At 37.7% G+C, this 72,089-nt stretch overlaps 1 protein-coding gene across 2 annotated transcripts; it reads right to left on the bottom strand.

Moving 5' to 3' along the window:
• Window positions 1-19,171: 19,171 nt before the first annotated feature.
• Window positions 19,172-48,705, bottom strand: Naglu (N-acetyl-alpha-glucosaminidase). 2 transcript variants are annotated; one of them, XM_067769574.1, is made up of 4 exons: window positions 48,638-48,705; window positions 28,327-28,487; window positions 25,262-25,662; window positions 19,172-22,005 (listed from the first exon to the last, which is right to left on the bottom strand). In XM_067769574.1, exons 1-4 carry the CDS (start codon window positions 48,690-48,692, stop codon window positions 20,340-20,342), a joined length of 2,283 nt encoding a protein of 760 aa, XP_067625675.1. In that variant the 5' UTR covers window positions 48,693-48,705; the 3' UTR covers window positions 19,172-20,339. The 2 variants fall into 2 exon arrangements, with proteins under 2 accessions (XP_067625675.1, XP_067625676.1); XM_067769575.1 differs by having other exon boundaries at window positions 48,624-48,697.
• Window positions 48,706-72,089: the final 23,384 nt, after the last annotated feature.

Genomic DNA, 72,089 nt, shown 5'->3' with positions numbered 1-72,089 from the left:
TTACTACTCATTATCCTGGTTCGTTCTCTCGCTCTGTTGTTTGGCGAATGAACTACTTCGTAGAGCTTGCTTTTGACGGTTTGGCTTTGCATAAACAGTATCGTTCTGACGTTTCACAACAGTAGTGCGTCCTGGCTTGAAAGCGCCCTTGCATTCTTTCTGGTTCAGTGCGTCCATTAGGGTTTGTCAATGCCAGTGTTTTCCTCGCAGGTACCTTTGTTCCATCAATATTTGCCCTATCTACTGCCTTTGACTTTTGTGGTATTTGTCAAATCTCCTCCACCAGCACTCGCTTACTGCTGAAGCCTTTCTCCAAACTGAAGTTGAGTGGCACATCCTGGTTCTTATGGCGCATATTCCTTCTTTGCATGTCGATCCTGATTCCATGGTCAACTAAGAAGTCCACTCCCAATATGAATTCATCAACAATCTCTGCCACAACGAATTTGTGTAGAACCGTGACCTTCCCACTTAAGACTTCATATACCACTTCTCCCTGGACTTGGTTATACTCGCCAGTGACCGTACGCAATATTGCTCTATGTAATGGCTTTACCCTCCTGCTGACCAAATCAGACCGGATTATGGAATGAGAATACGCCCGTCTCTACAATCAGTACACGCTCCTTGCCATCCACATTTTCTCTGACGGTAAGACTGCTCGATTATCTTCCCATTTGTGATACAGATATCACGGGACATTCAATAGCTGGAGCAAGTTCTCGATCTTTACATCTGGCTCGTTCTTGCTCATCTCCTCCAGCTTTGTACTTAGACCATTCATGCTGTTGGAACCACTAGGGTCGAGACCGCAATGACGTGCATCCTTCAGTACCTCCAATATTGTGTTCACCCAGTCTGGCCTTTCTACCTCCACACGGCGTGCTTTGAAAGCTGGCTTACACAGAAGCGAAGCTGTTTCTGGATCAGAGCATATGATACCGTTTCTGCGAATGTAGGTTTTGGATTCGCATATGTAGCTCGTTTCGTTTCGACATCCCGTATTTCATTTATAAAGCTCTGAAGCTTAACCCTCTCGGTGTATTCCACGGGTGCGTCCGCATTTGCGAGATGAGGCAATCTTTCAACATCCGAAGCAAACTCCTGCAAAGTCTCATTAACTTTTTGGTAGCGGTTTCGCAACTCTTTTTGGTATATCTGTTTCCTGTGTTCGCTTCCGTATCGCCTCTATAGAACGCTTATCAATGTTTCATAGCTGTTCCGTTCGTACCCTGGAATTGTCTATAAGATTTCAGCTGCATGCCCTTTCAATGCCACGAACAATGCAGCAACTTTACGTCTTCTCAAATTGAAGCTTAAATTCCTGGAAACGAACAGAACAGGCAAAGGATGGTGGTTTTACCTTTGGATTACGCGCTGAAACTGCTGGGCGATGTAGTTGCAACTCCTGTATACGACCTCTTAACGTTTCAATCTCGGCATCGATTTTGTCCTCGAGTTGTACAATTTTTGTATCCTGCGCCTCCAACTTCGAGGAAATATATCCATCTTGTTCTTCCAGTTGCGCAGAGATCTGCGATTATATCTGTTCTGAAATTTACGCCGATATTTCGGATATTCGTGCCTCTTGTGCTTCAATCTTGGATGTAATCTATGTCAACATTTCTGAAATACGCGTTTCTTGTGCTTCAATCTTCGACGTTATGCGTGTCTACAGCGATTCTAGATGGTTTCCGGGATCCGTCCGGTATCCTGTCTAGGTAATTTCGGGACTTTTTCTGAACTATTTCGTGTGGACCCTTCAGACTTAAATTCTGGATGGTTTTTGGGATCCACCCGGTATACAGTCTCGGTGATTTCGGGCCTTTTTCGGGACTATTTCGTGAGCATTTTTGGATCCCTCCGGGTCATTTCTGGATAGTTTTCGGCATACACCCGGGATCCGGTGAGGGTAATTTCGGGACTTTTTCTGGACTATGTCAGGGTCATTTCGGGACTCTTACGGAATCATTTTTAGATCGGTTACGGCATCCCGTCTGGGTAATTTCGGGATTATTTCGGAATCATTTGGGGATCCTTCCGGCATTACTTTAGATGGTTTTCTGGATACCGTCAGAGTATTTTCGTACTTTTTGGGGATCATTTGGGGACCCTTTCGGAATAATTTCTTGATGGTTTTCGGGATTCGTACGGGATCCTGTTTGGGTAATTTCGAGATCATTTGGGGACCCTTCCGGAAACATTTCTGGATTGTTTCCGGGATCCCGTCGGTTATTTATGGACTTTTTTTTTCGGGATCATTTGAGGATCCTTCCGTGATCATTTCTGGATGGTTTTCGGGATCTATCCGGAATCCCGTCAGGGTAATTTCGGGACTTTTTCGGGATCATTTATGGACCCTTTCGGCATCACTACTATGGTTTTCCGGATCCGGAGGACTTTTTCGGGATCAGTTGGCGACGCTCCCGGAATCATTTCTGGATGGTTTCCGGAATCCGTCCGGGATCCCGTCAGGGTAATTATCATTCTGAATCATTTCTGTGTCCGTCTGGGATCCAGTCGGGGTAATCTCGTGTCTTTTTCTGGATTATTTCGGGATCATTTCTGGATGTTTTCGGGATCGGTCCGGGATCACGTCGGGATCATTACGGTACTTTTGGTATCTTTTTGGGACCCTTCCGGGATAATTTAAGGACCCTTCGAAACCGGTACTTCAGCACACATGCCTTTTTAAATAAAAAGTTTTTATGGAGCATGGATTTGCTGCAAATTATTCGTAATTAAGTATGTTTTATCTTTAATATCTAACAAAGCTTTTTCGTTCTATTTTTGAGTTGTTTTAAATGAATGTAGTTTCACTCCTTTGTTCTATGAATAGTAATTCCTTCACCCCTGCCATGTCAATTAATTTAACTTAAAAACAAAATGTATTTTTTTTTTTAACTCGAAAAAGTTCCCTCACTAGGGTAGGCACCTTGTCGTTAGCCGAACTCCATAGCGCCCGACTATGAGGCGGAGCTGTTTAGGACTGACATGTACGCCGTTTCGCCTCATACGAGGGCGGCGGGATGTCGGTGACCAAGAACTGCCAACCCCCTAATCCAGGGTGTTATGCGGACCGTGCCTATTGGACGATTTGCAGCCAGGGGATAAATTCGGCTGTATTCGAACGGAGCCTTCCCGATACTGGGCCACCTCGGGAAGTATTAATAGCCTTACCACAGTAAGGGGCGCTGCTGTGGCGTACGGTTCTTTCCCCGTATATAATACTGGACCGCTGAGCCCGCCTTGTCGGGCAGGTGGTCGTACGACCAAGATGAACGACTCATTACCTGACTGTAATAAGGACGATGTAAAGAGGAGGACTGAGTCGCAATCCAAGGACGACAAATACGAATTCAGCGATGCGTCGGACTCGGGGAGCGAGAGTAGTGCTGATTCAATGAACTCCGTGTTGGAGAAGCACGCAAATGAAAACGGAGTAGAAGAGTGGAGAAAGGTATGGAGCAGAGGAAGTAAAAGAGCTCTCTCGCAGTACCGTGCAGCACTAAGAATTGTACAACGCTTGGGAGCAGTGGTCGACCCAACAGAAGTGGAGATCGAGCGCTTGGAATGGGCCCATGAAGCGGTAGAAGTAGGTCGAAGGCAGTTCAAAAGGTTTGCTGCGAGAAACCCTCGGTTCTGCAACCGGTACGAGGAGGAAGAAACGTCGAATGGCAGAATGAAGAGGCAGCGTTCGGCGGAAGGCGACAAGCCTGCTTTCAAGAGGCAGAAAGGACCCAGTCCTAGAGCCGCGAGGCAGGGCAGTCGCATAGACAAGACAAGTAGGCCCAAAGCTGTAAGACAGATGGGCTCCAATAGCGAGGTAGCAACTACCTCGAAAGCTGCGAGTCAGAGGGAAGTTCCAATTAAGGAATTAGGAGATAAGCCAAAGGGAGATAACGCTAAGACTCCGGCTTTCTCGGAGGCGCTAAAGGGAGTTAACGCTAAGACTCCGGCTTTCTCGGAGGTGCCAAAGGGAGATAACACTAAGACTCCTGCTTTTCCCGAGAAGATGAGTGATGTGGCAAAGCAGTCACTGACTGTGGCGCTGGTTGATCGTAGCAGTCCTTTCGGACAAATGACTACTGAAAGGTGGAGATCTGTGGAAAGGGAGCTTATTAGCTTAATGCTTAAGATGATGCGGGAACAACCAAGTAAGCCCCTTCCAACCTTTGATTCGGGGGGATGGTATAATGGTGTGAAGATGATAGCGTGCGACAACATCGCGAGCTTGCGGTGGCTGGAGGAAGTGGTTCCAAACCTCCAAAGGCAAGGCACGAACGCGCGGTTTGAGGTGGTGGATAAAGCGCAAATCCCCACGGTACCAAAAGTTAAGGTATGGATACCATGCGTGATGAAGTCGGAGGATACACTGCGACTTCTGCAGAATCAGAATCCGAACATACCGACACAGGATTGGAAGGTACTTACTGTATCTCGGCCTACCGAGGATGGTCAGTTCTACATCTTCCAAATAAACAAGCAGGCGGAGGATATTTTGTACACGCAGCTTGGTAAAATGTCCTTTGGCACTGGCAAAATTTACATGCGACTCAGGAAAAGAAGTCCCGAGGATAAAAACCCTAACACGCTAGAGGTGGGCGAAGTCGAAAAGTACCTCAAAAGCCTAAGGGAAAAAAGACAGGTGGAGGTCCCCGACGTCACCACGAACGTGCTAGAAGAGGACCAACCGCTAAATGGTGCTGTGACTCGCACAGAGGAACACCCTGCACAACAGTCACGAGAGGCTGAAGGGGGCCTCGAATACTCTAAACCAAAAGGGCAAGGGGAGGACGACGACGTCAAGACGAAGGTGCTGGAGGGGGACAAACAACCCAATGGTGCTGCGAGTCCTACAGATAAACCTCCAACACAGTAAAATGGCGTCGAGCGAACTCCTCCTAACCCTTGAGGAGGGTTCGTTTGACGTGGCGCTGATCCAGGAGCCGTGGCTCTCATCGGGAGGAAAGGTCTCTGGACTTAGCGCGCGCGGGTTTGGCGTTTACTACGCGCAAACGTAAGGACGGGTGCGAGCTGTAGTAATGGTAAGGAAACAGCTGCATTCATATATGCTGCCTAATACACCACTGAGGATCTCGTAGCGGTGGCCGTTGAGCAAAAGAATAAGCAGGCATTTATCCTGGCGTCCTGCAACATGGCCCATGCTGCGGAGGTCCCACCGATGGAGTGCAAAAGGCTAGTACAGGAGGAAGGGCGCAAAGGGCGGTTGGTCATAGGCGCAGATGCAAATGTGCACCACAATGCGTGGGGAAGAGCAGATACGAACGAGAGAGGCGAATCTCTGTTTTGTTACATCCTGCAAACCAATTTGCAGATAGCCAACAGGGGAAATGTCCCTACATACATTGGTCCAACATCCAGCAATGTTCTGGACATTACATTGAGCTCCGAGCGTGATATATCAAGGTATGATTGGATGGTTCTTGATAGACCATCCTTCTCCGACCATGCGTATATCAGCTTCAACATCCCCCTAAAGAGGGTAGAAAAGGGAGGAACCTTTAGAAACCCTAGGTCAACGAACTGGACTAAATTCCAGAAACATGTAGAAACAAAACTGGGACAACCCAAAGAGGTTGCTAATGTAGAGGAACTGGAGGAGTCTAATGAATTCCTAATAAGGACGCTTATGACTGCGTATAACAAAGCTTGCCCTCTAAGAAGATTCAGAGGAAAAGCAAAGCCGCCATGGTGGAGCAATGAGCTGAGTTTTCTAAGAAGACAGGTAAAAGAAATGTTTAAGCTCGCAAAGACCGCGGAAAGCGAAGCGTGTCGGGACGAGTACAGGGATCTACAAGCGCGAAATTACCAGGGCGAAGAGAAACTCATGGAAAAGTTTCTATACGGACATAGAGTGCTCCAGCGAAACAGCATGGTTGAAAAAAGTCCTAGCAAAGGGAAACATAGTCCAGGGACTAATAAAGAAAGAGAACGGGGAATGGTCACGTAATAGTGAGGAATCCCTTGAGGTGCTTCTCGATACACATTTTCCATCGGGAGACGGTTTAGAGGAGCCAGCAGACATCACTCACACTTCGATGACGGAGCTAGTAGTGCCGGGCTTGGTGACCGATACCAAGATCGAGTGGGCAGTGAAGACGTTTTCTAAGTTTAAATCGCCGGGCCCAGATGGTATATTCCCGGCCATGCTACAAGTCTCAAGTAGGGCGGTCGTGGAATGGCTTAAAATAATATTCGATGGGTGCATACGACTGAATCATGTACCGCACTCTTGGAGAACTGCTCGTGTAGCTTTTCTACCAAAGGCGGGGAAGATCGGTCACATGTATTCCAAAGACTATAGACCCATTAGCTTAACATCATATCTGCTCAAAACCTTTGAGAGGCTGATAGATGTGTACATAAAGTCCAACGTGGATGAAAAGCTGCTCTCCACAACACAGCATGCGTACACCAAAAGCAAGTCGGTAGACACCGCATTGCATAGGGTAGTAATAAGCATAGAGAAATCCCTGGAATATAAGGAGTATGCTCTAGGAGTCTTTTTGGACATTGCCGGGGCTTTCAATAATGTTGCAAAATGGGCGATTATGGATGGTCTTAATTACATTAAAGTACATCCTGCCTTAATCAGATGGATCGGCTGCATGTTAAATTGCAGAAAGATTACATCAAAATGGGGATTGTACGAGGCCACGAAATCAGTGGACAGGGGCACGCCGCAGGGAGGGGTGCTATCACCTCTGCTGTGGACGCTGGTCATCAACCAACTGCTCAGGCAATTCGACGAGGGACCCGTAAAACTTACGGCTTACGCAGATGACGTTGCAATTGTCATAAGTGGAAAGTGCCTTCCAACGATTAGTTCTTTGGTGGATCGGGCGCTTCGCGATATTCATACCTGGGCATCTAATGTCGGGTTGGAAGTCAATGCGGAGAAGACAGATATGGTCTTGTTTAGAAAGAGGTACAAGGTCCCAAATTGGACCAGGCCTAAGTTAGGAGGGGTGACCTTACAGGAAAAACCTTGCACAAAATATTTAGGAATCATCCTAGACAGTAAGCTGTCATGGAAGCTCAACGTGGAGGAGAGGGTCAAGAAGGCCTCAACGGCACTCTATGCATGTAAAAGAATGCTGGGGTGTACGTGGGGCCTATCGCCCTCTCTTTCTCATTGGGTTTTTACAGCGATTGTAAGCCCTATTCTATACTATGGAGTTCTTGTTTGGTGGAAAGCCACACAAAAAACAACATACCTCAAAAAATTAGAGGGGGTATGCAGACTATCGATGCTTAGCATTACGGGAGCCCTGAAAACAACCCCGACGGCTGCACTGTATGCCATTTTGCACATCCCACCTGTAGACCTGGTAGCAAAGTACAAAGCGTTAACGACCGCAACCAGGCTCGGTGCTTCGGGGCAGCTTGAGCGCCGACCATATGGCCATAGTAGTATAGCGTCATCAATCACAAGACGAACAGACTACATGATTCCCTATCTGCGCTTCGAGGGAGATCTTAAGGCCACAATAGAGGTGGACGGTTGGCGCAAGGGTGCGCAAATGGCGGACGAGGCGATACATGTGTACACCGATGATTCCAAAGTAGTGGAAGGAGTAGGGTCTGCGGTATGATCCGGAAATAAGCAGATCCTACAGGCTGCCGGATTACTGTAGCGTTTTCCAAGCGGAAATATTAGCCGTAACCAAAGCAGTAGAAACCCTGGAAGAGAATAGCTTAAGCTGCAACCGTGTTAACTTTTATATTGACAGTCAAGCAGCAATTAAGGCAATAATCTCGCATAGCACAGCATCTAAATGCGTGTTAGAGTGTAAGCAGTCTCTGGAGAGAATCGGGACAGAGAGAAGCATACATCTATATTGGGTCCCAGGGTATATGGGAATAGATGGGAATGAAAAAGCGGACGAACTAGCTAAAAAGGGCGCATCCCTTGAAGCTTGCTCCGTAGATGTCCCAATTAGATTGGGCGAGATTAAGCGAAGGCGAGAGGTGCACATGATCGACCAAGCGGGAAAGGCGTGGGTTCAAGCGCGGGGCTGTAAAGTGTTGAAGATTATGTGGAGATCTTACAACCTTAGACTAACACAGTTGGTCCTCTCATTAAAAAGAGAGGACTGTAGACTCATGACGGGTATTCTGACGGGACACTGCCTTCTGGCGTCACATGTCTTTAAACTAGGCTTGGTCAGTGATAGCAGATGTAGGAAGTGCGGGTTGGAGGAGGAAACGATCGAGCACGTTCTGTGCTCGTGCCCTGCACTTGCCAGGCTAAGACTCCAGCTATTAGGAGTGATACAGCTGTCAGATCTAGAAGCAGAAAGTGGCTTAAGTCCTAGGAAGCTTCTAGTATTTGCCAAGAGGACGGAGTTATTTTATAACATAGGTCCTGGTTTTTGATAGGGTTTTTCAGTTTGGTCGTTAAAACAAACTTCTGGTAACACTACGGACTCAATCAGTCTATGTGAGGTCCTCATGGGCCGGCCAATTCAACCTACCTACCTACCTAACTCGAAAAAACTGTATACTATTCACGTAAGCGTGCCTTTTATGATATCAGCTCATTTAGTTCTTTTTGTTTTACTCCATTACAAAAATAAAATACAAAATAATTTTTAAACAGATAACTTGATAAGCAGGCTAACGTGAATAGCTCATATATTTGATTTTCTTCTTGCGGACGGGTAAAGGTTAGTGATGTATAAAACGTTGTTATCGTGTCCCTAGTTTTATTATTTTTATTGTTTTTTTTTATTATTATTCAGTATTATCTTATGAATGAAATTTAACAGATTTTAACATTAGTACATTAGTGAACATACAATAAGTAGATACAATAAGATAATAGCTAATGGCGTTGAGTGATCAAAATGAGAACAGTGATAACGCCATTTCTTCTAATGATTACAAAGGAAATTAGAATGCGGGGTGCAATCAAATAAAATTTAAACGGAGTTAGAAAGGTTTAATATTGATGATGAATAAAATATTAAAATAAAGTAATTAAAATAAATAGAAATAAGCAAATCGGTTCATTACGTAGCAAGCAACTTACAAGTGAGCATATTGTGTAAAATATGAAAGTAGCAAGAAAACATGTTGCAATGTTATAAAGGTTACAAATTGATGATAAAAAATGTATCAAAATAAAAGTTTTTAAAATAAAATGAAATAACGTATTTAAATTCAATAGAAATAAAGTACATCGGTTCATTATATAGCAAGGAACTTACAAGTGAACTCATTAAATAAAAATAAAAAAGTAGTAATAAAATATGTTGCAATGTTTTAAATTGGAAGCCAATTATGTGATAGGCCGTAACAGAACTTCAATATCTTCATGGCCCAACCCAAGAAGCCATAGTTTTACCTGCTTTAAGAAAACGCTTATTCTTCGAATGGTTTTTATATCTTCGGGAAGCTTATTGAAAATCATACACGATACTATGGTTGTTGTGCGTGAGGCAGGAACAGTAACAGTTGCATTAGAATTGCTCCTTAACATACGTGACGTGTATATTGGACTATGTAGATAACCACTTCTCATAAAAAAAATTTTTAATACTTTAAAGTAGAACAAGTGTCTTACAGGGAGAATATTTAATCTTCTAAAGAGAATCATCGGGTGCGTTAAACGGTTAGCATTACAAATTCTACGTATAAGACACTTTTGCAACATTAAGAGTGGTCGAATTCTACAAGAATATGCACTGCCCCAGCAACTTATGCCATATTGAAGCTTTGACTGTACAAGTCCATAATACATCATTTTCAATACACTATTTGCACATAGTTTTTGCAGGCGATAAAAAGAGCGAACAGTTGCTAGCAAGTAAACTTTCATAGCTGAGATATGCGAAGACCTGCTTAGGTTATGATCGACTATAACACCCAGATATCTAAAATTATTGACAACTTCGACGTTGAAACACATTGCGTCACAGTTTAAGTAAGGAAAATAATTAACTCGAGACTCGTTTTCAATACAAGCACTAGTACAAAGTTTGTGCCGCAAACAACTTGCAGAGTGAAAAATAATATCACCACTAGTTGCTTCCTTTCCACCAAGACCAAAATACATTAGTTTAGTTTTATTGCTTACAATAAGCTTATGAGAAGCGAACCATTCTCTTAGGAGGCTCACATCGTGATTTATATTCCCATAAAGATTAAAAGTATTGTTTGATCTATATGCGATTGCCAAGTCATCGGAAAATGCTGTCACTTTTCCTACAAAAGACATTGAAAAAAGCGAGTTTATATAAATCAGAATTAAATTGGTCCTAGGACTGAGCCCTGCGGGACACCCAAATCAATTTGTCTAGGTGAGCTTAGATTATTGTTTACTTTCACTTTTTGACTTCTGAAATTTAGATATGATTTAAACCACCGATTAAGAATATTGTTGACGACATTCCATTCTTTCTTCACGTCACCCTTCGCAGCTAAAAATCTATTTTTATAAAAACTGTCATGCCTATAACGACATTCTTTATTTATACTGCATGTGAGGTGTTTTACACGCTTCCGCAGGCGAGTGTTTGTAGGATGCTTGCGACATTTGACGCGTAATTTATTTTTAAGTTTAATTTTCTTAAGTTTTATTGCTTACAATAAGCTTATGAGAAGCGAACCATTCTCTTAGGAGGCTCACATCGTGATTTATATCCCCATAAAGATTAAAAGTATTGTTTTATCTATATGCGATTGCCAAGTTATCGGCAAATGCTGTGACTTTTCCTACAAAAGACATTGAAAAAAGCGAGTTTATATAAATCAGAATTAAATTGGTCCTAGGACTGAGCCCTGCGGGACACCCAAATCAATTAGTCTAGGTGAGCTTAGATTATTGTTTACTTTCACTTTTTGACTTCTGAAATTTAGATATGATTTAAACCAATCTAGAACGTTTCCACGGAAACCTGCTGAGTGCAACTTACTTAAAAGAATATTATGGTCAACCATGTCAAAAGCTTTTGTAATATCAACAAAAATACTAGCAAAAGTCCCTTTTACATCCATTGTTTTATAAATAAACGAGCATAAGTTAAGAAGAGCGTCTTCAGTAGATACTCCTGACCGAAATCCATATTGCAATGGACTAAAAAACTTGAGTTTATCCAAATATTGCAAGACTCTGCATTTAGCACTCTTCTCAAAACCTTAGAGATTGATGGCAAGAAAGAAATAGGTCTGTAGTTATTTTTATCTTTCTTATTACCTTTCTTATGTAATGGTATGACAATAGCACATTTTAGATCGGCTGGAAACACACCTGTGACTATACTTAAGTTGAATAAATGCTTTAAAATGTCAACAACATAGAAAGCAATGTTCTTTAAAGTACGATTTGAGATACCATCATTCCCAGAAGAATCAGTATTTTTTAAAGAATTTATTAAACTTAAAATCTCTGACCCAGAAATTGGTTCACAGAAGAAACTACAACCTGGAGAAGTATCTACAGAGTAAATTAAGCGGCTATTGCATGCTTGCGACATTTGACGAGTAATTTATTTTTAAGTTTAATTTTCTTAAGTAGATCGCTATTGATCCAGGGTTTTAGAATAGTCTCAGAACGTTTAGGTGAAGTAACAAAGCTAGAATTTGTTATGTGCGATTGAAGCGTAGTCAAAAATAAATTGTAAGCTTTACTCACATCCATTTCAGCATAAACAATTTCCCATTTTTCGTAACGAAGTGAATTATAAAGAGCGCTAAAATTTATTTTTTGAACGACTGCCGGACTCTTATTCTTAACATTACGCACATTATTTAGACAACTGATTTTCAGTCCAGTCATACAATGGTCAGAAACTCCAAGATCAAAGTTCAAAACAGCAGATGGGCTAAGTGTACTATTATCAAAGCGTCCATAAAATTGGTCTATATTTGTTCCAGAAACTGGAGGGTAATACTATTAATAAAAGATGTTAAGCGATGACTGGCCAACAATTCAAGATGGTTATCTACTGTAGCATTAGCGCTTAATAAATCAATATTGATATCTCCTAATATGACTAAATTCGCTGTGGTTTCCTTATCTAAAACAGAAGAAAATTCTTCATGAAATACCTATACCGATTTTGAGTGAAGTCTATAAACACATACGAAACTAATTAGTTCCTTATTAATATTCAATTTAAGTTTTAAAATATCCGCACTTGGTAGACAAAAACGTGAAATATCGTGCTCATATATATTGCGTACGAATACTCCGACACCACCAACCGAGTATGAATCATTAGTATTCGCGAAGAAATCGTAACCGGGAATATGGTAATCATTAACTTCATAAGAATAGATCCATATTTCCGTCATAAAAACAATATCTGGAGGATGTACAAAGGCTTCCAGGTTCAAACATAATGAATTAAAATTCTGTCTTAGGCTCCTCACATTTTGATGAACAACGGTTAACGTATTACTTTCTACTGTTAAAAAGTTTAAATATTCTATGACATTTGTGTTGACATTTCTATTAGAGCTGTCGTCTATAAAAAACGTTCTAGTATTCATTTATGGAAATGAAAAATGAAATGAAAAATGAAACAATAAAGAACTAAACAGAGAAAACCGCTAGGTCTTCAAACGTTCTTATGACAACAGCTCTATCATGTTCAGATTTTTTCATAAGTAACCTTGAGTTACTTAGCCACAAATATTTAAATTTTTTTCCTTTTTAATTTTTGTAGCTTCTAAAAACAAAGCACGGTTATAGCCGGTAAAACAATTATTAATGAAGATATTTTTACAATTTGCGTTCGTGCCCGATAAAACCGATGTATTTAATTTCTTCTTTGCAGTTCTCTTAGTGACCATAATTTTCTTTTTACTTTCATACGACTTGAATTTGATACAGATATTTTTAACATTACTTCCTGGTGAAGGTCCCCTTACGTTTATATGTTTTATCTTTAATTCAATTTCATCATCAGGAACCACCACATTCAATACATCACTGAAAAGTTTTTTGACACATTCTTTAGCATTCCCTTCATTAGTTATCGGCACTCCCACTATCTCAATTGACTTTTCTAATTTTTTTTGTTCGTTCCAATTCAACTTATTTTCCAACTTCTTCACTTTACTTTTTAGTTCATTGTTTTCTTCCTTTAGTTGTTGTATTGTTGCGAGGAAGTCAATATTTATTTGCTTCAAGCTAATTATCTCATTGTATAAGAGTTGCAGAGTTACTCCGTCATCATTTACATTGTTTGCATCAGCACCTATTGTTGTTTTCTTCACTTGCTCAACTTCACCCACTGCTTTGCTTTGCCTTCCACAGCTAGCGCTTTCTTGCTGTCTCAAAACAGCAGGTAATTGCTGAGGTTGGCTCCCTGCTATTTGTGTAGGTATTGTTGCTTGTTGAAGAGATTTCCTTCGCATTGCACTACACTTGTCACAACGGTATTTATTATTTGTTGTTTTGAAAAATTCTATATCGACAGACTTTAATTTTACACAATTGCAATGAAGAAAGTGTTTGAAGTCGAAGCAAACAATTTTATTTGGATTATTGCGCTCAACCCTTTCGTTGCAGACAAGACAATTCATTTTTTTGATAATAAAACACCAAAACTTCTTAAATATATTTATGAAAGTGAGCACCCCACGAACACTTCCTCTCTTGCTGATGATACAAAAGTGAGTGAGGTTATTAATAGTTTTGGGATTCGAACTTAGAACTATTGACCCCTTATATCTCTCTTATTCTTCGTTTCCGCGAGCAATGTTTAGTGTTGTTGTAACCAGGCAAAAAACGTCTACCGAACGCAATTTTTTTTTTTTACGTAAACGATGCGTATTCTCTACTTGTTCCTCTTTTTATACTCAGTTGAGCAGAGCTCACAGAGTATATTAACTTTGATTGGATAACGGTTGGTTGTACAGGTATAAAGGAATCGAGATAGATATATACTTCCATATATCAAAATCATCAGGATCGAAAAAAATTTGATTGAGCCATGTCCGTCCGTCTGTCCGTTAACACGATAACTTGAGTAAATTTTGAGGTATCTTGATGAACTTTGGTGTGTAGATTCCTGAGCACTCATCTCAGATCGCTATTTAAAATGAACAATATCGGACTATAACCACGCCCACTTTTTCGATATCGAAAATTTCGAAAAACCGAAAAAATGCGATAATTCATTACCAAAGACGGATAAAGCGATCAAACTTGGTAGGTGAGTTGAATTGATGACGCACTTTTTCGATATCGAAAATTACGAAAAACGAAAAAAATGCCATAATTCTATACCAAATACGAAAAAAGGGATGAAACATGGTATTTGGATTGGTTTATTGACGCAAAATATAACTTTAGAAAAAAACTTTGTAAAATGGGGTGACACCTACCACATTAAGTAGAATGAAATGAAAAAGTTCTGCAGGGCGAAATAAAAAACCCTTGAAATCTTGGCAGGAATACTGTTCGTGGTATTATATATATAAATAAATTAGCGGTATCCAACAGATGTTCTGAGTCACCCTGGTCCACAGTTTGGTCGATATCTGGAAAACGCCTTCACATATACAACTACCACTACTCTCTTTTAAACGCCTCATTAATACCTTTAATTTGATACCCATATCGTACAAACCCATTCTAGAGTCACCCCTGGTCCACCTTTATGGCGATATATCGAAAAGGCGTCCACCTATAGAACTAAGCCTCACACCCTTTTAAAATACTCATTAAAACCTTTCATTTGATACCCATATCGTACAAATATATTCTAGAGTCACCCCTGGTCCACCTTTATGGCGATATCTCGAAAAGTCGACCACCTGTAGAACTAAGGCCAACTCCCTTTTAAAAATACTCATTAACACCTTTCTTTTGATATCCATATCGTACAACCAAAGTCTAGAGTCACCCATGGTCCACCTTTATGGCGATATCTCGAAAAGGCGACCACCTATACAACTACCACCACTCCCTTTTAAAACCCTCATTAATACCTTTAATTTGATACCGATATCGTACAAACATATTCTAGAGTCACCCCGGGTCCACCTTTATGGCGATATCTCGAAAAGACGTCCACCTATAAAACTAAGGCCCACTCCCTTTTAAAATGCTCATTAACCCCTTTCATTTGATACCCATATCGTACAAACAAATTCTAGGGTCACCCCTGGTCCACCTTTATGGCGATATCTCGAAACGGCGTCCACCTATGGAACTAAGGATCACTCCCTTTTAAAATACTCATTAACACCTTTTATTTTATACCCATATCGTACAAACAAATTCTAGGGTCACCCCTGTTCCACCTTTATGGCGATATCTCGAAACGGCGTCCACCTATAGAACTAAGGCCGACTCCCTTTTAAAATACTCATTAACACCTTTCGTTTGATACCCGTATTGTACAAACGCATTCTAGAGTCACCCCTGGTCCACCTTTATGACGATATCTCGAAAAGGCGACCACCTATACAACTACCACCACTCCCTTTTAAAACCCTCATTATTACCTTTAATTTGATACCCATATCGTACAAACACATTCTAGATTCATCCCTGGTCCACCTTTATGGCGATATCTCGAAAAGGCGTTAACCTATAGAACTAAGCCACACGCCCTTTTAAAATACTCATTAACACCTTTCGTTTGATAGCCATATTGTACAAACGCATTCTAGAGTCACCCCTGGTCCACCTTTATGCCGATATCCCGAAAAGGCGACCACCTATACAACTACCACCACTCCATTTTAAAACCCTCTTTAATACCTTTAATTTGATACCCATATCGTACAAACACATTCTAGAGTCACCCCTGGTCCACCTTTATGGCGATATCTCGAAAAGGCGTCCACCTATAGAACTAAGCCGCACGCCCTTTTAAAATACTCATTAACACCTTTGGTTTGATACCCATATTGTACAAACGCATTCTAGAGTCACCCCTGGTCCACCTTTATGCCGATATCCCGAAAAGGCGACCACCTATACAACTACCACCACTCCCTTTTAAAACCCTCATTAATACCTTTAATTTGATACCCATATCGTACAAACACATTCTAGAGTCACCCCTAGTCCTCCTTTATGGCGATATCTCGAAAAGGCGTCCACCTATAGAACTAAGACCCACGTCCTTTTAAAATACTAATTAACACCTTTCGTTTGATACCCATATTGTACAAACGCATTCTAGAGTCACCCCTGGTCCACCTTTATGCCGATATCCCGAAAAGGCGACCACCTATACAACTACCACCACTCCCTTTTAAAACCCTCATTAATACCTTTAATTTGGTACCCATATCGTACAAACACATTCTAGAGTCACCCCTAGTCCACCTTTATAGCGATATCTCGAAAAGGCGTCCACCTATAGAACTAAGACCCACGTCCTTTTAAAATACTAATTAACACCTTTCGTTTGATACCCATATTGTACAAACGCATTCTAGAGTCACCCCTGGTCCACCTTTATGCCGATATCTCGAAAAGGCGAGCACCTATACAACTACCACCACTCCCTTTTAAAACCCTCATTAATACCTTTAATTTGGTACCCATATCGTACAAACACATTCTAGAGTCACCCCTGGTCCACCTTAATGGCGATATCTCGAAAAGGCGTCCACATATGGAACTAGGGATCACTACCTTTTAAAATACTCATTAACACCTTTCATTTGATACCCATATTGTACAAACGCATTCTAGAGTCACCCCTGGTCCACCTTTATGCCGATATCTCGAAAAGGCGACCACCTATACAACTACCACCACTCCCTTTTAAAACCCTCATTAATACATTTAATTTGGTACCCATATCGTACAAACAAATTCTGGAGTCACCCCTGGTCCACCTTTATGGCGATATCTCGAAACGGTGTCCACATATGGAACTAGGGATCACTACCTTTTAAAATACTCATTAACACCTTTCATTTGATACCCATATTGTACCAACGCATTCTAGAGTCACCCCTGTCCACCTTTATGCCGATATCTCGAAAAGGCGACCACCTATACAACTACCACCACTCCCTTTTAAAACCCTCATTAATACCTTTAATTTGGTACCCATATCGTACAAACACATTCTAAAGTCACCCCTAGTCCACCTTTATGGCGATATCTCGAAAAGGCGTCCACCTATAGAACTAAGACCCACGTCCTTTTAAAATACTAATTAACACCTTTCGTTTGATACCCATATTGTACAAACGCATTCTAGAGTCACCCCTGGTCCACCTTTATGCAGATATCTCGAAAAGGCGACCACCTATACAACTACCACCACTCCCTTTTAAAACCCTCATTAATACCTTTAATTTGGTACCCATATCGTACAAACACATTCTAGAGTCACCCCTGGTCCACCTTAATGGCGATATCTCGAAAAGGCGTCCACCTATAGAACTAAACCCCACGCCCTTTTGAAATACTCATTAACACCTTTCGTTTGATACCCATATTGTACACACGCATTCTAGAGTCACCCCTGGTCCACCTTTATGGCGGTATCTCGAAAAGGCGTCCACCTATAGAACTAAGGCCAACTCACTTTTAAAATGTTCATTAACCCCTTTCATTTGATACCCATATCGTACAAACAAATTCTAGGGTCACCCCTGGTCCACCTTTATGGCGATATCTAGAAACGGCGTCCACATATGGAACTAGGGATCACTACCTTTTAAAATACTCATTAACACCTTTCATTTGATACCCATATCGTACAAACAAATTCTAGAGTCAACCCTGATCCACCTTTAAGGCGATATCCCTAAATGGCGTCCACCTATAGAACTATGGCCCACTCCCTCATAAAATACTCTTTAATACCTTTCATTTGATACACATGTCATACAAACACATTCCAGGATTACCCTCGGTTCATTTTCCTACATGGTTATTTTCCCTTATGTTGTCACCATAGCTCTCAACTGAGTATGTAATGTTCGGTTACACCCGAACTTAACCTTCCTTACTTGTTATAAAAAAAGCATTTGTTCGCTCCACATTCCCGTTTAGCATATCTTCATTTAGGTCAAGAGGCCGTATGGAAAATTTGAAAAACTTTGTCTTAAAGCAATTTTTTGTCTTGTTAGGCTGCATTTCAGTAATAGAAAGGGTGTTTAGCAAATCTCGGCACTACGATAGGTCGCTTTGAGAAGATCGCGAAGTTGTCAAATTTATCGGTTTAGTGAAAGTCGCGGGCGTAATGTATTTTATTATGTAATTTACAAATCCCGAGAAAAGCAAAAGATATTCGCGATACTTAGTTGCTGCAGAGAACAACAGAGAGTATAAATGCAGAGCAAGCTGAGGAATGATTCATCAGTTTTGATTTAAGCACGCTATTGGTTGTGAAGTACTACCCCAAAGTATTCTAAATAAAGACCAGTTTGCAGTACTGAATATTGGAGTGATTTATTCAACAGTTTAGCGATTCGAAAGTTAGCAGAAGGTTTCAAATAAGCGGAATTTCTCTAAATTCGTTACAATATAATAAGAGCCACCAGTCTGCTACGAGTGGCGATTAACTCGCTGGAAATAAAAAAATTGATGCCGAATGTTTTCTAATAGGAACATTTTTGAATTGTCTCGCATTTATCCATGCGGGATAGGCACCTTGTGCAACTGTGATTTTTGGAAAGATAATTAATTAATTAATTAAATACAGTCGGAAAAATGTATACGAAAATGTATAGAAGACATTTTATACACATCTAGCCAAAAAAAAAAAAAAAAACAGCGACTACCTCTTAGAAAACATCGAGCAAATGGCTGCGAGTAACGTGTGACGTCTCTTATCATAATTTATCCCCTTTGGCCAAAGACAATTCAAAAATGTCTCTCTTAGAAAACATTAGACACAATTTTTTTGATTTCCAGCGAGTTACTCGCCACTCGTAGCAGACTAGTTGATCTTATTATATTTATCTTCTTTGGTGTAGCTTCAAATATGAGATTAAATGACGACCTTATTCCTGACGTTACCGGTAAATTCGTTGCCGGAGTATTATGTAACCGAAAATCGTTACCAGTTCACGTAGCCGCGATTCTGGCCTACGCGGCTATAATGTCAAAAAACAAAGATGCGCAATTGAGAATAAAATGAAAAAGTGAAATTAATTTTATGTTAAAAATTATCAATTTTATTTGAAAATTCGTGTAGACTACTAATATGGATACAGTTACCATATATTTTACTGGTAACGTTATTATCCGCAATCAAAATACAAAAAGATCGTTGCCATTTTCGTAACTGGTTAGAATAATGTCGTTTCCAGCTCAAGGTAAGAGTATAAATCTCAACAGTTAAATCACAAGATGGAAATTTGATACAATATAAAGGTTTTGAGTAATAATTTACAAAAGGGGTCGACTGCTGCGCCCTAAAATATCGGGAGAGGTGCCAAAGGACGCGTCTGGACCTCAGTAAGCCTCCGAAGGCGGACCAAAATTTTGCGTCTGTCAAAAGATATTACCGAAAAACCGAAAAGTCACCTCGGACCTCTGCAACGCTTTCTTGACTAACTTATGCGCTGAACTCATGTCTGCATTGGTAGTCTTCGTCCGCGCTTATAAAAATTACCCTGACCGGTCAACGAATGGGATGGGAAACCCGAAAAACCGAAAAAAGACTCCGGAGCTCTCCGAAACCGGGGGTGGGAAGATCTCACTGGGATCCATACAATTTTTTCGCTGAACACCTTTCTGCGTTGAATGCCTTCGGTCGTGCTTATAAAAAATTAACCTGAACGGTGCACCAATCGTGTGGGATCAACATTAAATCCATACAAAATCCCTTTGTACAACAAATTTACAATAACTGCATTAAAGCTACCAACTTCAACTGTAAATATCTCGGATTATTATACTAAGGTCAAGACGCGTAGTTTGACACCTCTCCATATATTGTTGACCGCGTATAAGCAGTGGACCCCTAGTGTAAATTATTGCCTTTGAAAACGTGGACTTTTCGAAAACGGGTATTTTGTAATGTTTTTATAATTATTAAACAAATTTAAATGTAGCCTTTGAAGACTAAAACATTACGCGATTCTGCAAAATTTTCGACAGGTGCATTTTCATATATTTTGTTGTTGTATGAATTGAAAATTTGCTATGCAAGCATGCGAAACCATTTGCACCTGAGCGTGAACCGTCATTGCATTTGCAAACTGGTGTAGTATTTTCACACAAAATGCCAAAAATTATATACCATGGCAAATACGCAACCTCAAAATCCGTAGTTTATTTTTGTTGATGCGTTGCAAACATGTTTCTTATTTTAATATATTTATTTTCTTGTTTCTATATGCATTTCCGCTTCATAATTTTACAATAATACTTTTTAAACAACTCTTAAAGTGACAGTGCAATAATTGATAAAATTTACATTCTCCATATTACCCGTCCACTTTTGATAAATTTGCTGAGCAATAAGGATACTGTCGCCAATCGGTTTAGTAGGATAGATTTTTAAACTAATACTGAATGGATTCTCAATTTCCTGACTAACGGTGCGCTTAAAAGCATCCTCATTGAATTTTTCGTCCTGCTGCAAACTTTCGTTTAGCATGTGTAGGAATAGAGACCAACGTGGATAGTAATAATCACCAACAACACCCGACCATTGCTTGGTAGCATAATCAAGAATTTGTCCATTAGGACCCCATGCCGTTATTTGATTGCGAGCATTCATCTCATAAAGTTGCTTTTCAATTGGCCTACGTCCCATATTTTTGGCAGCTGCTAGCCATTTTCCAAGTAAAAACTCCGTATTAGTGGCCAATATAGCTTCATTGTCATTTAAAGCATCCAATAATTTATTAGCTATATAAATAAAACGATCCATTTGTTTGTTTTTATATGCATCCATTAAATTTACGTACATTCGATCAAAAGTTATTTGCAAAAATTGTCGTGTTAAATCGACGAGATCATAAGTGAAGAACGGTGTGTTGTTCCGTGGCATAGACACATTTGTGCTAACAATCAATAATTGTTTCCAAGCATCATAAACACTTGAGGTGTTATACCATATCCATGGATTAAGATTTGTGGCTGGTCTTCGCGCTATGCTATATTTACCACGAATTTTCAATAACCCATTATACGAATAGACAGAGTGATAAAGTAATTGCCATACTTTATGTAATCGACGATCCCGTGTACCATAACGTACATCGGCATATATTTCAAACCAATTTTCTAAATCTATGTCATCGTACAACCAGCCACGTTCCAAAGCTAATGCGTACATAACGTAATTTTGATTAATACCTTCCGGTGTTATTCCAACACCAATCATGGTGCTATTCAACATTTTCCATGCTGAACCAATTCTTTTATTAACAATATCAGCAGATCCATGCATGCCAAGGGTAGCACCAAAATTATGAAGCATACACCAAATAAATGGTTGACCGTGAAATGAATATGTTCGATCGTATTGGGGAAATTGTTCACTTTGTAGGTCTAAAATTAACATTTTGCCAAGCGGTACGGCCAATAGAAATGATTTGATCAATTCATCTGTCCAAAAGATATTTTTAACGAACATCCATCCCTGCAGCATCCAAGTGGCCTCTCCATCTATTAGGCGCATCGACTCGTATATGTGAAAAGCGGTGGCGTTCATATAGTCAGCATCTGCAATCCGCGGTTGCATTTCATTGAAGGGATCACAAAAATAAATATTATCACTTCCGTAAGTATTTATGGTTAAGTTGAGAAATTCGGTTGCTATTTGACGGAAGAGTGGTTCGCTCGGATCTAGAAAAAAGTCACAACAATATTTGTCTGGGAAACGATTCCAGCGTTCTACGGGCGTGAAAGTAACATTGGGAAACAAACGTTTCAAACTAACTGGTACATGGCCAGCAAAGGCCGGCAACGCAATATGCATACCAAGATCACGTTCTGCTTTTAGGATACGGCGTTGTAATACTTTTTGCATACGTCTATAAGATTGTGGTATTGGTCCACCCCAGCCACGAATATTGCCCATCCGCTGCCTGAAATTATAAAAAAAATACGAGTGGTGATCCAAAAGCCGTCATAACACTGGCACACAAACAAGACATGTATCCATATTTATTTAGGGGCACTCATTCCGAATTTTTAGTCAGATTTACCAATACACCCGAGAAATCTTAAGATAATTTAAAAAAAGCAACACCATCAGCTCAGGCACCTCTCCGATTCGTTCGAAACTAAACGAGGTTTCATACAGGGTGACCCAATATCGTGCGATTTCTTTAATTTGATGCTGGAGAAAATAATACAAGCTGCTCTGTAACAATTTTTAACAGGCGTATGCTAACGACATTGATATCATCGGCCTGAACACCCGAAAAGGATGGATTTGATGGTGAATGAGGAAAAAACGAAGTACATGCTGTCAAGCAAAGAGTTAGCGAATTGGCGCCTTGGCAACCCGCCAATGTTGGAAGCCATAATTTCGAAATAGTAAAAGACCTCGTTTATGTGGAAATCAGCACTAACACAAACAAAACAACAGAACTATGAGTTAAGTCGGCCTGAAAGACGCTGCAGTAATCTGATATCCTGTAGGACCTATGTACTTATTTCTGGATCGACACAGTAAACAGCAGACCCGACCCCTGCCGTTAACTTGGAGCCATCGGTATAGACGTGAATTGTATGTTCTGTCATTTCTGTACCCTGGCGCCAACCCTCAGGCTCAATTGTGGCGTCCAAAACTCTTTCGAAGCTGACTCCATTTAGGAGAGCCGAGAAGTGTTCCTAATAATCTAAGTACTCTCTGGATCATATAAGGTCTACTTTTTCGCTCTTACAGGAGTTTGCTCCAGACATATACTTTCCGTCTGTAGTTTAAATGGAGCCAAAGTTTGACTAGAGCTTAAGCAACCTTAGCTTATGTTTTACTGGAAACCCAAAGTGTTGTGAAGAAGAAGAACCGACTGGCGCGCTTTTTGCATGAACAAACCCGTTTAAGGCCCGGTTTTTCAGTAGTTGGTTAAGCCAAGCTTAAACTAAGTTTGCTTAAACTCTAGTCAAATTAAAACTCCAGTTAAACTATTCAGCAGTTTTTCAGTCACAGTTTAAGGCCACCTTTGGGGTATGCTTCTTTGTGCGGCAACATTGGTTTTTTTATTATCTAGATAATTTGTAGATACGGCAAAAGCTGGATTTTGTTTACCCAACAAACATGGAAAACAAGTTCTCCAGCGAAATATATATCTAGTTCCGGAAGTGATATCCAACATCATTATTTAATTATTCTTAAACTAGATAGTTCTCGAGTTGGTATTCAACTTCATTCCCCAATCACTATCCAACCTTTGAGAAATTTTGTAAATTAAAAGTTTACGAGTTGATCTCCAACGTCATTAATATTTTCCAATTATTATCCTAATTTCGAGAGATTTTGAGAAATGTATATTCAACACATTTCTACAGTTGATATCCTACATTGCATACCGAGTTGAGGTTGAGTTGAAAAAAATTTCCAAGGTGGTACCACCAAAACCAACAGCTGTTTGTTGTGAGAAATAAATACCTGGTTGATAGCAATAATGAAGCGTAATTAATCAAAAATAAATTATATAGGCGGCCGCCGTGGTGTGATGGTAGCGTGCTCCGTCTACCACACCGAAGATCCTGGGTTCACGACCCGGGCAAATCAACATAAAAATTCTAGAAACAAGGTTTTCCAATTAGTAGAAAATTTTTCTAAGCGGGTTCGCCCCTCGGCAGTGTTTGGCAAGCACTCCGAGTGTATTTCTGCCATCAAAAGCTCTCAGTGAAAACTCATCTGCCTTGCAGATGTTGTTCGGAGTCGGAATAAAACAAGTAGGTCCCGTCCCGCCATTTTGTAGGAAAAATTAAAAGGAGCACAACGGAAATTGGAAGAGAAGCTCGGCTTACAATCTCTTCGGAGGTAATCGCGCCTCACATTTATTTATTTTTTAAATTAGATATATTTAATCTTAGTTTCGTGAAAACACTGTAATATAGAATTTTACATTTGAGTCCAGTTAGAGAACCACAAGTTGTGAATTAAATTTTTTCAACTTAAGTAATAGCATTTTTTGCTTTATAAAAAAATTCCCTCTTTTGCTGAGTACGCTATGATTCTCGAGTTAAGCCACAGTTTCGAAACAACTCTTGAGATTTTAAGGGCTCCGGCGACTAACAACGAGATTGACTGAATTTTTGTATGTTTGCGTGTCGGGTGGTTGACGGTTGCTCCGCCACTATCAAATAAAAAGCCATCAATCAACATTTGCATTGAGAAACCATAGCGTTCGGCCGCGAATATGTCGTCATCGGATAATGACTTTTTTTACTTGCAACTACAGCAGTTTTATTAAATAAAAATAAAAGGAAAAAGTGTGATAAAAAGAAATTGTGGATGAAAAGCTTGTACGCAAAACGTAATACATTGATAATTTTCAATAATTTTAATATGAATTGCTGATCTACCGCGCATTTGTTCCTTTTGAGCTTCAACACAAACTAAATACAACACAGCTGTTTTGTCAATCACACTCCACGACGATCAAATAAGTAACCGTCAAATGAAAAAATCAAAAATTTTTGATTTTCATGAACGTGTATCCGACAACAAATACGTGTGTCACGAAGCCACCTAACTGCACTAACACACACACAAAATTCAGTCAATCTCGTTGTTAGTCGCCGGAGCCCTTTAGAAGTATGCCTAGTTATCAACATGAGCTCTAGTGGGACTCAAGCCCAAATGCTTTTGGGTATATTTGACGCCATTTCGAACGAACGCAAATCACCTATAGGTTAACTAGAGTTTAACTCTGCCAGATCGGCCGCTTAAGCTCAGCTTAAACTTCAGTTAAAGTGGACTGAAAAACTGCAGAATAAGTTTAAGCGTAGTTTAACTGAAAAACTGAGTTGAAATTGTACTGAAAATGCGGGCCTAAATCTAAATAAGTATGTAAGTTATACGCTTATGTCAAGTTTCTTGCGCATTCCTTATATCGTCGATGTTTTTGCGAAACCACCTAAAGGCCACAAAATGGCAAGCGTATGATTTTTAGCCCCGAGCAAAAAAAATCTAAATCAAATCAAATTTTGACAAAAAAAGTTTTTTTTTCATTTGGTATGGCAATTGGTCGATAGGCGGTTTTGCAAGGGCATATAAAATATGAAGTTTTGTGGTTTTTTTTAGAATTTTAAAATGGATTGCGATTTCCGGTTGGACGGTTATCATGTCCGTTTTGGACAAACACGACAACATATTCAACTCACCACGCTTGAAATGCTGGACCGGCAAAATGATCTTCTATTTCCTCTTTTTTAAGACCTATCTTTGTATAAATGTCATACCAAATGTACTCCTGTATTGGGGCTATAGTCAAAGTAATACCCATCATTGCCATCCAGTCTATATGGCGACGCCAATAAGAAAAGGTCCACCATGCAAAACTATAACTCCATGTACATACATTTTGATAATAAATAAAATCACTTGCTGACTTTGAGAAAATTGTGATATTTGGAAACCGAATCGGCAATGGCAACTCAACTTGAGTATGTGTCCAATCGACATATTTGTGCAAATAATATTTAAGATAATGGTGAAATCCTTTTGCCACTGACACACCATCCGCACCGACTATGCTAAGATTATACGGCGACGATGTCGTAATCTAGAAGCAAAAATTTAAAAAATTAAATTAAACAAGTAAGGAAGGCTAAATTCGGGTGTAACCGAACATTACATACTCAGTTGAGAGCTATGGAGACAAAATAAGGGAAAATCACCATGTAGGAAAATGAACCTAGGGTAACCCTGGAATGTGTTTGTATGACATGCGTATCAAATGGCAGGTATTAAAGAGTATTTTAAGAGGGAAAGGGCCATAGTTCTATAGGTGGACGCCTTTTCGGGATATCGTTATAAAGGTGGACCAGGGGTGACTCTAGAATGCGTTTGTACAATAAGGGTATCAAACGAAAGGTGTTAATGACTGTTTAAAAAGGGAGTGGGCCTTAGTTCTATGGGTTGACGCCTTTTCGAGATATTGCCATAAAGGTGGACCAGGGGTGACTCTAGAATTTGTTTGTACGATATGGGTATCAAATGAAAGGTATTAATGAGTATTTTAAAAGGGATTGGGCCTTAGTTCTATACGTGGACGCCTTTTCGGGATATCGTTATAAAGGTGGACAAGGGGTGACTCTAGAATTAATTTGTACGATATGGGTATCAAATGAAAGGTGTTAATGAGTATTTTAAAAGGGAGTGTGCCTTAGTTCTATGGGTGGACGCCTTTTCGAGATATCGCCATAAAGGTGGACCAGGGATGACTCTAGAATTAATTTGTACGATATGGGTATCAAATGAAAGGTGTTAATGAGTATTTTAAAAGTGGGTGGGCCTTAGTTCTATGGGTTGACGCCTTTTCGAGATATCGCCATAAAGGTGGACCAGGAATGACTCTATAATTTGTTTGTACGATATGGGTATCAAATGAAAGGTGTTAATGAGTATTTTAAAATGGAGGGGGCCTTAGTTCTATAGGTGGACGCCTTTTCGAGATATCGCCATAAAGGTGGACCAGGGGTGACTTTAGAATTTTTTTACGATATGGGTATCAAATGAAAGGTGTTAACGAGTATTTTAAAAGGGAGTGGGCCTTAATTCTATAGTTGGACGCCTTTTCCGGATATCGTTATAAAGGTGGACCAGGGTTGACTCTAGAATGCGTTTGTACATTATGGATATCAAACGAAAGGTGATAATGAGTATTTTCAAAGGGAGTGGGCCTTAGTTCTATAGGTGGACGCCTTTTCGATATATTGCCATAAAGGTGAACCAGGGGTGACTCTATAATGTGTTTGTACAATATGGGTGTCAAATTAAATGTATTAATAAGAATTTTAAAAGCGAGTGGTGGTAGTTGTATATGTGAAGGCGTTTTCGAGATATCGACCAAAATGTGGACCAGGGTGACCCAGAACATCATCTGTCGGGTACCGCTAATTTATTTATATATGTAATACCACGAACAGTAATCCTGCCATGATTCCAAGGGCTTTTGATTTCGCCCTGCAGAACTTTTTCATTTTCTTCTACTTAATATGGTAGGTGTCACACCCATTTAACAAAGTTTTTTCTAAAGTTATATTTTGCGTCAATAAACCAATCCAGTTACCATGTTTCATCCCTTTTTTCGTATTTGGTATAGAATTATGGCACTTTTTCATTTTTCGTAATTTTCGATATCGTAAAAGTGGGCGTGGTCATAGTCAGATTTCGGCCATTTTTTAAACCAATAGAAAGTGAGTTCAGATAATTATGTGAACTGAGTTTAGTAAAGATATATCGATTTTTGCTCAAGTTATCGTGTTAATGTCCGAGCGGAAGGACAGACGGTCGACTGTGTATAAAAACTGGGCGTGGCTTCTACCGATTTCGCCCTTTTTCACAGAAAACAGTTATCGTCCTAGAGTCTAAGCCGCTACCAAATTTCACAAGGATTGGTAAATTTTTGTTCGACTTATGGCATTAAATGTATCCTAGACAAATCAAATGAAAAAGGGCGGAGCCACGCCCATTTTGAAATTTTCTTTTATGTTTGTATTTTGTTGCACCATAGCATTACTGGAGTTGAATGTTGACATAATTTACTTATATACTGTAAAGATATATTTTTTGTAAAAATTTCACATAAAAAAAAATTTTTTTTTAAAGTAGGCGTGGTCGTTCTCCGATTTTGCTAATTTTTATTAAGCATACATATAGTAATAGGAGTAACGTTCCTGCCAAATTTCATCATGATATCTTCAACGACTGCCAAATGACAGCTTGCAAAACTTCTAAATTACCTTCTTTTAAAAGTGGGCGGTGCCACGCCCATTGTCCAAAATTTTAGTTATTTTCTATTCTGCGTCATAAGCTGAACCCACCTACCAAGTTTCATCGCTTTATCCCTCTTTGGTAATGAATTATCGCAATTTTTCGATTTTTCGAAATTTTCGATATCAAAAAAGTGGGCGTGGTTATAGTCCGATATCGTTCATTTTAAATAGCGATCTGAGATGAGCGCTCAGGAATCTACATACCAAATTTCGTCAAGATATCTCAAAATTTACTCAAGTTATCGTGTTAACGGACAGACGGACGGACGGACATGGCTTAATCAAATTTTTTTTCGATACTGATGATTTTGATATATGGAAGTCTATATCTATCTCGATTCCTTTATACCTGTACAACCAACCGTTATCCAATCAAAGTTAATATACTCTGTGAGCTCTGCTCAACTGAGTATAAAAATTAAAAGATATGAAATTCATCAAAATCTTACGCGAAAGCTTCTGGCGGGCATAGTCTCATCGACACTAACTGCAAAACTGTTTGAAGCTTCTTCTCCAATTGTTCGTATAATTAGATCCCGAGCGGATTTTTCTTGTATATTTGAAGGTGTTTTAACATCACGAAAACCAATCACAGTGATGAGAAGATATTCTGTAATTGAAAATAAAAAAATATATATATGATGTACCTAAATACATACATATGTACATATATACATATTAAATATAAGTGGTACTTCCAGCAGACATGAATGCATACTTACTTAAATTGGCGCTTAACCGTTTAAACGGTTATAACCGCCCAACAAGTCTGCCAAATGGCGCTGATTGGCCACACCAAGGTAGTTTAAATGGTCTTTTCAGCGGAATGGGGCCGCCCTCTTCTTCTGCTTCCATAGGCGGGTTCCGATAAAAAACACTTTCTTAGCCGGAGCGTTTTAATTCGCACGCCCGACGATTTGAATCTAAGTGTTCTTTGCCCAGTCCACAAGAAAGGGGATACTGCAAACTTCGCCAACTATCGCATATAAAGTCCTGTCAAGTGTATTGTGCGAAAGATTGAAGCCCACCGTGAATCGGCTGATTGGACCTTATCAGTGCAGATTCAGAACTGGTAAATCTACCATCGACCAGGTTTTCGCTGTGCGCTAAATCTTGGAAAAAACCCGCGAAGAAAGAATGAACACCTCTTCGTCGATTTTAAAGTCGCCTTCGACAGCACGAAAAGGAGTTGCCTATATGCCTCTAAGTCTGAATTTGTTTTCCCCGCAAAACTTATACGGCTGTGCAAAATGACGTTGAGCAACACCATCAGCTCCATCCGAATAGGGAAGAAGATCTCCGAGCCGTTCGAAACTAACAGTGTGACCCCCCATCGTGCGATTTCTTTAATTTGATGCTGGAGAAAATTATACTAGCTACAGAACTTAACCGCTCTGGAACAATATTCTATAAAAGCGTGCAAGCATGTGCTGTGACATTGCTATCATCGGCCTAAACACCAACAAAAAAAAAAAAAAGAATTTAAAAAAATTATGGGTTTAATGGTGAATGGGGACGAAGAGTCAGCGCATATACGCCTTGGCAACCACGCTACTGTTGGCAGCCATAATTTAGTAAAAGACTTCGTTTATTTGGGAACCAACATTAACACTAAGAACAACATTGGACTAGGTAGGCAATTGAAAACTAGAGGCCTCTCTCGGCAAACGAAAATCATGCTCTACAAGTTACTTATCGTACCGGTCCTGCTATATAGTGCAGAAGCATGGACCATGACAACACCAGATGAAGCGGCTCTGGGAGTGTTCGAGAGAAAAGTTCTTCGAAAGATTTATGGACACCTAATATTTCTGTTGCTCATTATCGGCAATCTCTCTTTAGGTGTTGTGCATTCCATTTTAAATTTTACAAGTCATCTTACGAGTCAGTAGGCCGATATGACAACAAAAATTGTTATTATATCCCACATCACAGGGAGAAAGTGTCAATGAATATGACACTATGGCATCATTGCCATAAACAAGTCCAATTTTCACATCGTTTCTGCCCCAGATTTCGCAGCGTTGCACAGTGGCCAATTTGGCTTCGCTAGCGGCATTTTATTCATAGCTTCCAAAGTAAAGAAGTTATCTTCAAAATTTTTTTTTTCTCAATTCAGAAAAAAATCAAACAATTTTTGGAAAAAAAATAAAATTTTTTTTTTAAATTTTTAAATTTTTATTTTTAATTTTTTTAAAATTTTTTATTTATATTTTTTTTTTAATTTTTTAATTTGTTTTTAATTCAATAAACATTTTCCACCATATATTCATATATAAAATAAGAAAAAAATTGTCAACTCAAAGAGAAACCATATTATAAAAGAAATATTAATCAGATTCTTCAGTATCAGATTCAGAGAAATCATCTTCAAAATGATGCATTATAAGCAAGCTTTTAACTTCCTTATCGAAACTAATATTTCTGGAATAGGAAATTGATGAGCCGTTGGACAATGAAGATATTAACGGATCGGAAGAAACAAAAAGAGCTTTAATTATATCTTCCATTGTATTTTTTCTGCAATTTTTTCTGGTATTATTTTCACGGATGTTCCGATAATCTTTATTTCTGGCTTCAAGCGCTTCCTCGGACATCATACCAATTGGAAGCGAGAAATGATTGATTATGTCTGCTCCATGAATTAAAATTCTGTGAACAGACGAGGGCATGTAAAACCAAGGGTATAAAGTAACAAAAATTTCGGCAGTTTCCATTGCGTAAAGTCTGAATGCCTCCGTGTTTATATCGTATCCACATGCAAGTGCTCGTAAGACGACGCTGAATCGATATATTAAATTTTCGTTCACCCCAGTTATACGAGCGGCTAAATCTGGTTGTTGAAAGAACCTTCTTGCCGTATTTCCGTTGTTGGTATTTCCAGTAACAGCCATTGGTATGTCGACCAACAAATGCATTTCTTCTCGTAGCTTCTGCTGTATATTTGTTTTATTTTGTTCAACAATATCCTTGCCAGCACCATGAGTTTGCCACTTTTTTATTGGTATTCTATAGGATATGTGCAAAATACATTCAAAAAACCTTATCCAGGCGTGGAGACTGGATATCCCATATTGAAAGAGGTTCACTTTAATTGGAAAGCTCTTCACCAAATTTAAGTCATTCATATTTTTCGGTGTTGCCTTGCAGATTCCGCATATTTGCGAAGAAGATTCTGAAATGACGCTGAAAGTTTTACCATCAAGCATGGTCATGTGAAATTGGTGATCAATAATCAATGAGTTTACATATGTTGGTACAATATTTAATATTTGGCTCTTAATATTTTCAATTTCCCTGCGACTCAGGTCCGCCGTTTCCTTGTCGCAAAGTATTTTGATTGGTCGACAGTATCGTGTAGAAGAAGGTCGATTGTTTTTCCATAAAACTGTCGGTCCGTTCTGCACTTGCAGTGGTACAATACAAATTGAAAATAAATATTGGTCTCTCATGTTTCCTTCGCAGTCGTTAAATTTTTGCCTATATGTGGAATGGCCGCTGCTGCCATCACAACCCCATTTGTAGACAGCAGTTAAATGGGTGTTATTATTACTTCTAGATGGGATTTCAAAACTTTCAGAGTGTGCTTCCATGGTCCTGTTTATTGTATGGTCCACAAGACTTTGTAGTGGCACTTCAGCATAATAATCAGTGACTGTAATGTCACTAGGATAGCACTTTTTTTGGCGAAGCGTAATTTTTCGTAGCATGGATATATATCGGCGTTTTGGTTTTTTGCTGCTTTCTTATTCAAGTTCCAAGTGTATCTGGTATGTCCAAGATCTACAAATAGCGCAAGCGCTTTATCGTCCGAAAATTTGGATGGAAGGGGCTTTGGTTTGTTTATATTTTGTATTACCTTTCCGCTAAACTCCTCATCGCCATTTACCATTTCTACAACTTTGGAAGCACTGCGCTTTCCAGCTTTATATAAACTGCAGCTTGCAGCTACCAACAATCCTTCACATGACACTTCCTCTGTAAGCCCTGACATCTTATTGACTTGTGTTTTTCTGCAGCACTTGGAAAGCTATTTTTCCGGCCGTCCAATATTTTCATTTGCTTTTTTTCCCAACAATACCAATGGTGTATCTAGCCATTCTTGGTTAATTTTTTCGAAAAACGCCTTACTTCTGCCACAGGCCTTCCACTTTTGGATAAGCCTACTAACAAAATTGCGCAGTTTCTTTCCATTTTTGCACTGCTCCTTCTGAGTATAGGTAATTTTACTCAAAACGGTACCAAAAACATAATTTTCTACGGCGAGAAACTTCTTGGTGGGGATCGCTTCTTCATGCCATATTAAAAAAAGGGTGCGTTTTGACACAGACATTTTGCCTAAAAAGTACAATAAATTGAAGGCTCGCAGGTACTCGCAGTTCATTTTGGACATTTTGGACACACAATGGTTTACACATATAGGAAAATTTAAAATTACACTGAATCTAGGTGAATTTTGAAAGTTCTACTCCACGAAAAACAGGTGGCGTTACAATGGGCGAGTTGCTAATACACTTAAACACGATTACGTTTTATAAATAACATAAGTATACACAGATCACAACCACAGCTTTTTTTATATAATACATACCTTGGCGTTAGTATATAACAAAATTTTTAATGAAAATAATAAAATTGGCAAGTTTAACACGAATACGAAAACGATGATCAAAAAGGCGGAAATATTTTGCACAACATTTGCAGAAACATGTGCTGACTTTGACAGCTCACAGCTGTTCATCAGCTGTAAGCTGAGCTTTTAAAAATCGATACAAATCTAGTGAATGTATTTGTTATCGATTGTTAAAAAAAATTAACGGTTTTTCAAATTTGAAAATTTTAATTAAATGCCGCTAGCGAAGCCAAATTGGCCACTGTGCGTTGTGAAAATCAATTGGCAAGAATAGAAGTAGAAATAATGAAGGATAGACGTAGAAATAATGAAGACAAACAATCGCTGTGATAGCTGAATGGTTATAGCAACGGCGCCTAAACGTTGCCGATGAAGGAATTTAGCAATTTCCGAAATGGATCTATACAACGCGCCTTGGTAGTTGTCTAAATTTTTTCTTTCTTCTATTCTAATTTGAACAATTTTTTCATTAAAAAAAAATGTATCATAACAATAATAAGATAAACAAGTAAGGAAGGCTAAGTTCGGGTGGTAACCCTGGAATGTGGTTGTATGACATGTGTATCAAATGGAAGGTATTAAAGAGTATTTTAAGAGAGAGTAGGCCATAGTTCTATGGATGGACGCCATTTAGGGATATCGCCATAAAGGTGGACCAGGGCTGACTCTAGAATTTGTTTGTACGATATGGGTATCAAATGAAAGGTGTTGCTGAGCATTTTAAGAGGGAGTGGGTCTTAGGTCTATCGGTGGACGCCTTTTCGAGATATCGCCATTAAGGTGGACCAGGGGTGACTCTAGAATATGTTTGTACGATATGGGTATCAAATGAAAGGTGGTAATGAGTATTTTAAAAGGGAATGGTCTTTAGTTCTATAGGTGAACGCCTTTTCGAGAAATCGCCATAAAGGTGGACCAGGGGTGACTCTGGAATATGTTTGTACGATATGGGTATTAAATGAAAGCTGTTAATGAGTATTTTGAAAAGGAGTGATCCTTAGTTCCATAGGTGGACGCCGTTTCGAGATATCGCCATAAAGGTGGACCAGGGGTGTCTTTAGAATGTGTTTGTACGATATGGGAATCAAATGAAAGGTGTTACTGAGCATTTTAAGAGGGAGTGGGCATTAGGTCTATAGGTGGACGCCTTTTCGAGATATCGCCATTAGGGTGGGCCAGGGGTGACTCTAGAATGTTTGTACGATATGGGTATCAAACGAAAAGTGTTACTGAGCATTTTAAGAGGGAGTGGGCATTAGGTCTATAGGTGGACGCCTTTTCGAAATGTCGCCATTAGGGTGGGCCAGGGGTGACTCTAAAATGTTTGTACGATATGGGTATCAAACGAAAAGTGTTACTGAGCATTTTAAGAGGGAGTGGGCATTAGGTCTATAGGTGGACGCCTTTTCGAGATATCGCCATTAGGGTGGGCCAGGGGTGACTCTAGAATGTTTGTACGATATGGGTATCAAACGAAAGGTGTTACTGAGCATTTTAAGAGGGAGTGGGCATTAGGTCTATAGGTGGACGCCTTTTCGAGATATCGCCATTAGGGTGGGCCAGGGGTGACTCTAGAATGTTTGTACGATATGGGTATCAAACGAAAGGTGTTACTGAGCATTTTAAGAGGAAGTGGGCATTAGGTCTATAGGTGGACGCCTTTTCGAGATATCGCCATTAGGGTGGGCCAGGGGTGACTCTAGAATGTGTTTGTACGATATGGGTATCAAATGAAAGGTGGTAATGAGTATTTAAAAGGGAGTAATCCTTAGTTCTATAGGTGGACGCCTTTTCGAGATATCGCCATAAAGGTGGACCAAGGGTGACTCTAGAATGTTTGTACGATATGGGTATCAAACGAAAGGTGTTACTGAGCATTTTAAGAGGGAGTGGGCATTAGGTCTATAGGTGGACGCCTTTTCGAGATATCGCTATTAGGGTGGGCCAGGGTGACTCTAGAATGTGTTTGTACGATATGGGTATCAAATGAAAGGTGGTAATGAGTATTTTCGAGATATCGCCATAAAGGTGGACCAAGGGTGACTCTAGAATGTTCGTACGATATGGGTATCAAACGAAAGGTGTTACTGAGCATTTTAAGAGGGAGTGGGAAATAGGTCTATAGGTGGACGCCTTTTCGAGATATCGCCATTAGGGTGGGCCAGGGGGGACTCTAGAATGTTTGTACGATATGTGTATCAAATGAAAGGTGTTACTGAGCATTTTATGAGAGAGTGGGCATTAGGTCTATAGGTGGACGCCTTTTCGAGATATCGCCATTAGGGTGGGCCAGGGGTGACTCTAGAATGTTTGTACGATATGGGTATCAAACGAAAGGTGTTACTGAGCATTTTAAGAGGGAGTGGACATTAGGTCTATAGGTGGACGCCTTTTCGAGATATCGCCATTAGGGTGGGCCAGGGGTGACTCTAGAATGTTTGTACGATATGGGTATCAAACGAAAGGTGTTACTGAGCATTTTAAGAGGGAGTGGGCATTAAGTCTATAGGTGGACGCCTTTTCGAGATATCGCCATTAGGGTGGGCCAGGGGTGAATCTAGAATGTGTTTGTACGATATGGATATCAAATTAAAGGTATTAATGAGGGTTTTAAAAGCGAGTGGCCCTTAGATGTATATGTGAAGGCGTTCTCGCGATATCGACCAAAATGTGGACCAGGTGATCCAGAAAATCATCTGTCGGGTACTGCTAATTTATTTATATATGCAATACCACTAACAGTATTCCTGCCAAGATTCCAAGGGTTGTTGATTTCGCCTTGTAGAACTTTTTCATTTTCTTCTACTTAATATGGTAGGTGTCACACTCATTTTACAAAGTTTTTTCCAAAGTTATATTTTGCGTCAATAAACCAATCCAGTTACCATGTTTCATCCCTTTTTTCGTATTTGGTATAGAATTATGGCATTTTTTTCATTTTTCGTAATTTTCGATATCGATAAAGTGGGCGTGGTTATGGTCGGATTTCGGCCATTTTTATACCAAGATAAAGTGAGTTCAGATAAGTATGTGGGCTAAGTTTAGTAAAGATATATCGGTTTTTGCTCAAGTTATTGTGTTAACGGCCGAGCGGAAGGACAGACGGTGGACTGTGTATAAAAACTGGGCGTGGCTTCCACCGATTTCGCCCATTTTCACAGAGAACAGTTGCCGTCATAGAATCTATGCCCCTACCAAATTTGAGAAGGATTGGTAAATTTTTGTTCGACTTATGGCATTAAAAGTATTCTAGACAAACTAAATGAAAATAGGCGGAGCCACGCCCATTTTGAAATTTTCTTTTATTTTTGTATTTTGTTGCATCATATCATTACTGGAGTTGAATTTTGACTTAATTTACTTATATACAGTAAAGATATTACATTTTTTGTTAAAATTTGAATTAAAAAAAATTTTTTTTTAAAAAGTGGGCGTGTTCTTCATCCAATTTTGCTAATTTTTATTTAGCACATATATAGTAATAGTAGTAACGTTCCTGCCAAATTTCATCATAATATCTTCAACGACTGCCAAATTACAGCTTGCAAAACTTTTAAATTACCTTCTTGTAAAAGTGGGCGGTGCCACGCCCATTGTCCAAAATCTTACTAATTTTCTATTCTGCGTCATAACGTCAACCCATCTACCAAGTTTCATCGCTTTAACCGCCTTTGGCAATGAATTATCGCATTTTTTCGGTTTTTCGAAATTTTCGATATCCAAAAAGTGGGCGTGGTTATAGTCCGATATCGTTCATTTTAAATAGCGATCTGAGATGAGTGCCCGGGAATCTACATACCAAATTTCATCAAGATACCTCAAAATTTACTCAAGTTATCGTGTTAACGGACAGACGGACGGACATGGCTCAATCAAATTTTTTTTCGATACTGATGATTTTGATATATGGAAGTCTATATCTATCTCGATTCCTTTATACCTGTACAACCAACCGTTATCCAATCAAAGTTAATATACTCTGTGAGCTCTGCTCAACTGAGTATAAAAATTATTGTTCATTCAAAAAATCAAAATGAGGCACGAAATATTAAATTAGATTAAAATCGAAAAATAATTATTAAAAGGCAAAAAAGTAGCAGTTTTAAAATAAATATCGAAGAGAAAAGATTTTTTGCGTTGTCTTGAAAACCAAGTTGCCGAGCACAAGTTCCAGCATCTAGAGTATTTGTTTTTAAGCAGCGACTTTAACACAAGCCATGGCGCAATAAAACTAGACAGGTGAAGTCAGGGAGGGAAAATTTTTCGTACTATTTTGTTACTTTTTTACTACGTTAGTAATGTAATGTGTGGGGCGGCCACCGTGGTGTGATGGTAGCGTGCTCCGCCTATCACACCGTATGCCCTGGGTTCAACTCCCGGGCAAAGCAACATCAAAATTTTTGAAATAAGATTTTTCAATTAGAAGAAAATTTTTCTAAGCGGGGTCGCCCCTCGGAAGTGTCTGGCAAGCGCTCCGATTGTATTTCTGCCATGAAAAGCTCTCAGTGAAAACTCATCTGCCTTGCAGATGCCGTTCGGAGTCGGCATAAAACATGTAGGTCCCGTCCGGCCAATTTGTAGGGAAAAATCAAGAGGAGCACGACGCAAATTGGAAGAGAAGCTCGGCCTTAGATCTCTTCGGAGGTTATCGCGTCTTACATTTATTTATTTAATGTAATGTGTGGATAAAACCAAACTCGATATATCCCCACAAAGAAAACGGGGACACGAAAGAAAAGAGAAAATAAAACAGAGGGAATGAGAATAAAATGTAGAGGAAGTTAAAGGGAAGTCGGAAAAGTAAAGAGAACAAGAGGAAGATGAGGAGAGAGAATAAAAGAAGAATAAGGGAAAGGTTAACAGGAACAATGATAAGAAGAATGATAAGAAAGGTGGAAAGATTTGCAGGAGAATGAAGGGAATAAGAAAATTAAGTGGGCCGATTAAGGTAAACTGGAAAAAACGCAGAAGGGACAGGAAATAAGAGAGGGGGAGTGTTAGATCGAGGAGAGACAGAGATAGATAGAGAAAGTCAGACCAATGTCTGTCGGGTTTGATCATACGGCTGGGAGTGTTTTATGTTTGTCTAACCGTTTCCATGGTTAACCAGAGTAATTCAAAATAAAGTTCTGATAAGCTGAATATTTTTTTTGCCATCAGGAAAATCTATAAGCTCTGATTTGTTGAAGCATGGTTGCTGGAAAACCTCTGATGCTATATATTTTTACACCAGCCACCTCTTTCTGCTCAATGGGTATACCTCGTGGTTTACAGAGGCAAATGTTGGGATTTTGGACGGTATACTGTCAATCCCGAGTTTTAGTTGCAGATACTCATCCGCAGCTTCATGATATGTTCCATATCGTCAATAATCTCATTGTTGTAAACAATGGTGAGACCCAAACAATGGTGAGACCCTGAAGATCCAGCCATTCACTTTTCCATTTCCTCTCAGGAAAATTAAATAAACTCTCCCACAAAAGGCAATACAGACCGCAGGCGTCATTTTCCTGATAGTTACTTCATATTTCAGAAAGTCATTTATGTAATACCAGTTTTACCCGGCGAACGTTGTAACGCCCGAGATTGAATGAACGTTGCGTTATTTTACCTGTTTTGCGTTCCAACTCTAGAGCAAGCGACATATAGCTGGCCATGGGAAAGCATGGACTCTCTAAATTTAATCCTGCAAGAGTAAGCGATTGTCCTTGTGCTATGTTCATTGTAATTGCAAAAGCAAGGTGTACAGGAAAGAATGGCAAATCTGTAGAAATCATTGGGATCCGTGGTCTGAGCACATCTTCAACTTTGCTTTTACCGCTGATGATTGTTGCTTCGATTACATTCGGCATTAATTTCTTAACGCAAAGTCTGGTTCCATTGCACAATTTTGGTGGGTATAAATTGCGAAGAAGCATGATTGGGAAGCCAACTTTCAAAGTTAATAAATGCGCAGGCATTTCAGGTGGTTCTAAAGAGTTTAGAAATTCAATTGGATAATTCACAATTTGATCTTCATCTGTAACTGTGTCGATCGATTTATATTTCGTCACTTCACCAGGAATTTGGTTTTGAATGCAATCATTGATTTTGTTAATATGATCATTTTTGGGAGCTAAGATTGCTCGGTGGAATAGCCAAAAAAAAATTAAATTTAAAATTCTTAATTCTGAAATATGAAATATTAAAAACCTTCGTCTTGATCGAAGGAACCTATAACCAAAATTTTGGTGATGATTGAATTGTGGAAAAAACGTTTCAATAGGGAACACACACACAGAATTTGATTTTTATAGAAGATGTAGATAGACTGAAGCTAAACAAAATTTTTCAATAACGGGAAAAGGAACAATGCTTTAACAAATACTGATGAAGTGGTGAAAATTGACGAGTGGAAAAAAGTTACGATGCACAATATAAATTTATTAAAAAAAATAATAAATGCAAGTCGGGATAACCTCCGAAGAGATTTTAGGCCGAGATTCTCTTCCAATAGGCGTCAGTCTCCTTTTAATGTTTTCTACAAATTGGCTGGACGAGACCTACATGTTTTACGCCGACTCCAAACGGCATCTACAAAAGTTGAGTTTTCACTGAGAAGCTTTTCATGGCTGATATACATTCGGAGTGTTTGCCAAATCACTTCCAAGGGCGACCGCGCTCGAATTGAATGAAAAAACTTGTTTCTAAATTTTTGATGTTGCTTTGTCTGGGGTGAACCCTGAATCTGCAGAATGATAGGGGAAGCAAACTATAATCCCACCACGGCGGCCGCCAATATACATTTTTATACTCAGCGTGCTTTGCACACAGAGTATATTAACTTTGATTGGATAACAGTTGGTTGTACAGGTATAAAGGAATGGAGATAGATATAGACTTCCATATGTCAAAATCATCAGTATCGAAAAAAAAAATTGATTAAGCCATGTCCGTCCGTTCGTCCGTCTGTCCGTTAACACGATAACTTGAGTAAATTTTGAGGTATCTTGATGAAATTTGGTATCTAGGTTCATGGGCACTCATCCCAGATCGCTATTTAAAATGAACGAGATCGGACCAAAACCACGCTCACTTTTTCGAAAATTTCGAAAAACCGAAAAAGTCCGATAATTCATTACCAAAGACGGATAAAGCGATGAAACTTGGTAGGACTGTTGAACTTATTACACAGAATAGAAAATGAGTAATATTTTGGACAATGGGCGTGGCACCGCCCACTTTTAAAAGAAGGTAATTTAAATGTCTGCAAGCTGTAATTTGGCAGTCGTTGAAGATATCATGATACAATTTGGCAGGAACGTTACTCCTATTACCATATGTGTGCTGAATAAAAATTAGCAAATTCGGTTGACGAACACGCCCACTTTTTAAAAAAAAATTTTTTTAAGTAAAATTTTAACAAATAATTGAATATCATTACAGTAAATAAGTAAATTATGTCAACATTCAACTCCAGTAATGATATGGTGCAACAAAATACAAAAATAAAAAAAAATTTCAAAATGGGCGTGATTCCGCCCTTTTTCATTTAATTTGTCTAGAATACTTTTAATGCCATAAGTCGAACAAAAATTTACCAATCCTTGTGAAATTTGGTAAGGGCATAGCTTCTATGACGATAACTGTTCTGTGAAAATGTGTGAAATCGGTTGAAGCCGCGCCCAGTTTTTATACACAGTCGACCGTCTGTCCTTCGGATCGGCCGTTAACAGGATAACTTGAGCAAAAATCGATATATCTTTACCAAACTTAGTTCACGTACTTATCTAAACTCACTTTATTTTGGTATAGAAAATGGCCGAAATCCGACTATGACCACGCCCACTTTTTCGATATCGAAAATTACGAAACATTAAAAAAGTTCCATAATTCTATACCAAATATGAAAAAAGGGATGAAAATGGTGATTGGATTGGTTTATTGACGCAAAATATAACTTTAGAAAAAACGTTGTAAAATTGGTGTGACACCTACCATATTAAGTAGACGAAAATGAAAAAGTTTTGCAGGGCGAAATCAAAAGCCCTTGGAATCTTGGCAGGAATACTGTTCGGGGTATTACATATATAAATAAATTAGCAGTACCCAAGAGATGACGTTCTGGGTCACCCTGGTCCACATTTTGGTCGATATCTCGAAAACGCCTCACATATACAACTACACCACTCCCTTCATTAATACCTTTAATTTGATACCCATATCGTACAAACACATTATAGAGTCAGCCCTGGTCCACCTTTATGGCGATATCTCGAAAAGGCATCCACCTATAGAACTAAGGCCCACTCCCTTTTAAATAATCATTAACACCATTCATTTGATACCCATATCGTACAAACACATTCTAGAGTCACCCCTGGTCCACCTTTAGGTGATATATCGAAAAGGCGTCCACCTATAGAACTAAGGCCTACTCCCTTTTAAAATACTCATTAACACCTTTCATTTGATACCCATATCGTACAAACACATTCTAGAGTCACCCCTGGTCCACCTTTATGGCGATATCTCGAAAAGGCGTCCACCTATAGAGCTAAGGCCCATTCCCTTTTAAAATACTCATTAACATCTTTCATTTGATACCCATATCGTACAAACACATTCTAGAGTCACCCCTGGTCCACCTTTATGGCGATATCTCGAATGGGCGTCCACCTATAGAGCTAAGGCCCACTCCCTTTTAAATAATCATTAACACCTTTCTTTTGATACCCATATCGTACAAACGAATTCTAGAGTCACCCCTGGTCCACCTTTATAGCAATATCCCGAAATGGCGTCCACCTATAGAACTATGGCCCACTCCCTTTTAAAATACTCTTTAATACCTTCCATTTAATACCCATGTCATATAAAAAACACATTCCAGGTTTACCCTAGGTGCATTTTCCTACATTGTGATTTTCCCTTATTTTGTCTCCAAAGCTCTCAGCTGAGTATGTAATGTTCGTTTACACCCGAACTTAGCCTTCCTTACTTATTTACATTAAGCCAAAGAGAATTTATAAGTTTTGCAAACCGTTGGTCAAAAACCTTTGATATCACTGTGCAATATGGCGAAAATGTGGTCCTTGGTATTACATATAGATCCGATCAAAAGCAGATAAGTGCCACCCTCCCCCCCCCCCCCCTCCATGCATGAAAAAATGGGGCTTACAGTTTTAATCTTAATAGAATTTTCAATATACATATATATGGTACGTAACAATACTACCAGTAGAGATAGGCTTATCAAAAGATTTTGATACAGTTAACCACGGCACGTTATTGCAAGACTTGTAATAGTCCCCTATTCCTCCTAGTCGCAAAGGTTGATCGAAAATTATTTGTCTGATCGGCAGTAATCGGTGCAATTCAGGAACGTAACTTCTAAGCATAGAAGAATTAAGCAAGGTGGTGTTTTATACCCGATTTTGTTTAAATTCTACATATCGAATCTCCCTTCGCTACCAGGAGCTACCATTTTTTCCTACGCCCAGGACTGCACGATAATGACTACAGCTCCCGGTCCACCAATGGATGAGATTGGCGGCCGCTTTGGTAGCGTGCGCCGCATTCCAGACCGAAGATCCTGGGTTCAACTCCCGGGCTAAGCAACATCAAAAAATTTAGAAATAGCTTTTCAATTATCTGTTATTAATAAGCTAGGCATGCTCATATTGCTTTATACTGTGACGAATATTACCATCTCTAAGCTGTTACTAAGTAAATTCACAGCAACAAAAACATTTAAGCAAGCTACATAAACACATTAATCATCATGTAAACACATACATACAAGCAGCAGAGATATACTCAAAGATACTCAAACGCATGTCATAATCAGCGAAGTAGAGCTCACATATACACACGCATATGGTTACACACTATAAATCCACGCGCGTATGGCTGGAGAACAGGTAGAGGATTCTAGAAGAAGAAACGTCTAGACATTTGGGCAGAGAGTATAAAAGCAGCAGAAGCTGAGTAGTCCGTAAGCAGTTTGATTTAAGCATGCTATTGGTTGCGAAGTATAAGTGTTATTGGGAAGTACTTTCAAAGTAATCTAATAATTTTGCATTATTGAATATTGGAGTTATTTATTCAACAATTTAGCGATACGAACGTTAGTAGAAGGTGTAAAATAAGCGGAGTTTCCCTAAATTCTTTACAATTGGTGTCAGAAGAGGAATTGTTGAATAAATTACATGTCGACACAGATTACATCTAAGATTGAAGAACAAGAGGCACGAATATCCGAAATGTGGACGCAAATTTCAGCACAGATATCAACAAGATAACAAGAAGGAAGTATTTCCTCGAAGTTGGAGGCGCAGGATACCAAAATTTTACAACTCGAAGACAAAATCGATGCCGAGATTGAAACATTGAGAGGTCGTATACAGGAGTTGCAACTAAATCGCCCAGCAGTTTCAGCGAGTAATCCAAAGGTTCAGCGAGTAATCCAGGTTTTTAAGCTTCAGTTTGAGAAGACCGCAACATTGAACAACTGGAATGCTCAAGATAAAGTTGCAGCTCTATTCGTAGCATTGAAGGGGCCAGCAGCCGAAATCCTACAGACGATTCCCGAAGGAGAGCGGAACAACGATGAAGCATTGATGGCTGCTGTAGAACGACGTTACGGAAGCGAACACAGGAAAAAAATCTACCAAATAGAATTGCAAAACCGCTACCAAAAATCTAATGACACTTTACAGGAGTTTGCTTCAGACATTGAAAGATTGGCTCATCTTACAAATGCGGATGCACCTGTGGAATACACTGAAAGGGTAAAGATTCAGAGTTTTATAAATGGCATACGGGACGTCGAAATAAAGCGAGCTACATACGGAAGCCCAAAGCAAACATTTGCTGAAACCGTATCCCATGCACTAACTCAGGAAACTGCCTTACTTTTGAGTAAGCCCGTATACAAAGCTCATCGCGTGGAAGAGGAAAGGCCAGACTGGGTAGACACAATTTTAGAAGCATTAAAAGGAACGTAGCAGAACGATGGTGCCGTCAAATGCTTTAAGTGTGGAAACCCAGGGCACATTGCAGAGATTGACCAAAGGAGCTCAAACTGACCAAAGGAGCTATTTTGGGAAGATGCCAAGAGGCTGAAGTAGTTATTAAGTGTGAACAGCAGCACCAGGAATACGTTTCATCTAGTAATACTGATCTTTCAAATGACATCACGGCATGGATGGAGGGACTAGAGGAAGCCTATCAGAGCAAGGCAAAACAACTGCTCCTAAAGTACGCCAACATATTTGACCAATATGGCTCCAAACCAGGCCGCACCAAGGTTGTGAAACATCAAATTGACACTGGAGATGCGAGGTCGATCCGTCAAGATCCTCTTAGTGTTCCACTGGCGAAGCGGGAAGTTGTGAGTCAAATCGTACAAGAAATGAGCGACAGCGGCGTCATCGAACCATCAGCTAGTCCATGGAGCTCACCGGTGGCACTTGTGAAGAAGAAGGACGTTACGAAAAAGGATAGCTACCCATTGCCAAGAATTGAAGATACTCTGGACTCGCTATCTGGTACGAAATGGTTTTCCACACTGGACTTGAAAAGCGGCTACTGGCAAGTGGAAGTGAAGGAGGAAGACAAAGAGAAAACAGCCTTCAGTGTCGGTGATGGTCTTTGGCAATTTATAGTGATGCCTTTTGGACTTTGTAATGCACCAGCTACTTTTCAGAGACGCATGAACCAGTTACTGAGAGGACTACATTAGAAAACATGTTTAGTGTACCTGGACGACATCATCGTATTTGGCAAGCACTTTGAGGAACATCTTAAGAACTTTGAGGAAGTTTTGCAGAGAATAGCTGGCGCTGGTCTGAAACTAAGTCCCAAAAAGTGTTCGCTGTTTAAAAAGGAAGTAAATTTTTTGGGGCACAAGGGCACAGAGGACATCTTAACTGCGAATGAAAAGATAGAAGCTGTAAAGGATTGGCCAAGACCACAGAACTTGCATGAATTAAGAAGTTTCCTTGGGCTGTGCACATACTACCGACGGTTTGTACCAAACTTTGCCAGCGTGCCACGAGCTTACAAGAAAAAATAAAGCTTTTGAATGGAAGAAGGAGCAAGAAGTGGCATTCCAAACATTGAAAAAGCGATTGTGCACTGCCCAAATGTTGGCATATCCGATTCCAGGAGCAAGATTATGCTATAGGAGGCGTTTTATCACGACTGGTCGATGGACAGGAGAAGGTAGTTGCCTATTACAGTCGATCAATTGGAAAACCAGAAAGGAACTATTGCGTTACACGGAGAGAGCTGTTGGCATTGGTAGGGTGCATTAAACATTTTCACAAGTACCTCTACGGGCAGCGATTCCGCGTCAGGACAGATCACGCAGCGCTAAAATGGCTCTTGCAGTTTCGTAATCCAGAAGGACAATTGGCACGGTGGATCGAGCGACTACAAAGCTATGACTTCTCCATTGAGCATCGAAAAGGTAGTACTCGTGGAAATGCTGATGCAATGTCACGAAGACCATGTAGTTTGGAATGCAAGCACTGTTCAAAGGCCGAGGCTGAAGAAGACATTATAGATTTCCGGCTAATGTCTATGACGTGTTCGGATGAATGGAACATGGAACAACTAAGGAAGTGTCAGGTAGAAGATACAGATCTTTCACATGTTATGCAAGGGCTCGAACGAAACGAGAGACCAAATAGAGAGGAGATGTCGGCAGAGAGTCCCATTGCGAAGTCATATTGGGCACAGTGGAACAGTTTAGAATTGTCGGTTGCTTTCATCGAGTATGGGAGAGTGAGGATGGTCAAAGTAAGAGGAAACTGATAGTTGTTTCAAGGAAAAGGATTCCCGACGTTCTCAGTGAGCTACATAACGGTCCAAGTGGAAGTCATCTTGGAATTACGAAGACGCTCAAGAAGATTAAGGAGAGATTCTATTGGGTTCGTTGCCGTCAGTCGGTCACTGAGTGGATTGCCAACTGCGAGGTTTGCAGCAGAGCGAAAGGCCCAAAACCCGGAGTCATGGCCAGATGAAGCAGTATATTTCAGGTGCACCATTTGAAAGGACGCCGTGGATGTCGCAGGTCCATTTCCTACTAGCAACCGCGGAAAAAAATACGTACTGGTGGTTATGGATTATTTCAGTAAATGGCCAGAGGTATACCCAATCCCAAATCAAGAAGCGGAAACAGTAGCAGAAGTGGTTACAAACGATTGGGTTGCAAGGTATGGTGTACCAATGGAGTTACATTCTGACCAAGGCAGGAATTTCGAATAAGCGATATTTCAAGAAGTCAGAAGTGTAAGAAATTGGGCATTCGAAAAACACGGACAACTGAATTGCATCCTCAATCCGATGGTATGCTGGAACGTTTCAATAGAACCTTGGAAGAACACTTAAGGAAAGTAGTCGACAAGTACGATAAAGAGTGGGATACACACATATCATTATTCTTGATGGCTTGCCGATCGGCAGTGCATGAGACAACGAGCCAAACTCCCGCAAAGGTAATTTTTGGCAATGACCTTCGAGTGCCAGCTGATTTGAAGTTTGAAATCCACTGGTGTCTTGGAAGAAGAGATGAGAGAAATACACGATCTTGTAAGGCAACGAACAAAGATTATGAGTGACAAGATGAAAGCCAGATATGATAAAGCAATGAATTCGGAAGGTTTCTGGAAAGGAGATTTGGTGCTGCTATACAACCCACAACGAAAAAAGGTTTGTCACCGAAATTGCAGTGTAATTAAGGCCCATACAAAGTTGTGAAACGGATTAATGATGTAGTTTACCGCATACAAACAATTGAGAAACCACGAACCAAGGTGAACAGGTAGAGGATTCTAGAAGAAGAAACGTCTAGACATTTGGGCAGAGAGTATAAAAGCAGCAGAAGCTGAGTAGTCCGTAATCAGTTTGATTTAAGCACGTTATTGGTTGCGAAGTATAAGTGTTATTGTGAAGTACTTTCAAAGTATTATAATAAATACCATTTTGCATTATTGAATATTGGCGATACGAACGTTAGTAGAAGGTGTAAAATAAGCGGGGTTTCCCTAAATTCGTTACAATACAATTGTTTTAGTTATTTATATTAGAGAAAATTGCAAAGGGCATGTTTCTGAATTTCACTTCATCATTAATTAGCTTCTCGGGAGCTGAGTATTGAACTCGAAGTCTCGAACATTCATACTTTATACTAGTGATGCCTTTACCCACTCAGCCATATGAATGTCCCGCTGCTCGCTTTGCAATTGGTCTCTAAGTATTGCTTTTTTGTAGCTATTCCTTTATTCAGCATTTAGGTACATACTACTTCTATATGATTTTTAATCCTACTTGTGTGGAATATTTATAGGTTTTTCAATTAGAAAAAAGTTGTTTAAAACGGGGTCACCCCCGGTAGTTAATTGACGAACACTCCGAGTGTATTTCCGCCATGAAAAGTTTCTCAGTGAAAACTTATCAATCTTGCCGTACGGATGGGGTTCAACAAATTAAATGGGATTACACTGCTACAACAACAACAACAACAATATGCCGCACGGATTCAGCGTTAAACATGTAGGACCCATCCCGCCAATTTGTAGGAAAAAATTAGAAAAGGAGCACGACGCAAATTGGAAGAGAAGTTCGGCTTAAAATCTCTTCGGAAGTTATCGCGCCCTTTATGTACTTATTTATTTCTTGATACAATTTTGACAAATTATAAAAATAACTCTGAGTTACAAAGATAAATTTCCGTTCTGCTAGTGGATCTTAAAATATCATTTTGCACAATTTGACGTCTTCTGCGACTGCAATAACGTTTTCTCTAATTAGGTCCGGTTTTTCAGTGCAAGTTTAAACTACAGTTAAAGTTGCCTAGAGTTAAACCTTCCCACTTTGGCCGCTTAAGCTAATGTGCAGCAACATTTTGTTATCCGAGAAAGTCGAAAGATTAATCTCTAGTCAACTTTAACTGGAGTTTAAACTCGCACTGAAAAACCGGTCACTAGAAGCTGTAACTTTAATGTAATTTTTGAGAATTTATTTCTCCAGCGCTACTATTTTAATGATCACTGAATATTTCACATAAATCATAGTTCACTGCTTCAAAAATAACACAGTAATATTTGATTTATTCAAAATGCCACAAAGGTAGGTTATACCCTATAGATCAGAATTAAAAAACAAATTTGTACGTTCAATACATAAGATGAATAATAAGTGATGTAAGTCATATGATATGCCAATGGGCGCTTTCAGCGAATACTATTTATGATTTCGTCGGTTGAGTGATAGAAAATTTGTTCTCTGAACAGTGAGTTGGGGCAACTGCCAAATAACCCACTGGCGGTGCATTGCTTTTACACATTTTCATGTGGTACTTGGGTTTGTTTTAAGGGATCGTATTAAATAAAGGATTGATTCTCTTTCCAACAATCATAATATATATGTATTAGTATAAACTTGTGAAAAATGTGTAGAAGGTAATTTTCGGTAATTCTTTACTTTAGCTCACAACTGCTAAAACTCGTCCAAAAATATCGTGAGAGGTGTCAAAAGACATGGTTTGATGCCAGGACCACGAATCCGAAAGCGAAAATTCAAAATTTTATTTCTGTCAAAAGATATTTCCAAAAAACCGAAAAAAGGCCCGGAGCGCTCCGAAGCAGAGGGTGGGATCCATAGTGTTTTTGCGGAGAACACCTTTCTGCATTGGCGGCCTTCGGCCGCGCTTATAAAAAAATTAGCCTGGGTGGGTCCAACACTGGTTTGGAGACCAAAACTATATCCGCACAAAACACTTTTACCCACAGTTTTTCTTCTGGATACACAAAATCATCAAACTTACCACAACCACATGCAAATTTTAAATTTTGTTTGCAAATATCTCCGAAAAGAAGTAACATTTCCAATTTCCGCTTCCGGATTCGTGGTCCTGGGTTCATAACGCGTCTTTTGACACCTCTCCCAATATTTTTGGACGAGTTTTAACAGTTGTGAGCTAAAGTAAAGAATTACCTAATTTTCTAATACCCGCCAGGTTGGTGCATTACAAATGCATTTCGTAAAAAATCAAACTGACCCCTCTTCTTTATATATTCCTCTTTGATTACACGCTACTATTTAAGTGATCGCAGCTGTACGTACATATGTATGCTTACCGCCAAAGATGTGAATTATAAACACTAGAATAGGAACCGCGCTGGACAACCGCATCGTACAATCGTAAAATAACATCTGACAAAAGCGCGCTCAGAGCAAGTGGCAGCTATCAGAACAAAACCATTTTGATTATTTAGTTTTTAATATATACAGTTATGTTCATATTAATAGCAGTGCTTTCTGAGAACCCCAATAAAGTGGATTTATCTAAAGTAAATCAAACCAAATTTAAAAACGTTTGCGTTATGTAATAACGCAATAAGGCTAATTATATTAAGAGCAAAAAATATTTTTTCTGCATCACGCCAAGTTGTGGTAAATTTGAAAAAGGTTACACAAGTGTCAGAAAAGAATGTTCATAAAAATAGCAGTTTGAAAAGATTTTTATTAAAAAGTCACTATAACTAAAGATATATAGTGAATTAACTCAAAAAACACAAATAGTTGACTATTATTTCGTTGTATAACCCCCATTTCGGATGACGGCGGCACATCTACGAGGCATGGAGTCCAGTAAGCGCTTACATCGGTCCACTGGTATATTAGCGCCCAAGCTGATTGCACTACTTCACACAATAACTTTGCATTGGACGGTTTTTTTCATCAACGGCGTTCTTTATATCCCCCCATAAATAGGTTTTCCAACAGGATAACGACCCAAAACATACGAGCAAGCGAGCAAAGGATTTCTTTCGGGAGAACAAAATTGCAGTAATGGAGTGGCCAGCTCAATCCCCGGACTTGAACCGCATTGAAAACTTATGGGGGGATATAAAGAACGCCGTTGATGAAAAACCGTCCAATGCAAAGTTATTGTGCGAAGTAGTGCAATCAGCTTGGGCTAATATACCAGTGGACCGATGTAAGCGCTTACTGGACTCCATGCCTCGTAGATGTGCCGCCGTCATCCGAAATGGGGGTTATACAACGAAATAATAGTCAACTATTTGTGTTTTTTTATTTAATTCACTATATATCTTTAGTTATAGTGACTTTTTAATAAAAATCTTGTCAAGCTGCTATTTTTATGAACATTCTTTTCTGACACTTGTGTAATCTTTTTCAAATTTACAACAACTTGGCGTGATGTAGAAAAAATATTTTTTGCTCTTAATATAATTAGCCTTATTGCGTTATTACATAACGCAAACGTTTTTAAATTTGGTTTGATTTACTTTAGATAAATCCACTTTATTGGGGTTCTCAGAAAGCACTGCTATTAATATGAACATAACTGTACATACATATATACAGCTACAGACAGATGGGCATATCCAAGAAAACTGATGTCAAATGCCCACACAGTATTTGTTTGATTGAATTTTAAATTTTTACCCATCTCAATACAATTTGATTACTTCGAGCTTTCATATAATTGAACAAAAAGAATATTCAAATATTTCTTATTTTTGATGATAAACAACTAAAAATCATTTTTCAATCACTTTTTGGAATATTTTTTGAACATATGTATATGCATATATGTAATACTCCTATATTGCTAATAGAAAATGCTCCCAATGTGTTTTGAATTCGAAATCAAAACAAGAAAGCCTAAAAAATGTTTATGATTGTAGCAGCATAAGTGTGACAAGAAAAAATTTAAATTTAGGTACATTCGATTATTGAAAACAAAAACAAAAACGTTTAAACAGAAATATATCGACAGTCTGATTTTTGGGAATGTACCTAGCCTTTGGTAGGTATTACATATATGTTTTTGAATAACTATGGTAATTGAATGCTAACTGTTTATAAAAATGAACAAAAAGAGTAATCAAATATGCTTACTTTAGACAATAAAGACCTGATCATCATTCTTCAACTCAAAAAAATATATATACAAAATGTTTTTAAAAGCGGAAATGGTTTTTTTTTTTAATTTGTATGCCATATAGGCCTTCCCCAAGAAAGATGTCCAAAGAATATAAACATTTCAATCTACGTTGTTACCAAATATGGCTTCCCAGAGAACTTACAAATAGCAGGCATGAAAAACTTCGAACTTGGAGCTTCTTGAAAGTAAGTCATGATAAGAAATTTGGCGACATATGTGGGCTTCTGCACCCAACTGTAACATCTCGCATCAGTTATGATAAACAAAACTACTAAACTGTAATTTAATTACTTCAATCATAATTACAATTTAAGATCTGTATAATCATAAATTGGGGTTTCCCCCTTTATCCCCAAAATCTAAATCCCCAAATCAAAATCCCAAAAATCAAAATCCCATAATCAAAATCCCCAAAATCAAAATCCCCAACACGAAATCCCCATTTTCTGTGTGAAAAACATTCATTCATTCGCCGCGATTTTAAACCTAATTTGAATGTTTTTCACACAGAAAAATGATAGTTATGTTTATTCTATTTCCAAATTAGCATTTCAATATTGATGATTTCACAAATATTTAATGGGAACATTAAAGAAAATACAGTGCAACGCAATAACTTATAAATACAATTAATACAGTATTTACATAACAAAAAAAAAAAAAATCAAAATTCATTGCATTGCAGATAATATTTTTGTTTTTGTTTTTATAATAATATATTTATATTATAAATACATATGTACATACATATATTTGTATATATAAATTACATTACAAAACCGTGCCAGTAGTTTTCTGATAATTTTATCGTCTATCACCAAGAATTAGCTAATTCGATACATTTTGCAGTTAATAAGGCGATAGAAATTCTTTTGACAAACAAAGCTTATACTTTAACGGAATTTTTTCTCCAAGAAGATATTTAGACGATGGAGATCTCTAAAGTTTTGAATTTTCCTTTTTTCAATTATTTTGAGAACTTTTGCAGCTTGCTTTCGTAGTTTCCTTCTATTCAATAGCTATATTAATGATATTATGTTAATTTTGCGATATTTTCTCATCGTCGGTTCACTACCAGATCTAGGTTTTTCATTTAAATTATTTAACATTTTTCACAGTATTTTTAATAATAAATTTATAAACCAAAATTAAATAAATAGAAAATGAAATTTAAATCCGTGATCAGGCATTGAAACAACGACCTTTGCACGGTAGTTGAAGACCTAAGCCTCTGTGCCACTGATGGACATAAGAAGTTGTTGTCAAATTCGCAATATAACATTGACATGGTTAGAACAGAAAGAAGATATGAAAACAAAATGCAAATAGAACGTGTACCGTCATCCCATCATTTTACTTTATGCTTATAGTCATACTTACATATATATAAATGCGTAATTATGTTTATACGCGTCAGAGCTTTACTTTATGATTTAATTAATATTTTCGTGATTTTGTGTTCGATGTTTTTTGATATTTCCTCAAAAAAGGTTTGGGGATTTAGCCCCAAAAAAAGTGCGGGGATTTTGTGTTGGGAATTTTAGTTATGGGATTTTAAATTTGGGGATTATGTATTTGGGATTTTTTTTTACCTGAGGATCACTTGTGATGCGGAAGTTTCTTGATGCAGTTTTCAGTTCAAGCAGCTCGCAGCTTACGGATGTTTTAATGCCATGAACAAAAAACGATTCCCAAAGAGAATCATCATGAAAAATTGGTTCAAATCGTAATCATACTATATGTCATCAAAAAACCATCGAATATGATTAAATATTGAAATATTGAAAATGATCATAAAATAATCATATTTATATACATTACAGCGGGTCAAATTGTATGGATGGATTTTTTTTTTCCATCAGGAGTATAGCAAAAACGTAATCTACAGATGATTCTAAGAAAAATTGCAAAAGACACCATAGCTCTAAGTCCGATTTTGAGTCCCCCACTTTTTGCCAAATGAATGTAGTTTGGTCAAAAAATCTTCATAGCTTCTGATGGAATTATAAGAAAAATATCATATTGGGTTCACTTTAAAGGTATTTTACTACATTTCAGAATCTGTATTAATATCTATAGGGTTTTTGAATATTAGTAGAGATATCAGGCTTAAATTATGGGAAATTAGCCTAAAATGAACTTTTAACTACTATATTATCATTTTTAACAAATTTCTTATGGACAATTTTTTTCTTTACAGCTAAAATAAGTTCAGATAATTCAAATTTATTATAATAGGCTTTACTAATCTAAATAATTATTTATTATCACAACCCACAAAATGTAAGATTAACACAGCTAAAAATTTAATACACAAGATACTGACCTTAAGCCACAAAAAATCCACGACGCAAATATGTATGTATATACAAAATATATAGAATTCAAAGCAGAAACCAAATAAATTTAATACGCGAGCTTATATACCACCCACTCAGCATTTAGGTGAATAAATTTTGAATTTCCCTACATATCAATACAATTTGATTACTCTTTCTGACTAAATAATGAGTTATCATACCATTCAACAAAAGAAATAATCAAATATGAATACTTTTGAAGATGAAAACCTGAATATAGTTTTTCAATCACATTTTGGACTCATATTTGAATCAAATGTGTTTACTTTAGGTGATCAAAAATTTTAATCATTTTTCATTCAGCTTTTTGAATCTTTTCTGACAATCTTTGTTGACTGAATAATGAATTTTATACTTGTTAAAATTTTACTTTTAATTGACGATCTTATTTTTTCGCATACACACATTTTTTCAATCATGAAGTTCAGAAAAAATATATTAAAATTTTATTCTTCATGACAGGAAATAATGTATATACTGCTCCTTACAAAAGATGTTGCAAACCATTCCTCCACCTTCGGCTTCCCAGAAAATACAAATCCAACCATTAGACAATACAAAGGTTGTGAACTATTTGAACCCCATGTAAGTGAAACTCTCTTGACATATGTACTTGGATATGGCTTCAACATCCCGTACCATATCGTATTTTAAGATGTTGACGATAATAGCTGATGCTGGATGTTGTAGTCGCAGGTGTATATTGGTCTAGTTTGTTTGCGAATTACCTTTGGTTCAAATAGCTCACTTCCGCATGCTTTCTTCCCCTGATTAAATAAGATTGGCATGTAGTATCTTATTTTTTATGAGATATGAAGAATAAATGCATATTAATCGCATTCAAAAATTATTCAAAAACCTCAACCAAAACGATTGAAATATGTTCACGAATATGATCAGAAAATGACTCTGAAAAGCACTCTAATATTACTCTAAAACAATTAAAGCCCAATTTTACAATGATAGCAGATATGAACAAAAACCGTTTCGAAATATGAATCATAAATGATTATTCAAGAATAATCACATTTATGGTACATTTTTCTCCCGACGATACGTTAATTTTCCAACAGAAAATGCTTTTAAATTTGAACGTTTTTAATCATCTTGGGGTATGATATTTGAATATATTTTGATCAAAATTTTCAAAAAATTCTGGCTGGGCAGGAGATTATGAAAAACAACAATCAACCCAATAATAAAAAAACAAATACAGAAGTACAAACACAAAAGAAACTCTACAGCGTCACATATCCCACTCAGCATTTAGGTGATAAAATTTTGAATTTCCCTACATATCAATACAATTTGATTACTCTTTTTGACTAAAAAATGAGTTATCATACAATTGAACAAAAGAAATAATCAAATATGAATACTTTTGATGATCAAAAACTGTATACTGTTTTTCAATCATATTTTGGAATCATATTTGAATCAAATGTTTACTTTAGGTGATCAAAAATTTTTAATCATTTTTCATTCAGCTTTCTGAATCTTTTCTGACAATCTTTGTTGACTGAATAATGAATTTTATACTTGTTAAAATTTTACTTTTAATTGAAGATCTTATTTTTTCGCATACGCACATTTTTTCAATCATGAAGTTCAGAAAAAATATATTAAAATTGTATTCTTCAATACAAGAAATAATGTATATACTGCTCCTAACAAAAGATGTCCCCAACCATTTCTCCACCATCGGCTTCCCAGAAAATACAAATTATACCATTAGACAATACAAAGGTTGTGAACTATTTGAACCCCAGGTAAGTCAAACTCTCTTGACATATGTACCTGGATATGGCTTCAACATCCCGTACCATATCGTATTTTAAGATGTTGACGATCATATCTGATGCTGGATGTTGTAGTCGCAGGTGTATATCGGTCTAGTTTGTTTGCGAATTACTTTTGGTTCAAATAGCTCACTTCCGCATGCTTTCTTACCCTGATGAAATAAGATTAGCATGTAGTATCTTATTTTGTATGAGATATGAAAAATAAATGCATGATAATCGCATTCAAAAATGATTCAAAAATCTCAACCAAAATGATTGAAATATGTTCACGAATATGACTGTGAAAAGCATTCAAATATTAATCTAAAACAATTAAAGCCCAATTTTACAATGATAGCAAATATGAATAAAAAGCGTTTCGAAATATGAATCATATATGATTATTCAAGAATAATCACATTTATGGTACATTTTTCTCCCGACGATACGTTAATTTTCGAACAGAAAATGCTTTTAAATTTGAACGTTTTTAATCATCTTGGGGTATGATATTTGAATATTTTTTGATCAAAATTTTCAAAAAATGCTGGCTGGGTATATTCCAAAATTGACAGATAATATTTATCACAATATAGCAACAACACAACACTTGCTTACAAATCAAACCACACTGTCTCTACAATACAGGGGCGTAGCCAGAAAATTGCCTTGGGGGAGTTTCAAACAAAAATTTTTTTTTTCAGTTAAATAAATAAAAAAAATTTTGTCTTTAGCTTTAACATTAAAGTACGTGTCTTTAGAATATGATATGAAAAAGATTACATTAAAAACTCAAGCTCATGCGTCGGCTTTTCTTTGCCATTTCATCTAAAACTTCATCAACGGTAACAATTTGATCACGGTGGATGCTTAGTGATGCACAGCCATTCAATCGATTTTCACTCATCGTGTTTCTCAAATAGTTTTTAATCAGCCTAAGAGTTGAAAAAGATATCTCGTTCGTTGCCGTTGTTACTGGAAGCGTACACAAGATTTTTAACAACATGTGAACATTAGGAAAAGCCACAGAATCGCTTTCCTGTAATATTAATCATAGATAAATTAATAAAAAAAAACGAAGTACCTCCTTCAGGAATAAGTAGAATTCATGCTTTTTGAGCCTATGCATGAGTACTAACGTATCTATATATATAAAAATTTTGGAGTTTTTCGCGTTGTGATGAACTTTACGGAGAATGGCTGAACCGATTTTAACCAAACTTGACCACATTGAAGAGACACATGTGGAGAAGGTTTATAACTATGTTTGGTTAAATTCGGTTCACACATTCGTGACTTATGCGTACATATCATATATATAGTACTTCTGTATCAATAGGTACCTTCCTATCATCCTAATGCGCAAGTTTTCTGTCAATCATTACTTGCTGTGCAAATGTATGTTCTGCGCATGCGCGGGCTTTGTTAAGTTAGTGAATTGTAGTAGCGTATGTAAAAAAAAGTATTAAGCAACGGTAACAACGGGTCACTATCCCCTTTACCCAACTTCTGCATACTAATTGTTATAAAATCTCAGTTTAGTCGATTAAACAATGAAAAGGCCTACAAATACAATACAAGGCTTGATGTATTTACTATTTAAATATGGGCTGCAGCCATACAAAGTAAATTATTTACATAGATAGTAAAAAAAAACAAGGCGAAGAATTCATATTTTTGAAATGGAAAAAATTCAAATATACGTGTATAAAAATATACTTAGACATACATCCCAACAAGCATTTCTTTAAACATAATTTAAAGTGAATTAGAAACGATATATAAACGTTTTCAAACTTTTACTTATTTTGAGTTTTTTAATAAGTAAATTTTTGATGAAGTAAACAAAATATTAGTACTGGGCTGGCTGCTATTGGTGTTGAAATAATATAAATTTTGTAAATTTTTTTCTAACATATTCTTTTTCGCCCGTGCTTTTTTCGTTTCAAAAAACAAACAAATATCCAAATAAAAACTTATTACTTCCTTACACAGCTGTGTCCGGTAATTATTAAAGATGTCATTGCAAATAAATTTTCGATGGCTATGTGATCGTCCATGATACTATTGGAGAATGCATCACTTGTATTTTGAAACATTTTATTTATTAAACTTAATTTTGCATTTCCAATTGGGCATGCCTTGAGAACTTGACTTAAAGCTTTCTTTGACTCTATACAAATATTACATACGTCCACAGATGGTGCGGCAAACTGATCTTTATTTTTGTGCGCTGAAATATTTAAGCCACTTTTTTACAAAAATTTAACGACAGCCTTGAGATTTTGTCTCCTTCTCTCGTTGTATATCTGTACTGTAATGTTTGACAGGCTGCACAGTTCAGTAGTAGTGATATAGAAGTATTACATATATGGTACACATGTGCATAAAATGTACACACCATACAAACCGTTTACAACAACAACCATACCTGTAAGAGAAACGCTGCTTCATGTGTACTGTGTTTTTTCTTCGTGTTCTTTCGTTTCTCCTTTCACTTCTCTGTCAACACACAGTATACACGAGGTAGCATCGTTCAATTATATAGTTGGCTCAAGTCGACAAGAACAAAACACCTTTGCACAGATTGTCATAATCTGTGTATTGGTGCATAGTTTAATTATCATTCAACCATGCCCAACAACAGCCTTTGTTTACATTTTGTATCTCCTTTTGAAAACAGCAGCGACCATGCAATGACAAAAATAAAATCAGCTGATGACTTGAGCCAACCATATCATTCAACCATGCGAGGTGGCGCTCCTCTTACGCGTGTGGTTGTTGTTGTAAACGGTTTGCATGGAGAGTACATTTTACTCAATATGTACACAAAACCAGCATTCAAATCTGCAATGCGTGTATTGTGGTATTGGTGACTTTGACAGCATTGTTAAACACAAACATACAGCCTGATTGTGTATCTCGAGACGAACGATCGTTTCGTCTGCCAGACGATTCGTTCGTGTATATGTATCATGTAAGTAAACGTTCGTCTGGCCACACGAAAACAGTTTATTGTTACGTTGCTTTCGGTTAGGTAGGTAGTTTGTAACTCGAATACAAGACGAAAGTGAGACGACAATCGAGCAAAATAGACGAAAGGTTATTAGTGATCGTCTGATGGTGGTGGATGATTTCAGTAGTTTTGAGATGAAGCACAAGCGTATACAGCGTGTCTTTTTGCCGTGGCATTGGAACAGAACGGGCGTGGTAAGTTACGGTGGCAAAACAGTGAAAGTGATAAGTGTAAATCAAGGTCAAAAATAATTATTATTTTGGAAAATTTTAATGAAAATGTGAAAACAATTTCTTTCATTAAAAGTAAAGAAAAAATACAAAACTACAGCTGATATTTTCAGTAAAATTTTCCAAAATATTCAAAAATTTCGCGTGGTCAATTTGGAAGGAAAAAAACATAGAACAGAAATCGGATAAAATTTTGGATATTTTGGAAAATTTTAATGAAAATATTTAAGAGAAGAGATTGTGTTCACATTTTCCAACGATATTTTTACGAAAATTTTACAAAATATTATATATTATTTTTGCAAATGATTGATAACAAGTGAAACAGTGAACAAATGGAGTGAAAAATACACACAACAGAAATCGGCAAAAATAATATATATTTTAGAAGTCTTTACTAAACATATTTAAGAAAAGATATTGTTTTCACACTTTCCGTAGATATTTTCAAGAAAAATTTCAAAAATATATATTATTTTTGCTGATGATTGCCGATTTCTGTTCTGTCTAATTTCCATTTCAACGCGTGGCCACAGTTCAATTATATTTTCAAAAGATGGCGCTAACAGTATGTTAATTTGAATTCCAGTTTAAAAACAGAAAGGTAGCAATCAAGAGCTCAGAGTGATATAAAGAAGACCAGTTTGATTCGATTTTGATAAAAGTGTCGTTTGAATACAACTGAAAGGTAAAAGAAATGCCAAGAGGTGGAAGAGGTAGAAGACATGCTAACAGCGGACGTAGTATCCGTCACAATAGAAATGTGCAAAATCACAGACAAAATGAAAATGACGAAAATCATGCTGATAGATTAAGTCAACAAAGAGATCGTAATAGGTCACGTTCTCAAAATCGGCCAATAAATATCAATTCTGTAAATATGAATAGTGCAGCATTTCAATATAACCCAAAACTTGATTATTCATCTCAAAAATACGTTGTCATTGGAAGTATGGATAAAATTTGCGGATTTTGTCAAGCATTGAAATTTGAAACTGAAACACCAGGCATGTGTTGCGCTGCAGGAAAAGTTCGTTTACCAGACATACAATATCCGCTCGAACCATTAGCTACATTATTATCCGGAACATTGTTATGGTTCGCATTTACAAGGGAAGCAGTAAGGAAGGCGGTCGGCATGATGTGTTGGTGCACAGTGGCTAGTCATTGTCGGCTGGGGCGGGTCCTTGACAACCTTACTGTTCCTGCGCCATAAACAGAAAAAAGTTCCTATCATGCCTATCAAAACTGAAAGCTGTCAAAATCAAAAACCCTGACAGAAGCGCAGAGACCGACTCAAAACGCTTATCAATACAAAATAAAACAACATCCCGCCGAACCGGAAGTCACGGACAGACCGTTAACATTCAAAAATTTAAATTCAAATTCAACAAGTAAGGAAGGCTAAGTTCGGGTGTAACCGAACATTACATACTCAGTTGAGAGCTATGGAGACAAAATAAGGAAAATCACCATGTAGGAAAATGAACCTAGGGTAACCCTGGAATGTGGTTGTATGACATGTGTATCAAATGGAAGGTATTAAAGAGTATTTTAAGAGAGAGTAGGCCATAGTTCTATGGATGGACGCCATTTAGGGATATCGCCATAAAGGTGGACCAGGGCTGACTCTAGAATGTGTTTGCACGATATGGGTATCAAATGAAAGGTGATAATGAATATTTTGAAAAGCAGTGATCCTTAGTTCCATAGGTGGACGCCGTTTCGAGATATCGCCATAAAGGTGGACCAGGGGTGTCTCTAGTTGTACGATATGGGAATCAAATGAAAGGTGTTACTGAGCATTTTAAGAGGGAGTGGGCATTAGGTCTATAGGTGCACGCCTTTTCGAAATATCGCCATTAGGGTGGGCCAGGGGTGACTCTAGAATGTGTTTGTATGATATGGGTATCAAATGAAAGATGGTAATGAGTATTTTAAAAGGGAGTAATCCTTAGTTCTATAGGTGGACGCCTTTTCGAGATATCGCCATAAAGGTGGACCAATGGTGACTCTAGAATGTTTGTACGATATGGATATCAAACGAAAGGTGTTACTGAGCATTTTAAGAGGGAGTGGGCATTAGGTCTATAGGTGGACGCCTTTTCGAGATATCGCCATTAGGGTGGGCCAAGGGTGACTCTAGAATGTTTGTACGATATGGGTATCAAACGAAAGGTGTTACTGAGCATTTTAAGAGGGAGTGGGCATTAGGTCTATAAGTGGACGCCTTTTCGAGATATCGCCATTAGGATGGGCCAGGGTGACTCTAGAATGTGTTTGTACGATATGGGGATCAAATGAAAGGTGTTACTGAGCATTTTAAGAGGGAGTGGGCATTAGGTCTATAGGTGCACGCCTTTTCGAAATATCGTCATTAGGGTGGGCCAGGGGTGACTCTAGAATGTGTTTGTACGATATGGGTATCAAACGAAAGGTGTTACTGATCATTTTAAGATGGAGTGGGCATTAGGTCTATAGGTGGACGCCTTTTCGAGATATCGCCATTAGGGTGAGCCAGGGGTGACTCTAGAATGTTTGTACGATATGGGTATCAAACGAAAGGTGTTACTGAGCATTTTAAGAGGGAGTGGGCATTAGGTCTATAGGTGGACGCCTTTTCGAGATATCGCCATTAGGGTGGGCCAAGGGTGACTCTAGAATGTTTGTACGATATGGGTATCAAACGAAAGGTGTTACTGAGCATTTTAAGAGGGAGTGGGCATTAGGTCTATAAGTGGACGCCTTTTCGAGATATCGCCATTAGGATGGGCCAGGGTGACTCTAGAATGTGTTTGTACGATATGGGGATCAAATGAAAGGTGGTAATGAGTATTTTAAAAGGGAGTAATCCTTAGTTCTATAGGTGGACGCCTTTTCGAGATATCGCCATAAAGGTGGACCAAGGGTGACTCTACAATGTTTGTACGATATGGGTATCAAACGAAAGGTGTTACTGAGCATTTTAAGAGGGAGTGGGCATTAGGTCTATATGTGGACGCCTTTTCGAGATATCGCCATTAGGGTGGGCCAGGGGTGACTCTAGAATGTTTGTACGATATGGGTATCAAACGAAAGGTGTTACTGAGCATTTTAAGAGGGAGTGGGCATTAGGTCTATAGGTGGACGCCTTTTCGAGATATCGCCATTAGGGTGGGCCAAGGGTGACTCTAGAATGTTTGTACGATATGGGTATCAAACGAAAGGTCTTACTGAGCATTTTAAGAGGGAGTGGACATTAGGTATATAGGTGGTCGCCTTTTCGAGATATCGCCATTAGGGTGGGCCAGGGGTGACTCTAGAATGTTTGTACGATATGGGTATCAAACGAAAGTTGTTACTGAGCATTTTAAGAGGGAGTGGGCATTAGGTCTATAGGTGGACGCCTTTTCGAGATATCGCCATTAGGGTGGGAAAGGGGTGATTCTAGAATGTGTTTGTACGATATGGATATCAAATTAAAAGTATTAATGAGGGTTTTAAAAGCGAGTGGCCCTTAGATGTATATGTGAAGGCGTTCTCGCGATATCGACCAAAATGTGGACCAGGTGATCCAGAAAATCATCTGTCGGGTACTGCTAATTTATTTATATATGCAATACCACTAACAGTATTCCTGCCAAGATTCCAAGGGCTGTTGATTTCGCCTTGTAGAACTTTTTCATTTTCTTCTACTTAATATGGTAGGTGTCACACCCATTTTACAAAGTTTTTTCCAAAGTTATATTTTGCGTCAATAAACCAATCCAGTTACCATGTTTCATCCCTTTTTTCGTAGTTGGTATAGAATTATGGCATTTTTTTCATTTTTCGTAATTTTCGATATCGATAAAGTGGGCGTGGTTATGGTCGGATTTCGGCCATTTTTTATACCAAGATAAAGTGAGTTCAGATAAGTACGTGGGCTAAGTTTAGTAAAGATATATCGGTTTTTGCTCAAGTTATTGTGTTAACGGCCGAGCGGAAGGACAGACGGTGGACTGTGTATAAAAACTGGGCGTGGCTTCCACCGATTTCGCCCATTTTCACAGAGAACAGTTACCGTCACAGAATCTATGCTCCTACCAAATTTGAGAAGGATTGGTAAATTTTTGTTCGATTTATGGCATTAAAAGTATTCTAGACAAACTAAATGAAAATGGGCGGAGCCACGCCCATTTTGAAATTTTCTTTTATTTTTGGATTTTGTTGCATCATATCATTACTGTAGTTGAATTTTGACTTAATTTACTTATATACAGTAAAGATATTAACTTTTTTGTTAAAATTTGAATTTAAAAAAAATTTTTTTTAAAAAGTGGGCGCGTTCTTCATCCAATTTTGCTAATTTTTATTTAGCACATATATAGTAATAGTAGTAACGTCCCTGCCAAATTTCATCATGATATCTTCAACGACTGCCAAATTACAGCTTGCAAAACTTTTAAATTACCTTCTTGTAAAAGTGGGCGGTGGCACGCCCATTGTCCAAAATCTTACCAGTTTTCTATTCTGCGTCATAACGTCAACCCATCTACCAAGTTTCATCGCTTTAACCGCCTTTGGCAATGAATTATCGCATTTTTTCGGTTTTTCGAAATTTTCGATATCGAAAAAGTGGGCGTGGTTATAGTCCGATATCGTTCATTTTAAACAGCGATCTGAGATGAGTACTCAGGAATCTACATACCAAATTTCATCAAGATACCTCAAAATTTACTCAAGTTATCGTGTTAACGGACGGACGGACGGACGGACGGACGGACGGACATGGCTCAATCAAATTTTTTTTCGATCCTGATTATTTTGATATAGGGAGGTCTATATCTATCTCGATTCCTTTATATATGTACAACCAACCGTTATCCAATCAAACTTAATATACTCTGTGAGTCTGCTCAACTGAGTATAAAAAAAAACTGACGCAAAAAAAACTACCGAACCGGACATGGCCGGTTACTAACGCTGAAAATCAAATTCAAGAAAAAACTGATGAAAAATAAAATTGCAAACAAAAGCTGAAAATTAAAATGAAAAAGAAATGGGCCGAATATACAGAGGGGCGCCGCGGGTGGTGTTGCGACGCCCGGTGCTTATCCCACCCTCAAAATCCATGGCCACCGACGCACCTAAAATTTCGGTGGCCCCTTACCTGAATGCCCTAAGTGCCTTCTAAACAAATAAGGAAGTCAGCATTCCCATTTTAAATACAATTTATTTATAATTCATCTCAATGAAGACTTAGGCAATATACATATATACTAAGTCTAACTAACTTTGTAAAAAAAATTATTTTTTTATTTTCTTTTTTTTTCTTTATTCTCGTCTTCTAAATAGTTAAAAGGAATTTTATTTCAACAGCAGTAAAATAGGTTTTACTTATCTTTTGTCAATTAAATCGAGCGAGCTTTCATTCGCTTTGTGAGTGTGCTTACGTTTTCTTTAAATAAGCGTATATGCGGATATGTTTCTTACGAATACGTATATATTAACTCACTTATTTATCAAAACCAAATACAAGATTTATAAAACATTTTAGAACGAAATTTTCTAATAAACTTCCAATTGGCAGGGCCTTATAAACCTGTTTTAATTTTTTTTTTTTTCATATTAATAAGGTGGTTAGTATACGTTTCCCCCCCCCCCCCCCCCTTTTTTTTTGTCACAACTTCCTAGACACAAGTTATTAGTAAATAAATTGACATGAATATTAAGTACTGCCGACTCGCATCGTGAGCACGTTCAATTATTTCGAAATTTTACGAAATCAAAAAAAAAGAAATGTTATATTTAGTACATTTAGTGACGGAACGGAGTTGAATTCATTGGATCGTTACGTCATATGAAAATTAGGAATCAAATCTAGATCTGATTAAATTGTCATTAATTGATTAAACATTAATGTTCTGTAATAAAGAGCGCTGATACCTTAATACGCGTGTCATATATACGGGCACATATTTATTGCCTCATTAATTCTATGTTACTATATCCTAATTATGGTTGTTAATTTCATTTTATAATCTTAACCGCAAAATTGCATAATTGTTATACATTCAAATTGAGTTAGCATTGCGCATTTGTATTAAAGTGCTACGTAAGGCAACATACTATTCAAATATACGTACGTCGTTTCACTTAGGACCCTAAAGCTCGTTTCTCTATTTTCTGTTCTCAGTTAGACATATCCCATTTGATTACAGAAAAAAATAATTGTATCTATCACTACTAGGTAGGAAAACGCAAAAGAAATGCATCTAAATAATTGAATCAACTGGAGCTGAGCTCCAGTAGAGCTAGACTGTAGTGCCCTAAATGAATCAACGCGCGCCTCTGTGCGCATACTTCGCGTGTAATTACCAATTTTATATACAGGTAAACATATTCCTACCAAAGAAAACCGACTATTTAATTACAAAAATTCTTCCTTAAAGTTTAGGTATAATTCATATAATTTTTGGTTGTCTAATCCTAACTTCTCATTTCGGGTTATTTTAATTTAAAAGAAGTACATGTAGTTATGTTAAATTTAATTGGTTAAGCAACTAACTACTTTAGTACGACTCACCCAGTAGACTGGTACTTACTTGGCCGCCAGAGTACGTACCATGGGCCTCTGCCGACGTGGTTACAGGTGACGGTGTTGTTGCTGGTTAAGTTGTCGCGGTTGGTTAACATTTATTTGATGAGTTCCCGTATTTGTTGCTCCTACGCCACTTGCTCCTATTGTGGGTGTATTGTGGTTACCCTGGTTACTGTTAAAATGACGGTGGTTGCTATTACGCTGCTGTGCACGACGCATTAGTGGCAACTGTGTTTGGCTGCGAGTAATTCTATTGCTGCTGCCACCAAGGTGGTTGCATCCATTGCTCAGGTGACGCCGCACATCATTCGATGTACCCTATCCCAATTTTTTTTTTTACGTTTATTTGCAGCTAGATTTGCGTAACCTTGTGCTGCTGCGGTTTGTTGTATCTAATGAAATTGTTTCTTTTCCGGAACCCGTGGTTATCCTGTCTTTTCGCTGACGCACTCATTCCTTCTGTATTTTTCTTCAAGTATTCGAACGCGATTTAGCTAGTTTGGGTTCTAAGGCTTCCTGTGTATATATAATTCAACGCCAAGCTCAGTGGCATGCCAAACCTTCGTCTCTTGCAAAAAAAAATACTTTGGCAATAAGCAAGCAATGAAGCGGTCTATAAAACGCCAATCTCCAAACGATTTCTAAGTACGAGACAATTTCATTTCCTCTGGTAGCACGCAGTTTCACAAAGAAAGGATTCTAAAACTTTATTTCTATTATCGACGTGTGCCACGCCATTTACAATTTCCAATGCCACAATTCCTCGTGAATTCGTGATGTCCGATTGAGCATGGCTAGCTTGGTGTAGATAGATCCAAATCATTTATTATATATTCATATTCGGGAAATACGTTATTTCGGCATATTAGCCAACTAAATTTTTCCTTTTTCTACCCCTTATCGGCCGGAAACTCGTGCTAAAAAAGACCAGAATCTTTTTTTTTTTTGCTGGTGTGTATCGGCCGGAAACTCAATCTTAAAGGGAAGATTTTTTTCGTAGTGATGGCCGGTCTGTCTTTTTTCTTGTCTTCGATATTTTTTTTATCGCCACTTTCGCCACGTCGCTAGGTGTGTTCGCGTGAACACGCTCCCAAGTGGATCGTAGCCGTAGACCGTAGCAGCAGACCGTAACAACATCACCCGATTCCAAACATTTTCTTAAAAAAATTTCCACATATAATTCATCTTTTCAAATGACATCTTTTGGTGCTGGACAAATTATACCGATAACTTCATGCCAACGTTCAAGGTAATACATCAACTTGAACGTTCAACAAGATTCGCTGACACATCTAATGAATCATTAGATTGTATGGACTCTAATTATGGCTTTTTTCAGATTCAAGGGCAAGCATATCACCTAATAGGTTCATTACTACCACTACCCGATCAAGAGTCAACATTTTTGCAAATTTATTTCATTAATGATAACGATGATGAGCTTGAAACGCGATGTGTATTTTCCAGATATACAAACAGAGTTTATCATGGTGCAAAGTTTTAAAACAACAATCGAAAGATTGTCATCTGATAATCATAAAATCAAAATTGATGCAAATAAAATGCCTGCCGGCGAACATACAGATACAATCAACCAACTTCAAGCAACGAGGTTGCAATTGTTATATCCGGTGATGAATGTCAACCAAGGAATATTGTTTTGCAAATGATACACTGCAACGTGTTAATGAAACGCATCGAAAATATGATGCATTACAATATCCTCTTATGTTCTGTCGTGGTGAAGATGGTTATTCGATTGATATAAAACAAATAAGTCCAGCAAATGGTCAAGAAACAAATAAAACTGTAAGCGCAATGAATTATTATGCATACCGAATCATGATAAGAAGAAATCAAGAGAATCACATTTTAAAATGTCGTAAATTATTTCATCAGTACATTGTTGACATGTATGCGAAAATAGAAACAGAACGATTGAAGTACATTAAATTCAACCAAAGAAAATTACGCTGTGAAGAATACATACATTTACGAGATGCAATTAACAACTATACGAACGTGAATAACATTGGTCAAATGGTAATATTACCTTCATTGTATACAGGCAGTCCAAGGCATATGCATGAATACGCCCAAGATGCAATGTGTTATGTCAGAAATTATGGTCGACCCGACTTATTCATAACTTTTACATGCAATCCGAAATGGGATGATATTAAGAATCATTTATATCCTGGACAATCAGCTACTGACAGGCACGTCATTACTGCAAAAGTGTTTAGACGAAAGCGACAGTCTCTAATGGATTTCATTGTAAAACATAAAGTTTACGGAGATGGAGATGTACAATGTTTCATGTACTCTGTGGAATGGCAAAAAAGAGGCTTGCCTCATGCGCATATTTTGATTTAGTTAAAACAAAAACTAACCACAGATAAAATTGATGATATTATATGTGCTGAAATTCCAGATATAAGTGAAGATCCCGAATTACATGCTACTGTAACCAAAAACATGTTTCATGGACTGTGTGGTACGTTAAATCAAAATTCTCCATGTATGGTTGATGGTAAATGTTCAAAAAATACCCAAAGCAATTAATTGCTGAAACAATGACTGGAAATGATGGATATCCATTGTAACGTAGAAGATCACCGGAAGATAATGAAAAAACAGTCACTGTGAAAATAAATAATCAAGATGTGGAGATCGATAACTGTTGGATAGTTCCGTATTCCAAATTATTATCGAAAACATTTAAAGCACATATAAATGTTGAATATTGTAACTCCGTAAAATCCATCAAATACATATGCAAATATATCAATAAAGGAAGTGACATGGCAGTATTTGGAGTTGCAAATCAAAATGATGAAATTACTAATTACCAAATGGGAAGATACATTAGTAGCAACGAAGCAGTTTGAAGAATATTATCATTTCCGATTCATGATCGCCATCCAGCTATTATTCATTTGTCAGTCCATTTAGAAAATGGATAACGTGTTTATTTCACTGAAAATACTGCTCAACAAATGGCCGAACGACCACCAGCAACAACACTAACTGCATTTTTCAACTTATGTGAAACAGATTCATTTGCAAGAACATTGCTTTATTCAAATGTGCCTAAATATTATACTTGGAATTCATCATCAAAGTCATGGGTACGAAGGCAACGAGGAATACCTGTAGATGGATATCCTGGTGTTCATTTGGGTGATGCAATCGGACGACTTTACACTGTGCATCCAAGTCAAGCGGAATGTTTCTATTTACGTTTACTCTTAGTTTATATTCCCGGCCCAAGATCATTCTAAAGTTTGAAACGAGTTAATGGTCATCTTTGTTATACTTATCGGCAAGCATGCGAAGAATTGAATTTGCTTGAAAATGACAATCATTGGGATGCAACTCTTATGGATGCATGTGCAACAAGTTCTCCATACACAAATAAGAACACTATTTGCCATCATTATTGCTACATGTTTCCCAGCAAACCCAACAGGAATGTGGAGACGGTACCGAGAATACAGGACAGAAGATATTGTACATCAAGTTCGTCGCATTACTGCAAATCCAAATTTGAATTACACAGAAAAATTATATAATGCGGCATTAATTAAAATCGAAGACTTTTTCCTGATGATTGCAAATAAAACTCTGAGTGAGTTAGGTATGATCGCACCAAATCGTCCGATGCATGATGCATACAATGCAGAATTAAGACGTGAAAAAGAATATGATCGAAATGAGCTGAACACATTTGTAACAACAAACCTACCAAAATTAAACACAGAACAAAGGCAGGCATGTGACACATGTTGGAAATGAAAGAGGAGGAATATCCTTCTTAAATTCACCAGGTGGGACTGGAAAAACGTTTTCGTTGTCGTTAATTTTGGCCACCATTCGATCACAGAATAATATTGCATTGGCTTTGGCATCATCTGGAATAGCAAAAACTTTATTGAATGGCGATCGCACTGCACATTCTGCATTAAAGTTACCATTAAATATGCAAGTAAATGAAGAACCAATTTGCAATATTTCTAAAAATTCTGGAATGGGAAAGGTTTTACAAACATGTAAAATTATTGTATGGGATGAATGTACGATGGCCCATAAAAAATCACTGGAAGCCTTAAATAGAACACTGAAAGATTTGCGAAATAACACAAACATATTTGGTGCTGCACTAATTCTATTGGCCGGTGATTTTCGACAAACTTTGCCTGTTATTCCCAAATCAACAGCAGCTGATGAATTGAGAGAATGCCTTAAATCTTCCAATCTGTAGAGATATGTTCAAAAACTCACATTAACTGCCAATATTCGTGTGCAGTTACAGAATGATGCAACAGCTGCTGAATTTTCCGTACATTTGTTGCAAATTGGAAATGGACGAAAGCCAATTGATAAGAATACAGGCATGATCACACTTCCAACTAATTTTTGTACCGTAACAGAATCAAGAGTACAATTAGTGCAAAATGTATTCCCAAAAATTGCACAAACCTATCGAAATCAAGATTGGCTAAGCGAGAGAGCTATATTAGTTGCCGAAAATGTCGATGTCAATGAAATCAATGCCAGTATTTTGACTAAAATTCCAAGTGAAGTTGTGACCTATAAATCACTTGATTCAATCACTAATCCCGACAATGTAGTGAATTATCCAATTGAATTTTTGAACTCACTTGATTTGCCTGGCTTGATACCACATCGTTTGCAATTGAAAGTCAGCGCAGTGATCATTATGTTGCGAAATATCAATCAGCCGAAACTATGCAATGGGACAAGATTAGCAGTGAAACAATTTTGAAAGGCAAATTTAAAGGTGAAAATGTTTTGATTCCGGGCATTCCTATGATTCCAACAGATTTGCCTTTTGATTATAAGCGACTTCAATTTCCCATTCGCCTTGCTTTTGCTATTACAATCAATAAGTCTCAAGGTCAAACACTTCAATTGTGTGGAATTGACCTAACTTATCCATGCTTTGGACATGGACAACTGTATGTAGGATGTTCGCGAGTAGGGAAACCATCGTTACTGTATATTTATACACCGCATGAAAATAAAACAAAAAATGTTGTGTATCAGGCTTTAGAATAAGTTGTTTGTTTACAATTATTAGAGTAAGTCACTAAAATAAATAAAACAATATTATTAGAATAAGTCACAAAATAATGGCCGAACATGAATTAAATGATAAAACAAGAAAAAAAACAAAGAACAGTTTTCATTTCTATTTTTCTTTCACCCAGTCCGCTGGTACGTATATAAAATTCAAAAGAAAGAAACTGATCGAATAGAAAAAAATTTAATTTAAAAAAGTCATATCTACACGGAAAAACCACTAATGTGTTTTTTACATTTTAAAATGTGAAAAACACATTATTTTTTCATTTATCAAATAATTTGAATTTTACATTTATGAAATGTGTTTTTGATATGAAAAAAAATCAGGCATGCTTAACCAACGAACCGATATCATTTCGTTACGATAATTAACGTTAATAAACGAAACAAAGTAATTTCGTTTCGTTTATTAACGTTAAGAACGTCAAATTAACGAAATGATTTTGTTTCGTTTTCTGCCATATCAAAACGAAATCAAATCGTTTACGTTGATTATTAATTTCAAACTATGCTGGCAAAGCTGATTGATGGCGGAGTGAAAAAAATGTAGATATTACATTATAATAATTGGTTTTCCACATAGAAAATAATGTCAATTTTGCATTACATTTTAAAATGGGAAATGTGTACTTCGAAAAAATGCTGTAAATTTAACATTATTTAAATGTTGAGAATTAAATCAAAGCACGAGAACTAGTATCGTTTAGTTCGGCAAACAAACAGAACCCTAATCAATGTTTATATGAATGTTTATATGTAGCTTGTCGCCGTGACGTAAGGGCAGAAGAATCATGCAAATATTCAGACGCATGGAGTTTTCATGTTTGCCAAACGAGCAAACTCCTGAAGTGATTATATTCACACATGCAATAAGTTAGTTCATTTTAAATCAATGTCGATTAGGTTCGTTTAAGCAAGTTGGATCATTGAACACGATCATGTTGCCGAATCTAATCGAACGTTGTTGTGTTCGATTTTTGCTGTTCTCTGATATGTATGTAAAGGGTCGTTAGGCAAATTTACAAGGAAACTTCTTTATGAAATTATAGTAAAAGTTAACATGTACATTTGTACATTTAATAAATTGCAGAATTATTATGAAACAGAATATGATTAAAATATAAGTGTTCGCTTCGTACATACATATGCAAGATATTAAAAATATAATATCACCAACAAAGTAAATACGTAGCAGAATTATAAAGAAATTTATTAATATATACATAAAAACATCAAATATTTGAATTGTAACGACCTAAAAAATCAAATTATCCTGTGGCAAGGGGCAAGGGTTTAAACCCCCCAAACCCCCAGTCGCTACGACCCTGCTACAGTATATACAAGAAAAAAATACCCTACACAGCTTCAATAACACAACAACGTCATATACGAGATTAAATGCAAAGGAAGAGAGAATGAAAAATGTGACAAAATATATATTGGCACAACTAAGCGAGCCTTAGCTGTTAGACTGGGCGAACATGAAGCTGACATCAAAAAGCAAAAGACCAGCTCAGCGTTATCACAACATATAATGACAAGTGGACATACAGCTGATTTTGAAAACGCTTGAGAAAGCCTGAGGATAATGGAAAGACGAGAAAAGACAATGAACAAACCGGGGGCTGAAACTATTATTCCTTTCATAATATAAATCCTTGCAAAACTATTAATTTTGGACTTTAAATATATTTGGATCAATATAAAAATTATTTTTGGATTTTTATTTTTTGAGTCCGATAGAACTAGTTAAGCTCGGACTTTTAAAAATAAAAGTCCCGAAATAAAAATTAAATCAAAACTTTTATTTTTTAAGGCCGAAATAAAAGTCCCGCTTGATAACAAAGAAACGGCTGATCCGAAATAAACATTTTTTTTATTCGGATTAGCCGTTTCTTTGTTATCAAGCGGGACTTTTATTTCGGCCTTAAAAAATAAAAGTCTTGAATTAACTTTTATTTCCGGACTTTTATTTTTAATCGGACTCAAAAAATAAAAATACAGATTTTACTTCTATATGTGGACTTTTATGGAAAAAGTTCAAAAAAAAAAAAATGATGCATGATTCGACATGATATTGCTATAGGGATACCTGGAAACTCAAACATTTTCACCTAGGACAATTTTTTGACCAGGACTTTTTCGACTCCGAAAAAAAAAAATTATTATTTTCCGTCTCTGGAACAAACGCGAAGATACAGAAAACATTGCTGGCGCTTTCATAGCATGTTTAGAAAAATAGGAATATTTAGTAGTGACAAGACTACCATAACAGTTAGATGGTAGTGATAATTTTCATATGTGTATATATGTATATATGTTTACGTTGACCAATGTTTTGTCGTTGTTTTAATGGTTTTATGCTTTCTATAAAAATAAAAAAAATGCAATAGAGTAAGTGTTTTTGGGTTAATTTTACTCATTTAACCATGTGTTAATTTGTTGCTAATTTTTAATTTTTCTGTTTGTGGCAGGAATTTTTTTAAAATAAACACTCCCCTGAAGATGCTAACAAAGATTAGCGAAACGTTGGGAAGATAGTGAAATAATCTAGTT

This window comes from Eurosta solidaginis, chromosome 2 (genome assembly GCF_040869045.1).
Source record: "Eurosta solidaginis isolate ZX-2024a chromosome 2, ASM4086904v1, whole genome shotgun sequence".
In the NCBI taxonomy this organism is placed as follows: Eukaryota; Metazoa; Arthropoda; class Insecta; order Diptera; family Tephritidae; genus Eurosta; species Eurosta solidaginis.
Note: the sequence above shows the minus strand (reverse complement) of the source record. Positions and strands in the feature narration are given on the sequence as shown.

Excerpts from the sequence above, each read along its gene's own strand:
- Naglu (XM_067769574.1), bottom strand. The coding sequence starts at position 48,692 with ATGCGGTTGTCCAGCGCGGTTCCTATTCTAGTGTTTATAATTCACATC. Across the intron at positions 28,488-48,637 it reads TATAATTCACATCTTTGGCG|AATATCTTCTCATCACTGTG; the intron begins GTAAGCATACAT and ends TTTCAATTACAG. Across the intron at positions 22,006-25,261 it reads GGTCCAGCATTTCAAGCGTG|GCAGCGGATGGGCAATATTC; the intron begins GTGAGTTGAATA and ends TTATAATTTCAG.